The sequence below is a fragment of the Sprattus sprattus genome, assembly GCF_963457725.1.
Source record: "Sprattus sprattus genome assembly, chromosome: 6".
NCBI classification, from domain to species: domain Eukaryota; kingdom Metazoa; phylum Chordata; class Actinopteri; order Clupeiformes; family Clupeidae; genus Sprattus; species Sprattus sprattus.
In genome coordinates, this window is record NC_137925.1 from 24,356,928 (window position 1) to 24,409,810 (window position 52,883).

The following is a 52,883-nucleotide window of genomic DNA, read 5'->3' on the forward strand; positions in this document are numbered from 1 at the left end:
TTCTGAGCGGTTTATGACCTGTCTGTCACTCTCTCGGGCCAGCAGGGTACACAGAGGGGGGGCGGTAATGATGAGGCTGTCAATGGGAGGGGAGTCCCTCCAGTTCTTCATTCAGTGCACAAGAGCCAGAGACATGTGTTGGGTGCTTTTTCACAGTCAAGCACTCAGGAACACACACACACACACACACACACACACACACACACACACACACACACTCACAGAGAGAGAGAGAGAGAGTGTGTTTGGGTGCTCTTTCACAGTCAAGCACTCAGGAACACACACACACACACACACACACACACACACACACACACACACACACACTCACAGAGAGAGAGAAAGAGAGAGAGAGAGAGAGAGTGAGAGAGAGAGAGAGAGAGAGAGAGTGTGTTTGGGTGCTCTTTCACAGTCAAGCACTCAGGAACACACACACACACACTCACAGAGAGAGAGAGAGAGAGAGAGAGAGAGAGAGAGAGAGAGAGAGAGAGAGAGTGAGAGAGAGAGAGAGAGAGAGAGAGAGTGTGTTTGGGTGCTCTTTCACAGTCAAGCACTCAGGAACACCCCCCATGAGAGACAATTAGTCATCACCCAGTGGCCCTGTTACAAGGATGCTTCTGCTCACTATCAGCAACATACACACACGCACACATACAGAATTATAACAGGATATACACTACACACAGGCACATAGAAACTCGTACACATAGGCACACACACTATCAGCAACATACACACACACACACATACAGAATTATAACAGGATATACACTACACACAGGCACATAGAAACTCGTACACATAGGCACACACACTATCAGCAACATACACACACACACACATACAGAATTCTAACAGGATATACACTACACACAGGCACATAGAAACTTGTACACATAGGCACACACACTATCAGCTACATACACACACACACATATATAGAATTATAACAGGATATACACAACACACAAGCAAATACAACACACACACACCCTTACACACACACACACACACACACACACACACACACACACACACACACACACACTCACACACAGATATATATATATATATATATATATATATATATATATATATATATATATATAGAGAGAGAGAGAGAGAGAGAGAGAGAGAGAGAGAGAGAGAGAAATTCATTTTCAGCAAGATTTTAGTCGTATGTTCCCATTCCTATATCCTAGCCTCTGGCATTTTTGCAGAATGTGCAGCCATGGTAGTGAGACTCTTTCCTTTTCTGCTAGAAATATAAGAAGTTTAATAGATATACATAGAAATATAAGAAGTATAATAGATATATAGAAATATAAGAAGTTTAATAGATGTACTGTATATAGAAATATAAGAAGTATAATACATATACATAGAAATATAAGAAGTATAATAGATATATATAGAAATATAAGAAGTAAAATAGATATACATAGACATTCAAATGTACAGCAAAAGCCTCAAGATACATCGGTCTCAAATGACTCTAGTCTCTGCCTGTTTCTCTTCAGGGTAGTTACTGATTCCAGGCTATTCTTCCCCCCAACAGCAGGTGACTCAACACCACATCTGCCCCTGCCTCTTCACAGATCTGCCCCTGCTGCCCCACAGATCTGCCCCTGCCTCTCCACAGATCTGCCCCTGCCTCTCCACAGATCTGCCCCTGCCTCTCCACAAATCTGCCCCTGCTTCCTGCCTCTCCACACAACTGCCCCTGCCTCTCCACAGATCTGCCCCTGCCTCTCCACAGATCTGCCCCTGCCTCTCCACCTCTCCACAGATCTGCCCCTGCCTCTCCACAGATCTGCCCCTGCTTCCTGCCTCTCGACACATCTGCCCCTGCCTCTCCACCTCTCCACAGATCTGCCCCTGCCTCTCCACAGATCTGCCCCTGCTTCCTGCCTCTCCACACATCTGCCCCTGCTTCCTCACAGATCTGCCCCTGCCTCTCCACAGATCTGCTGCTGCTTCTCCACAGATCAGGGCCACATCTGGGCCACATCCGTTCACATTCTCTGGGTTCCCCCATTCTAGAACCTTCTGGTTCACTCTCTGACAACGGTCTCCTGGACTCCTGTTGCCATGTGTCTGCGTCTGCATAGAATCGCACTTCTTTGTGGCTGAGGAGGCTTTTCACTGATAACCTTACTAAAGTGCTACAAGAGCACAGTCCTTTGCCTGGGGTCACTGCAGAAAGGACTTCAAAGCAGCGCAGCTTCAACCCATTTCATATCGACAGGGTAAGAGGGGAAAGAGAGCAAGAAAAAACACCAACAGAACTGGAATCTAAATACATAAACGGGTAAGCATTAAGACGTTTTAGAGCAGGATAAGGCGGTTAAACATATGCATACATAATATGTTGGGGCTGTGGTCTCCTGCTGGGAAAAGGCACGACAAAGCCTCTCTAACAGGAATACCTCTGGGATTGCTAATGATTAATTAGCTTGTGTCATTAAGTGAAGCAAATGTCACCCCATGTACATTCACTAAAACTCCCTTTAGGGCCAGAGGCCGTTACATCCCGGTTTCAAAGCAAACCCTGACATCTGGTGGCCAACGTTGGAACAGCACAACAAAAATGTAATCGGCCTTGGTGTGGACCACAGTACTATATGATCATTGGCCCTGTAGATATTAGTTCATGGTATGTACAAATCAAACAACATTAATTAAACTTCAACAGTTGCATAAAGTGTTCTCACATATGTATGCATTAAGTGAGTAAACTCACAAAGTGGACAATCCAGATTTGCAAAATAAGCTCAGTGGCAGTGACCTTTGACCTCGCGTTTCCATCTTTCCTGTCACAGCTGACTCTTAAAGCACAGCGACTTTCAACACACAAGTCCATTTACAAGATAATTCTCAAGTTAATCAAAATAACCAGATCATATATGTTTCTTTAAAGCTAAACAAATCTTAAACAAAGCCCGGCAGTTATGTTTCCATTTAGAAAAAAGCAATGGCTCTTACCTATGCGTCCGACTGCATGATAGAGACAGCTTCCAAGTGGCTCCACAGTGCACATCAGCAGACCAGAGCATGGCTTGATGCTGACTTCTACTCTGAAGTCTACAGTAGTTGGCCTCCTGAGTACTCCTCCACTAGAGCAAAGCCGCAACTCCTTTCAGCGGGTAGAAGTGATTCTTCTCTTCAGTCTCTCCATCTCTCTCTCTCTCTCCCTCTCTCTCCCTCTCTCTCTCTCTCTGGCTCTGCTGACCTCTCTGAGTTTGGATGAGAGTCTCATTGTGAGAGCAGAGACTCATCTGTCTGGGCGAGCACTGCTCCCCTCAGGAAGGTGCAGGGGGGGGGGGGGGGGGGGGGGGGGGGGAGGGATGGGGATGCTGCTGACTGAGGGACAGACAGAGACGGCCGCTCCTATCTGAGCCTCCCCCCCGGCCACAGAGAAAAGACATGGTTATCACACAGCTAATCGCTGTTGGTCTCATACACAGACATACGCGCGCACACACACACACACACACACACACACACACACACACACACACACACACACACACACACACACACACACACACACACACACACACACACATACACGCACACGCACACACACACACGCTCACACACACACGCACGCACACACACACACGCACACACACACACACACACACACAATGGCACACCTGTCAGAGGGTTTTCCACTGAGTGAGCATGAGCAGTGAAGCCAGGCCCTTCTTGGGCTCCTGTGTGTGTGTGTGTGTGTGTGTGTGTGTGTGTGTGTGTGTGTGTGTGTGCGTGTGCGTGTGCGGCTCTGTGTGCGTCTCGTATGAAAGCAGATTCCATTCAGCCGCCGCGCTTTCTCCGCTGTAACCCCGAGATAATGGCGTGAGCTGTTCCCCACTCATGTGAATACACACTTCCCCTGGACCTCTTCTCTTCTCTTTCTCCCTCTCTCCTGTTTTCGTGCCGTCTATTTTACTTCCCTTTACATTAACCCGTTACCACCATTGGTCCCCTTTTACCAAAATAGACACAGGCACAAACATGCTCACAAAGACCTTACAAAACACATGTGCACATGCATACACACTCTCTCTCTCTGTCTTCCTCTCTCACTACCACACACACACCCCCCCCACACACACACATGCACATTCAGCTGTGAGTCTGCTATGGTCTGTGACCAGCTTTTGTGTCTGGGGGTTCTTTTCTTCGTGCTGTGTGTGGCTCCACTGTGATAGGGGCATCCACACACACGGACCCCATGATGCCGGGGCTGGGCTTGGCTGGTGGGCTGGTGGGGTCCTCCTTTGATGGAGTTCCTCAGCCTAGACTGCACAAAGCAGCCCACCGTCACTGGGGGGATGGAGGCTGAGGGACAGGGTGGTCCAGCCCAGGAGTCTAGCAGGCTGACCTCACCCCTGATGTGTCAACAGATGTCACTTTGTCCCCTAGACGAATGAGATGCGCTCAGATGCATGTGGTTCGCGGAAAATATACTATATATAACCTTGTACATTGTGCCTTGTGTGTGTGTGTGTGTGTGTTTGAGAGAGACAGAATGAGAGAGCAGGGAAAGAGAGGCAAAGAGAGCGTATGCGTGGGTGCGTGCGTGGTGCGTGGGTGCGTGTGTTTCTGCATACACAGATCTGTGTTAGTGAGAGACGCACCCTATAGCAGAGACACTGGGTTCTGACTAATTGAGTTGGTTAGAAGGCCCATACTCCGTCGCTGGTGTCAGCCATTCTGTGATGTCTATTTTAGAGAGGTTTGGCTGAGAGGCGGTTAATTAAAGTGAACATTCCCTGTATGGCCTTGATACTACACTACTGGTCTGAAATTAATTAGAACATAAGGGGAGTGCTTGGGTGATGGTGCGCAGGATCCTCAATGATTACAGGAGAATATGTGTGTGTGTGTGTGTGTGTGTGTGTGTGTGTGTGTGTGTGTGTGTGTGTGTGTGAGAGAGGGAGAGGGGTGTTGGAGGGAATCATTCTCCCAAGTGAATGAATGAGAGGCTTACATTTAAGGCGACACTTTATTTCTCTACACTTGAGGTTTGTTGTCTTTTGTAGGCATTATTCCATTCAATCAGATGCTTTCATGCAGCTGTGACCCTCGTTAAAGGGGGGTTGGGGTGGTGGTGGGGGGGGGGGGGGGGGGTGGGGGGGGGAAGCTAGTCATTGTGGCCACTCCATGAATGCATCAAATGTGTCCATGGCAGGTAGCCCTCATAGGAAGTTAATCTCCTGAAAGAGCCCCATACAAGTACTTTTAAATTCTCCCCCTCAGACACTCTGAGGCCCCGTCATCAATCGAGCTCCTCGGCCCTTTGTGGGTGTCTGGAGGACGAGGGTGGAGGAGGTGGGTGCTGAGGGCAGCAGGTTTGGGAGATGGCTGCACCCCACCCCCTTCACCCGGTGACGAGGTCTGCCAAGTGTGGCAAAGTAATCACTGTCTGAGGATGGTCGGGGTGGGGTGGGGTGGCGGGGTACGCCGGTAATTACCTCTAAACTGTTGGAGTGTCAGGGACAAACATGGCCATGTCGAGCCTCTGCGATGAATAGGAGGCCTTGTGTCTAAAGCGCCGGTGTTGTTTTTCTGATGAATCTGGCATCTTGTTTGTGTGTTTGTTTATCTGCAGATGAACCTCGTTCCACTATTGCCCTTCTGATTCTTTAAGAGGGAGCAGTTGTTGGTTGGGGGGAGGGAGAAATTGCGTCAATTGAGGGAGAAATTGACAGTAAGTGCGTTTGTGTTTGCATCTTCTGCCGCGTGATAACATGCAAAAACAAAGATGAGATAAAACCTAAGGTCAAGTGCAAAAATGAATCACAACATAGATGTCATGTTATCCTAGGTTGACTGGCTGTGTTAGAACTGTGGTCACCGTCCCACAGTGAAGGTTCCTCAGCTGTGAAAAATGTGGGAATTTTGATACGTTGGGTTGCCTTGCCAGTGTCATGTTCAAGCAACAGGAAGTTTTGAAAACTAGAGCATGGCAGAAAGAGTGCTGACACAAGCGCAGGTTTCGGCACTATCTTTAGGCCTCGACATCATGCTGTGCAGCACCTATTTGACAGTTGGGTTCAATTATCTTCAGGGAGCGTCTTATTTATCTCTGATATCTTATTTATCTCCGAGGTTGCCGTGTTATCCGGTGTTTTACAGCGTTCAGCTGGGTCCTCCTGTCTTAACTCTCTTGAAACATCCCACCTCAATTTTGACGCTCAGCTCATGAGAAACAAATAGACTTCGGTGCTACCAGATGAGTGCCTAGAGGTTTGGTGCCATCAAACCGCATCTTCCTCACTAGAGACGAAGAACACTCTGCTTAGGGTGAGGGTGGAACATGGAAGCATCTTGTTTCTTGTCTACATGTGACAAACAGGGTTTCCTTTGATATAAAACAAGATCCTCCCAGTTTGCACCATGGGAGAAAATGCAATACCTCAGCCTGACCACTTGATGGTGCTAAACAGGTAATGTCACCAGGGATGTTGGTATTGAATTTAAACTACATGACCTTATAATGAATATGCACACAATAGACATTTACAATGTATATGTACAATATACAATACTACTATGCAACAGCTTACTAATAACAATTTTGTAAAGCGTAGACCTGGAGTCATCTGTTCATAATGATAAATGAAGAAGATGATAAATCCATTTATTCCCTCATAATTTGTGGGTATTACCCAATTAAACATTTACTCTCTCCAGTGTTGGGTGGAACTCATGTTATCCAGTCAGCTATGTGCATTAGCACATTTAATTTAACCTCTGCAAAGTTAACCACCAAACTCAGCCCTCTGTGCTCCAAAGCTCTGCTTCACCCAACACACCCAACACACCCAACACAGACATCCTCTGCATATTCATACCACAAACACACGGTGAAATACAGAACTCAGGCAATTTTCTGAGGGATATGTTTGCATAGTGGGGGAGGTTGGGGGGGGGCTTGTATGATTATTTTGGGCTGGGGTTTTCTTTGGAACGAGGGAGCTCCATTTCACAATGATCTGCATGTTCTCTCTTCTGAAAGCAGCCTTTTCCTTTTGATCCATCTTCTCAGCCCCTATGGGCCCAGCCCCCCCACCCTCCTGAGCCCCTTACCTGTATGAAGGCAGGGCAGAGGGGGGGCTTGAACAGAGAGCAGGCCCCTACTCCTTATTTCTTATACTCAGGTCCCCTGGGCTGTCCTTCCAGAAGCCTGCAGGACAGGGCTAATCCCTCCACCCAAGCAGGAGGCTCGGGGGCTGCCTTTGAACTGGGGGTCCATCTGCTCGGATGAAGAAGAGAGTTTCGCTAAAAGCTACTAGCGTGTAATGGGTGCCGTAATGGAAGAGGCATTGCTCTCCATGCACTTCAAAGGTTCGCTGAGGCTGCGCCATCTGTATAGTATTACTGTAAGATTGTTCATTAGTCAGAATGTATATCAATATTACATACACCAAGCTCTGTCTTTTATCTGCTTTTGTTATGCACAATTAATGAGGAAACAGTCAAAGTGTTGATTACAGAAACATCCCCATAGTTCGCCACAAACAGCTAAAAAGAGTGAATTCCAAACATAGAAAAACAGATTTGGCTGAGCTTAAGAGGAATGATCTTAGGAATCAAACTTTAATACATAGATATAACTGGGTTTGTTCTACGACGAAAAACATAAAAATTGCCTTCCTCATATGGATCAATTGAACATTTGGGCAAAACCCTCTGTGATCATGTTCAGTGAGCTGTAGGTAAGGGACATAGAGTATGTTTACTCTCTATCTTTCTCTCTCTCTCTCGACAGAGTTAGTTAATGGTTTGAATGGTTAAGGAGTGTTTAACCTCTCTCTCTCTCTCTTTCTCTCTCTCTCTCTCTCTCTCTCACTCTCTCTCTCGACGGAGTTAGTTAATGGTTTAATAAAGAAGTGTTAAACCTCTCTCTCTCTCTCTTGCTCTCTCAGGCATAGAACAGGATGGAAAACAGGAACTGTTTTCAAACGGCAAGGAGTGGCTGCTTGGAGGTATGGGGCAACGGTTTCGCAAACTATTTATATTAGTTTCTGTTGGCTTCTAGTTCCTCCCTTACTGCCAGGCAGGAGTGTGGCCTTCACATATAGTAGAACATAATTGTTTAGTGCAAACAAAGATCATCGTCACTGCAATTAAGTCACGTCAAGAACCATTTTGCTAAGTGACCTTTGTCTGTTGACCAAAGGCAAGGACGGGGATTTTTCGAGTTGATTCTTGGAAATGACCTAAACCCAGTGACAGATCACAGAGCTGAAGGACTGTCAAGGAATTTACTTTTGTCTTCTTAATAGCCTTGAGCCTGTGCGTGATTGGGTCACAGCTTTGCCCGGTCTTATGGTGCCAAGCCTGAGCATGATCTAGCCACATGCCACTTGACTCTCATGCCACGCAGACCCTTAAAACCCTTACCACATCAAGTACCTGATGGGATTAGGCCTACCCAATGCAGACACACAAGAGATGATGGAGATTTATTGAGATCCTATAATACACATTGGCATGGGGACAGCCAGGGCCTAAAATAGCTCTGCCACCCTAAATAACTTCCGAATGCTGCTTCTTAAGACGTTTTTAAAACATTGGATACAAATTGTTTTGGGGGCGTTAAATCCAAGTCAGGACACGAGACAGATAATGTCATGTGATCACTGGTTATGGTGTTATTGAGTTGACAGTCTGCTTTATTTCTCAGCCCAAAATGTCCACATGAGCGGAATGAGCATCCAGCATGCCAAACAGATGCCCCACTTATTCAATAAGCTATGTTGTGATTAATAATAACATCTAAAAATAATAATACATTTTCTATGATACACATTTCAAGTACACTTCTGCACAAATCTCCAGTCTTTGAAGATATTTTCAACAGAGATTACGAAACAAGCCAAGAAAATCACACAACCACGGCGTGAGTAAACACAGCAAATGGAGAATTGCACGAGTAAAACGTTAAAGAGAAAGAAGCAAAGATAGAAAAAGTCTGAGATGAGTGTGAGAGGGTGTAGGAGAGGGTAAGAAAAAAACAGGTTTTTAGATGGGAGCTGAAAACGGAGCAAGTATGATCCATGGGTAGAAACAACGTCTCACTCGCTAAAGCAAAGCTGCAGAGGGTGATGATGGCAAGAGGATTTGATAAGCTCCTCCTAATAGGTTGGTAGAAGGGGAAGTCCACATAGATTGGGTTGGACAAGATGGTGTGGAGCGTGTAAAGAGAGCAGCACGATTTTCCAACATTTCAGATAAAAGATGTTGGGTTCTGTGTGGCTCCAGGACTTGTTGTGGAGGAATATGGAGCTGATCCCTTGAATAATAAGTATAAGCTTATACGTTCTGTTTTATCATTATAAAGTATACTTAGATCACTGAAGATCATCATGATATGTCACTATAAAAAAGAAAATTTCACATTATAATGACGCAATATGTTTTGTGTGAATTAGGTGTAGTTTGTGACACTTGTGTTGACATTGCAAACAATTTATAAATTTACAATAATCAAAGCATTACTCAATCATCATTAGAACTCACCAGCTGAACTTGCTGAACAAAACATTTTCGGTCAGATTCATTGTTAAAGTATAATTGTTATGTATAATTGTTACTATGTTTCTAAAAACTTTTCAAACTGTAAATTGTTCCTAAATGAGAGCGATCCTAACTGAAATATTGGGGGAAAAACAAAGATTACAGTTTGGCACTACCAGACCAATCCCAGCACATAGGTTTTGCTGAGATCTAGTCAGGTTACACTCAGTTGACATTACCTGCCTAGTCACTAAGTCATATGGGGTCAATCATACAATTTGTATGCATATTTCCTGGTAAGAGTCATAAACCTACAAGCAATTCCATTCCCTTTCAGTATAGCTTTAACTGACACGTAAGACATGAGTGACTCGAAAGTCCAGTGAGATTTGCAGTGTGGGACAGTGAAAGTCCAGTGAGATTTGCAGTGTGGGACAGTGAAAATCCAGTGAGATTTGCAGTGTGGGACAGTCAAAATCCAGTGAGATTTGCAGTGTGGGACAGTGAAAATAAGTAGGATGGGAGACCGTAGGGACACCTCCATTCTGTGCCCCCTATGTCACACTGAGTGGAACATTTTTCCCCTCAAATTAAAGCACAGGTTCGAGGGACTGGACTCACCTGCTGCCATGTTGTATAGGAAACTGCCAGGGCAGTGTGAGAGCCTGTGTGTGTGCATTTGGCAGAGTAGAACTGTAGTCACTATCTAGTTGAATCTATACTATACATTATTTCATTTTCTCATGAAATGGTGCTTCAATGTCTCAACATAGCACATGGCCTTGAGTTAAAATACTTGGACGGGAGACTATAGCACTGTCAAAGGACTTGTCTATTAGGGGTGGGAGACAAAACCCCACTTTACAATTGTGTAGTATTGCGATAGAGGTACAATATACAAAATGTAAAATACGGCAGATATGAGTAGATGTATGAATCAAAATCAAATTGAAATCATAATGAATAAATATTGCGATACTAGGCACCACTATCGCAATACTACACAATTGTAAAGTGGGGTTTTGTCTCCCACCTCTACTATCTATAATCCTGCCTGACTCTGTGTGGACTGGAAACGTCCAATGGATTCCTGGATAAGGTCGTGGCTAGTAAGTAGTGAACCAAATTATATTGAAGACCATCATTAGATCAGCTTCGAACTCACTTCATGAACACTTAGGTCATGCAGTAAGAGGCTAAATAGAAACAGGAAAATCTACAGCAAGGCAATGAGACAGAACATGGCATTCCTTGAGACTAGATTCAAATGTGTGTCTTTGTCTAAATGTCTCTCACTAATTCATCAGCTAACCCTGTCCACAACACTCAGAGTGCAAGAAAGAAAAACACCTTTTGGTTTAGGGTGGAGATCAGTGTGACTGGCAGGATATAGAGCCATTAGAGTAAGTGGCAGTACTGGACTGACATAAATGGCACCACCTCATTTGTACAATTATTGTGGTACCCCAAACTGTTGCTTTCCTGGGTTGCTTACAGCGAGAACTGCCAATGCACATTGAACTGAACTAATGCAAAATGAGGGAAATGTCTGCCAGATGAATAACTAATTCATTTGTGCGTGTGTTTAGACATTGGAAGTCTTATTTTTTATTTATTTTTTTACATCCAATATCTCCAGGTGCTTGTAGTATGCACCTCCTTTTTAAATATGTAGGTCTTACGTGGTTTAGATCAATGACGTAACTGGATGCCCTCTTCTGTAGGCTAGGCTATAAAATAAAATAAATCAAATAAAATCAAATGCCGCCAAGCTCTATTGATGAATTCATTCCTCAACGTTATCTATGATAACAACCTAACCTAACGTGTATTGGAGGTCATGATACATGCCTGACGAACGGTCTTCAATGTGATGCTGGGAGCCTAGCTGGTGACAGGCGAACAGTGAACTATAGGCTACCGCGTTGGGTCTATGTCGTCATTTTTATGGTTCAAGTGGTCGAACGACTCCCTATCAATTATTTCTCAATGCATCAGCGACTGAAAAAATATAAAAATGCAACGATGGCTTCAGAAGAAGGGAGCCTGTAACAGGTTTGCACGTCTGAATTAGACGCTCCACTGACTGACACTTGGTGGTATGTGCTGCGTCGGACTCAAGGGGCTGCTGCCACTGCCATTGATTGTACAGCGGTGACCAAAATGGGAGAGCGGTGTTGTGATCAGAGCGAAGCGGCATCAATGGGAAAGAGCAACGGGATACCAGCCTGCAAATATCACCGACAAAGACCCGTTGATGATGACAATAACAATCCCCGTAAAAGGATTCTTCTCTCCTCGATGAGAACGTAAAGGTAATACGTTAGGTAATGTATGACTGAGAAGCGTTGTCATTTGAAGAAAAACGAAAATGACAGGCGAGTCATCAATTGTCTGAACATCTTGTGTTCATTCGAACAATGAAATTCTGCTAAGGAAGAAGTCAGAATTCGTCGCTTGTTGCTGGTTCCCGTTGTTAAAGGGCGGGTTTCCTAATGCCATTTATTTTAACATCTGAGTTGTTGTTTCATGGCCAAAAGGTCCCTTTTTCAGTTTCATCACCAATAACGTTTTGAATAATTGAGGGGAAGCAAGAAACACATTTCTTTTCACATTTGAAAGCCATGCATTGGCAGCACCACATCTTTCTCAGATTTGTTCTCAAATTGTGTCTTATTTTAGCTTTTGTTCCATAAAGCAGCTTATACAGTAAACAAGGAAAGGGATTTTAGTAGACAAACGCTGATGCAGCAGGTTTGTCATGTCTAAATTCGGGCAAACCCATGTCTCTCCTCCTGCTGTGCCTTGCTGACACTTCTCTGATATTCTCCTCCCTCAAGGTGAAACCAGTGGCAGATTTTTTTTTTAATCCGTGAGGACAGAGGGAGAGTCAGAGACAGAGCACCACACATGCATCTGTCTCCTCGCTTGCAGCCCTCGCCGTCAGCATGCCCACCTTGGAGGCTCCCAGAGAGGGCTTTGCCAACTCCAGCACACCCTGGGGCCCCTGGGGCGACTGGGGCCCATCCATGGTCAACAGCACGGTGAAGATGGTGCTGATCTCGGCCATCGTGTGCACGTCGCTCTTCGGCAACGTGGTAGTGCTGTTGGTGTTCCAGCGCAAGCCTCAGCTGCTGCACGTGGCCAACCGCTTCGTACTCAACCTGCTGCTGGCCGACCTGCTGCAGACGGTGCTGGTCATGCCCTTCGCCATCGCTGCTGCCGCCCCCGGAGTGTGGCCACTAGACGCCCGCCTCTGCCAGGCCCTGGTGGTGCTCATGCACCTCTTTGCCTTCACGGGCGTCAACACCATCATGGTGGTGTCCGTTGACCGCTACCTGGCTATCATCCACCCGCTCTCCTACCCCACGCGCATGACGCCGCACCTGGGCACCAACCTCATCGCCCTCACCTGGCTCCTGAGCGTGCTCCAGAGCACGCCACCACTCTACGGCTGGGGCTCCATCGAGTTCGACCGCCACCACAATGCCTGTACGGTGGTGTGGTCCTCCAGCTACTCCTACTCGGCCCTGGTGTCGGCGCTGTCCTTCTGGCTCCCCGTGCTCATCATGCTGGGCTGCTACTGGATGGTATTCCGAGCCGCCCGCCGGCAGAACGCCCTGGTGCACCCCATCCAGGCCAACAACCACCTGCAGCCCCCAGAGTCCCAGGCCTCATGCACTAGTCCGCAGAGATCCCAGCAGCAGCCCTCTCACCCTGACGTGTCCTCCTCGGCCGGCTACCCGATCCGCGTGCGCCACAGACGTTTCCACTACCACTGCAAGGCGGCGCGGGTGGTGTTTGTGATCATGGCTTCCTACATCGTGAGCATGGGCCCGTACAGCGTCCTCAGCACGGTGGCCATGTGCTCCAGCCGCCCGGTGCCGCCCTGGCTCACCTCGCTGGCACTGATCCTCTTCTTCCTGCAGTGCTGCCTGCACCCCTACATCTACGGCTACATGCACCGCAGCGTGCGCAAGGAGTTCCTGGCGCTGCTCTGCGGCACAATCTGCAGGCCCGGACGGCCGGGAAGGGGCTCGGCCGTCGAGAGCTGCTTCACCGTGACGGACGGGCGGCTGGGGCAACCCCCGACAGGGCACCCCAGCCAGGTGGCACGTGTCCGCCCACTGCGCACCTGGGAGGAGGGCACGGTCTCCTCATCCTCGCCCACGGACAGGAGGTCCAGAGACAGCCGCAAGGAGACCACCTCCATCAGCTTGAGCTCAGAGAAGGAGTTGACCGTCCACAGTAAGTGATCACAGCAGCACAGGTTGCACATGGACCACTGCTGTATGTCTTGTGAGGGTATTATGAGGTCAAACCTCAGTTGGGATGACGGTCTCCTCTGAGGTAAAAGGTGCAGTGTGGACGCTTAATCAGACAGATGATTCCAAGGTTTACCTAGGCATACCTCTATTGTAATTCCTTTCCTCAACATTCTGTTGTCACCTCGACAGTGCCTGATTGCTATGTGATTGTGTTATGAGGAATAATGTTGGGTAAATGTTTGTGATGTATGCATTCATGTTTTAAGTATAGCCGTTGTGTTAAAAAAAAAGTGAAACCTTTATCTTTGCGAGAAGCAAGAATGTCATTTGAGCAAATTCTAGCCAACTTAGCAAATGAATGTAAAGTGTTTGAGTGTCGTCTTGATGTAAAGTTCCAGGGAGAGGAATAACTATCCAGATGTTTTGTATATCTTTTTGTAGACATATTAGTTTCCTGTTTGGGATGCCTACGAACATACAGACACATCAACTCTGATCTTTCAGATTGGGTCTGGAGTGGCAGAGCAGAAGGGAAATGCTGCTCTATATTGCATACTCATGAAGAGTTTTTAGTTCTGCTGTGTGAGTTGGTTATTGGTAATGCATCATATTGATACTCTGGTGAAACTCTGTGGAGGCAGCTTAAACTATTGACAATGTTAACGGTCAGACTGTTCATTAACACCCCCCACCCCCCCCCAAGTAGATCAGTTTATAATCTCATTTCGTCCCATAAAAACATGACCATGATATTATAAATTGTAAATCATTAAGAGGTTCAAGTTGTGGGCCAATAGGTTAGGATAGGTGAGGTATACAGTTGGGGAAAAGCGTGGCCTGCACTGTGCTCAGGTGCCTCCTTAAGTGAAACTCCCCGATACTGTTTGTGTGAAAACCTCATCACTGCCAAGGCAATTGTCAGAGGTACTCCGTGAAAATTGGCAAAGCTCAGTCCATGTGCCTACCCACTTATCAGGTGTTCACAGGGAGAATCGGCCCAGCCTCACCAGTCTGTGGATTTATGATTGACCCATTCTTGTTGTTCCCCATTCTTTGTCATTCCCTTCTCTGCTTTCTTTAAATGGTGGGACAGAGAATTTGTCATACTGTAAGCTTTGGGGATACACAGCTAACCTTCAGTGTTATTGTGAGGTACCAAATGTGGTCTGAAACCGGTGTGGTCTGAAAGGCATTGTGGACTCTTCTCCTAGGCTCTTTGATTAGGTCTGCTGTGTGATGTCTTCATTATCTGCCAGCCATCACAGGCATGCATGGATGCTCTGGGACTCCCGTTGGCCCCATAGTCTGGGGCTGAAGTTTCAACATCGTCTAGGCTGGTTGTATTAACCAATTAGAGACCTCTCAAGAGACAGGCATCCCTGCCTGCCAATAAATTACAAGTGGACCGCAAATTGAGATGCTGGGTTGCTGGATACATCTTGCAGAGGTTAGCACAGTGGTTTCCGAGGTGTGGGGGGAGTTACAGTTACAGTACAACCCTAAACAACCAACTTGTGACACTGCTCTCACAGCATAGTAGCCTATAACTAACTTATTTAGTGAGGAGTTTAACTGATTCATTTAATGAATTGAATAACTTATTTAATTAAAAAAAAATTCACATTGACGAAGGAGTGGCTGCCGTGAAAGGGTAAGCAAGAGATGCTAATGTTGCTTTCAGCACTTTTAAGTGGAACGATTTATATTTAGTTTTAATAATTTCCATTCCCACAAACAAATGTAGTTGCTAAGAGACAGAAATGGCAGGTACTGACAGAATTTGATCTCATACACCTGTTACATCTGTACATTACTGACAATCAGGTCACAGATACAAAAAACACAAGACTGTTGATTTATTACAGGACTTTTGTGAAATAATTATCACAAGACAGTTTACTTATTTGTGACAACTGTACTAAATTGTGCACGCTCGCAGTGTGAAAGTATTTTCAGAGTTTAGGAAAGCCTGTGGAAGAGGAAGTCAGGTTTGAGTCTAGAACCCCACCAGTAACTTGAATGTTTAAAAATGTATTTGAATATTGCAATTCAAACTCTCCAATGATTTCAGAGGTTAAAAAAAAAAAAAAAACAGTTTGACTTTATTAATAAATATATTATTTGTTTCATTGATGATGGTGTGGAACTGTTTTTATGCTGAAAAAAGAAACTATCAAGTCATGCCATTCAGTAATTTTTTCTCTTTTATTTATAGAAACGCAATCTACCATAAAGATGTGCTTCAAAACCGATTAAATCTTTTATGTTCATATAAACAACCTTCAGTAAGAGAACAATAAAGCAACAACTTAACAGACACAATATCAGTACAGCAAGATAATGGGCGATGATGTTCACTGCTGAACCACACCTAATGGCCAAAAATGGTTCGGATTTGTAGTCTCAATCACCTCCAACAACTGATTTTGAGTTTTAAAAAGAAAGAGAAAATTAACACCACATAGAAATCAAGATCTGTTTTACAGGACAGTTTCCAAAGAAAATATAACATTCTTTGTATTTTCACGTTCAAAATTCTCTCACATACAGCAGAAAAAAAGGTGCTAAAATAGTTAATAAAAAAAGACATTAGGGTTTCAAAATATATAAAAAACCAAGATCAGATGCATTTTCATACATTATTAAATGAGGAAAATGAAAAGAATCCTTGGTACCATGTTGAACACAGGAGCATTTTCTTCAGACCAGCAGCCAAAGACATGACTTTGGGAGTTTACACAGAAACTCAATCAATCAGGGGTCATTCGCATGTCAAATCAATGCAGGCAGTAAACAGAGAGGTCCGCAGAAGCATACAGAGAAGGTAGAGACGCTCTTCAGAGCATTAAAACACACAAACAGGGGGGTTGCCCAGTCCTTGTTCTGTGCTTCCGTTCCCTTAAGCCTTCGGATGGTTTCAATCAAAGTTTCAGCCCTCAAATTCGACGGGTACCTTCATAGAGAGCTGCGAGTCACATGCATTGCCTTAGTCTTGTCTTGATGGGGTGGGTCGGGTGGCTGAGGTGAAGATTCTCGCAGGGTCCCCACTATTTAGTCCACTTTCACCACACTGTAGATCTTATTTACAAACCAGAAGCAGGCGAAGAACCCAATGGTGCCTAGCGAGAGAGATGGAATGTTAAATTAGCACTTTGTAGCATAGCAACATCATGTAGTATTACACATTTTAATCAGGTCACTGAAGATCATATTTTTTCCACTTTGTAAAGCCCACTCCTTATGACAGACAAATCCTAAATTAGGAGAGGAGAGAGGCTTGACCAGACACATTGCAATACTGCTACAGTCAAATCTGAAAAGATGCATCCAAAATGTACTGACTAGGCTTACTTACCAGGCTTCCAATGGAAGATTTACAAAGTGCCTCAATACACCAAAAGCCATCATGGAAAAGAGCTTCTCAACAAGTTTGTCTTGGCGACAAAATTAATTACGGTCAACGCCAGATTTAAAACTAAGGATAAAAAAAACTTTCCCTGTGGGAAATTGATGTTCTGATTACTGAATTCATTTGGGAGATTTAAGTGCTTCTGAGAGCTGAATCATGGGGGAAGAACTATTTGACTCCAGAAATGAATTCTTTAGGGCAGACAGACGGCAAATTAGAGTCTGATCAAAGTAGGCATGAGAGTGGATGAGACAGGAACATACGAAAACATAAAAAGAAAAGCAATCAGCCAGATTAGAATTTCAAACCCATAACAATGGAAGACTACGGCTCTGGCTGCACTCAACTACCCAATACTGCGTCATTCACAATGTTGTTACTGGTCAGAGCATTAGAGACAGTGTGAGTGTGAGAGAGTGTGTGTAGAAGAGAGAGATAGGGAGGGGGGGGTCCATGTGGGGAAAAGAAAGAGGGACATCATAGAGGAGAGAGAGAAAGAACAAGATGAAGTAACCATGGAGGAAAAAGAGAAATAGATAAAGAGGCGGAGAGACCAAAGGAGGGCGAGTGAGCAGAAACCCAAGCACTAACTCTCGTGTGGGTGGTTTAATAACGAGCAGGACTGAAGCTGGCAGTTACCATGTCAACTTCAGCCCTGTCTGCCTGCATAGAGGAAGGCTGAAAAACGCAGGCCTGGCACTGCCTGTTTCCATCCCACCTGCTCCCAGAGCACCCCCTCATAACAGCCATCCAGGGATCCCAGCGCATCTATTACAATTCATGGCAACAAGCAAAACTGGAGCCCTGCCTAATATTACCTGACAAAGCCATGAGGTGGAGGGGCCTATCGCTTCTCCAGTCGACGCAGCGCATGCAGCTGCAATCACACTCTTGACCAATCAAGTCTCTGCACTGAGATGCACGTAATAGGTTCTGAGGAAGGGTTGGTCACGAAAAAAAGACACAAAAAAAGCCTCTCTAGAAACCATTTACTCAGTTGCACAATACAAACGTGCTCCCCCATGACTAGGTTACGCATGAGTGTCATAAAAAAGGTGAGAGTGGCCTGAAATGACTTTGGTTTTAACCAACTGCTTTATGGCAGCATGGGAGGCTTCCGTCAACCACGAGGACACAGAATGCCAGATGTGGAGGGCTACTAGTGTGGGTGTGAGAGCAAGGCAGCCAACAGTGTTGACATTCCACATTTTAAGCGGACAGGAAACGCTGGGTGAAGTACTCAGTAGAAGGTCTTTGAAGCCACCTCTTCCTGCCATCTGAATGCTTCTGACAAAGCTGCAGGTCCGCGCCGGTTCCTCCCCCGTCCCGCCTCATGAATATGACAAACATAGTGACAGATTTCATCATAGCTAGGGCAGGGAGTGGGACTCTGAGACTCGCAGAGCAGGTTGTGCTCGTTTTGAACGAAAAACCTGCTCTCTCGGTTGTTCCACTCTACCCGGATTTTGGCCACAGGATACTCCTATCCAAGTGCCACCACCTTTCTCTCAAATGACCTTTACACTTGATCCCTCCCCCCCCGGACACACACACACACACCCTGTAAACCCAACCCCAACGCAGCCCCATACATCCAATAACCTGGATTTCACATGGGTGGGGGGGGGTAGGCAATGGAGCTATTCATTTCCTATTGGGATTACCCAGATGTGGGATTTCCAATGGGATTATCAACTGTGTCAATGTGTCAGCCTGTGTATCCGATATCTGCTGTGTGCCAATCAGATATTCTCTTCCACAAGTCAAGCCAGACATCTGGTGACGGAACCTGACCTGTAGAATGTTGAAACCCAAAAGCCAGTAACCCCAGGGCTTGACACCCAAACTGGACGAGATATATATAATGTCACTGTGTCCTGCAGAAATCAGTCCCCATGAAAAACACTTCAGATGGAAGGAGCATGACATGTTCTGAAACACTCAGTAAACAGACAGCGGTTCACACCTCTGTCATTCCTCCTACACAGTGCTGTCACTAGGAGATATCCCACTCTCTAAGCTAGGTACAGTCAAAGAGATCTTTTTTTCTTTGTGTAATAACACTGCACTACACGTCCGTATGGACAGTACCGTACAACACAGATAAACTGCAGTGGTGGGACAAACAGACACTTTGGGCATGGGTGATGAATTTCACTTACCTGTGAAAAGGAAGAATATGAGAACCATAATCATGGTGTAACCTAAGTACAGTATAGTGCTGGCAGCCCCGACGATCTGTAGTTTTGAGAAGAAGTAGTGCACAGCGTAGACGAACAGGTAAGCCGCTGTGAAGCCACTGGTCAGGAACGAGCGCCACCACCAGTGGTAATCCTGCAAGGAAAGATAGGAAAATAGTCAGCTCACGTCTTATATATATAATATAATAGATTATAATATATTTCACCACTCAATGAGGCTAGCCATAGCGAATTGAATGAAAAGGGGCTCAATATTTCTGAATAGGGACATTAGAAGCAGTTTTCACTTTGACACACTACCAACTGCCCGCGTATGCTAATAGCACACTCCACTGCATGATGATGGACCGAGGATACTCCTTTAACGACAACTAGCTTCATTAGCTTATAAAACACAATGCTTATCTAAACCCCAGCGTATCATAAAAACATAGCTGTTGAAAGTAGAAGGCAGTCTACATTTACATTAACATTTAGTCATTTAGCAGACGCTTTTGTCCAAAGCGACGTACAAGGGAGAGAACAGTCAAGCTAAGAGCAATAAAAGCTGGTGTAAAAAATAAATACTGTTAAATATATATATTTTTTTTCAAGAAATAGAAAACAGAAGTGCGGGACTGTCACTGCTTAAGTGCAAGTCTATCCAGCAGGCCGCTTCTTCTCTGACCTCAGCACAGAGATGGAAGTAGCACAGCAGGATGGTGGCTTCTGAGCAGGTGATGAGAAGGATGATGAAGACCAGGAACAGGAAGCCAAACATGTAGTACATCTGATGAGACCTAAGGAGAGAAAGAGGCGAGTTCAAATCAAACCAGTTTACCAGGCCTGTGCCTGTGCCTGTTTAAAATTATTCTCATTCATACTGTTTTTTTTCTTCTATGAACTTGATGGGTTAATTTGCTTCTAGCTACATTGTAGCGGCACATTTTTTTTCTCACCTTAGTGAAACAAGCAGTGTCACTAATTAATGATCAGAGAGAATACCACACAAAGAAGATGGCACCTACCAGATACTGTTGAGAATGAAGAAGAGCTGAATGAAGATGCAACCGAAAGGCAGGATGCCACCCATGATGATCCCAGGGATGGGTTTGGTGAAGAACGACTGTTCAGGGATCTGTCTGGGAATCTGATTCGTTCGCACTGGCTGTTCCATTACCTGTAGATAGCATGGACACACTCAAGGTCTGAATTCACAACACAGATCACAACTGAATCAAACGCAACAGAAAGGAACGTGTGTTACATTTACATTTGGTCATTTAGCAGATGCTGTTATCCAAAGCATCTTAAAAGGATGTATATTCATTTTACATCTACACTGATGGCACACTGCACATCAGGAGCGATAAGGGGTTCAGTGTCTTGCTTAAGGTCGCTTCGACAGTGAGCAACCTTCAGATTACTAAGCGACTTCTGTACCTCCTGTACCACTGCCGCCCCCACGGTTCAACTTCATCTAGGACTAGAGATACGATTTCACCTCTACCCACCATAGGTTTAAAATAAAACGCCTTTTTACATTTTGAGACATCAAGGTCTGTTCAAGCTATCGCTCAAAGAACAAGTTCATTGAACTGCTCTGTGTTCACAGCGATGTGCCACCATTTTCATCTTTACAAAAATCTTTTGTAAGGACAACGCATTCATTTGCATGTCCTTTGCATTCTTAAAGCATAGTGTACATATCGACCCCAAAAGCCTTGTGGATCATTATCAAATGAAACTGGCCTGTGGAAAAACCTACCACACTACAGCAGGGATATCAGATACTCCTCCCGCAAGGCTAGGTCATCAAGCCATTTAACTGAAATTGCCATACCTTACACAGTAATGATATATTATGAGAATGGTATCTATATGTGATGAAGATAAGTTTGAAACACTGTTAATCAAATGCCATGCATTAATATATACCTTGTATACATCATGCGCTTTTGTAACTTAGATTATTAGGTGCTACTCTGCATTTGTACAAGAGCATGTTTAGACCAGAAGTGATAAGCTTCTTCCGACCTTGTGCAAAACTGCCATCCTTGCAATATAGGGAGCCTTGGACGTCAGAGATCCACCATGTGGTTATCCCTGCTAAAAGCTAAACTTCTGTCTATATAAACCTTGTGCAATGTGTTTATCAGGGCTCCACTTTCAGCCTTGTGCTGGGAGTGATACCGATTGCAATTGTTGTTGTTGTTGTTTGTCTAATAAATATACTTATATGCAGCTCCGGAGTCCTGCGGTAACTAGGGTGAATTTTCACCAAACAATATGTTATCTTTATATTGACAGCCTAGGGAAGATTTAGAGAGGAATGTAGCCCGGCAGTGAAAACTTTCCAAAATGTTCTCTTTGCCTCGTCTAGCCTTAAGCCCTTTAGTTTAGCCATTTAGAAAGCATTTGGAATGAATGTTAAACATGTACAGATTACATAATGTAAGTGTGTACATTATGCACATTACAATATATACACATTTAGGGGTATAGAATTGTTACCGCACAAACGTACAGGTTTTTTGAAGCCGAAGTATGCGCCCATGAATGTGAGCGGCACAGAGATGCCAAACCACAAGGCCAAGATGGCCACCAGGGTGCCGAAGGGGACGGCAGCCGAGGACCCCTCAACCCACAAGATGAGGTTCATCAGGAAGAAATCGGCAAACACAATGCTGAGGAGATAAAACAGAGTTTCACTACAGAACCACAGGACTCCACAGAACTGAACAAAAAAAATGTAAGGGAACATACCCAGGACACAAAAGTGCCGTCAGGAGGACGTTGGTTTTCCATTTCTCACCACCAAACGCTGTAGAAAATCACAAACAATGACTGAGTACTGGAGGGGAAAATTGGGCTTGATGTATTTATCCAAAAATAAAAGGTGAAGACTATAGCCAGGTCTATGCAGCAGGGATACAGTACATCCCCTTCAGAGCCGTGCGCAGTGAGCTTGCCACAGGCACAGAAACCTGAGACAGGCACACACGCACACGCACACACACACACGTCTTGGGAGGCCTGTGCCAAACCCAGAGTACTCACTCTTATAGAAGCGAGATGACACGTAGCCCGCTGGCGTTCCAAGCAGCACCCACAACACCACGGCACAGGTCATCAGAGCGCCCCGATTGGCTGGAGACAGGAACCCTAGGCAGGCCAAGACTAAGGAAAACAGAGACACACAGCTGATCACATCCATTTACGCTTACAGCACTGCAGCACAACTGGTGGCAAAACCAGTACAGTTTGAATGTGTTTAGCTACATCAAGCTAACAATGCTGTGGTAAAGAATGTAGTGGCTTGACGGAGAAATAATGTTTGTGTTTGTGAGAGAGTACTTACAAAGGGTAATGAAGGTCATGATGAAAATCTGAGTGCCTTGGCCAAGGAACACGGAGAGCAGCATGCCCTTCCTCGGGGGCCTGAAGACGTCCCCATGCACCTGCTTCCACCCAGACTCCTCCTGAGCGTCCTCCTGTCAGTCAAACACACCAGTCAACCAATCAGCATGCTACACTCACCCACATCTTTTTATACATCACAGAAGAAAGGAATCATCCAGTAATGTTTGAAAAAAACAATAGGAGTAGCTCAAGCTTCAAGCTGGCAAGTTGAAAGATGCATGCATGACATGGGGGAAAACATGGTGTAATTCGTTTGGTTTGACAATTAAAAAAATCAATCGGTTGGAGGGAATAAATGCTCACGTCAGATTCTGATGGAATAATGTCATCCAGTAATGTCTGTATAATACACCATGTTTTACCCCTCAGCTGTTTTTGACAGGCCAGCAGGGAGAAATACACCCCCGAGGCCCGACGCCAATTCAAAACCAGTATCTGTACATAAGCTTACATAAGATATAGAGGCAGCTGGTGTCGGTGAAATCTTTACCAAGTCCTGTGAATATTACAACATATTAAAGTGGAGTTAGGCCTATGTTATAAGTTGACATCTTCCAGAACAAAGGGAACTTGCTGGGAAGTGTTCTGTGCTCTGCTTAAAGGTGATTGGCAGGCCAGCTACACATAACTGCTACACATTAAAAGGCATGCGATTACTGCAACACCATCCAGAATAAAGGCAGACTGCAGGGAAATGTGCTCTGTGCATCTGCAACTCAACATAACCGCCACACATTACAAAACATGCATTTCGAGCAACCAACAATAAGCAAGGCCAAGGCCGAGGCTTAGCCCGTGTGCAGTGTGACGGGAGAGGACTGGGGTTTGTGGAGAACTTGCCTGATCCACCTGGTTGTACCTGGCAATGTCCTTGTGAAGAGTCCGTAGCATGATCATCGCCACCATGCCAGACAGGAAGAGCACGATAACAAGGGAGTTCATGATGCTATATTAAACAGGAAACAGACAATCAATCACTGAGCATGAAAGTCTGTGGAACACTGACAATACCAAACACGGATCAAGCAGCCCATTACCTGAACCACTGGATGTTGGTATGCGGCATTGACACCAGAATATAGTCCCATCTGGATGCCCACTTAATGTCATTGTTTTTCTAAAATAGAAGAGGTATACTGGATTAGAAAGTCTGTCTTTCAAGGTTTTTTTTAATGATACATAAATGATCCATGACAGATATGATGAGCCTTCATGAATATTAAAGTCCATGTTCTCTAAAAATAAAAGTATCTCGACAAAGATACTGAATACTGACCACAAACTTGATGGAATATGTGTAGGTTAATTTAATATTGCTGGTGAAATCTCCTGGAACCTCCATGGGTGAGCCATCACAAGTGACCTTGTTTTCATCATCATGTTTGTAACTGTCATAAACAAACAGAACAATAGAGTAAAAGAACTGCTACATTTTTCATTTCAAAACATTGCAAATGGAGCATCAAGACTACATTATTATTTCAATTGAGTATAACAGATGGAGAGCAAGCGATTGACTACTCCACCTCTTGGGCTCCAATGTAGCAGCCACCAATCGGGCGCCTGTCCAGCCTTCATTCTCTCCACTGTGGTAAGTCATGGTGATGTCAACATGGTTGAAGAAATAGAATGTATTCTTCTTGTTGAACTCCGCCTGAGGAAAACGGTGGGACATACACTAGCCTTAGACCTGGTAGCTCTCCAGCTCATAAGCCAAGTTGGTCTTATACACTTTATAATTAAGTGATCGAAAAAGAAAAAAATAGCAAACAGTATATCACAAGAGCAAAGAAAAAAAAACTCACATTGATGACACAAGCATCCTTAGGTCGTCCATCAGGACTTACTAAACAGCCAATGGGGAAGCCTGGATTACAGTACTTCTGATTGTCCTCCACGTCATAACACCACGTCACTGGCATGTTGTCGACAATCCTTCAGTTACAGAAAACACCATTACTACATCTCCTTTCCACAACACACTTTTCCATGCACTTTCACAAAGGTCATGGATCAACTGACATCAGTGTCAGGCAACCCAATGGAAGGTTAATCTTTATCTTTAAAACCGATCATCTTTATGGTTAAAAACAGCTAGAAAATTAGCTCAATTTCATTAAAAATACTGACATTATAAAAAGTGACAGACCTGGATATGAGGTCTGATAAAAAAAAACTTACCAATGGTGCTGGTAATTCAGTTGCATGCCGCTTTTGAGAAAATCAAGGCTTTTCTTGTCATCTTTGTTGTTGACATCATATGATTTTGTACAAACCTTGACACAGGTCTCGTCTTTCTTAAATGTAAACTGATGAAAAAAAAACACTTGTCAGTCATATTTCTCCAAATTAAATTTCAAATTTGGGGTATGTTGCTGTTTTAACATGAAACTGTAACGATGGCCTAAAATAGTTAACATTGCAATGGACTTTATTGCAAATTAATGTAATGCAAATTATTATCCAGTAGGCAATGACTGCATGGACACAAGCACAGAGCATGTTAACTATTACACTATCATGTATGTATTAGACCTGGATGGTGAAGTATCTCATTACAAAACACAATTAACATAACTGTGCTCCCTAATATAATAACGTTATATTTCATCTTTTAATAACAAGTCTTTCCTAAACCTCCAATAATGTATTTGTGACACCATTTTAATGATATTTAAACATTTTACGAAGACTGCAATTCTTAATACAACAAACATCAGTAAGTTAGAGAAAGTCCAGGCCCACTCAGAAATATGAGAGGGAACATAAGCATACTATTTGTAGATACCTAATTTATACATTAGAAAGGAGAGATGCCAATTCCCTATGACCCACTGTATCCTCTCACCTTGTAAGGGGAAGTCTCAATTCTTTCTCCAAATAAGACCTGGCCGAGGTTTTCGGATGGTCTTTTCTCCTTAATATCTTTGCAGAAATCAAACCTGTTGGGGATTTTTAAAAGTTTTTAAATGCACTGCAGGTTCGAGGTTACAGATGGAACATGATTTAGACTACCACATCATGACAACTTACACGTCATATTCGTATGGCAATACTGATTCCACCGAGTCCAACCGATTCACGAAAAGCTGAATTGCCGTCTACGGAGACAAACATGGCAAATGTTATAAATATAAGAACCAGGGTGTTTATGCAGCAGCAGGATCTAGTGGCCTACACATCAACCTTTCATCATGTCTGTAAGATTGAAGAGAGGCAATGGAAACGTTAGACTTTGTTACAACTTCAAGTCCGACAGGATCTTTCAACTATATCCACCAAAAATATTCACCATAAAACATAGTCGTTCGACAATTTTCTTAAGGTCGTACCACTTCGCTTATTAACCTAGCTATCGCTACCTATCTAGCATTAGTAACATCAGAATAATACAGGGGTGAGAAAACTGATAACGTCATCTTATGTGAACAAGCCTTACACTAATTTTGCTTTAACGCCATACATTCATTCGCATTGAAGTGACATTTTGACTGAACTGGTGGCATCACATTAGAAATATGGGGCGAACGCTGTGATATTTAGCTAAAGTTACCTGGGTGTCAATTGTGCGAAGTAATTGTATCCGCTTGTATGGCTAGCTACTAAGCCAGCTTGCTGGTATGAATAGGGCCGGTTGTAATGTTATTATCGCATTTCCATGCACGGCTTTACACCTCGCTAATTACTTTATTCAGATAGACTATTTGCCTAAGTTGCTGTTCACTGTCATTCATTAACCTAATGACTCGAGCACCATCACTGGCAGTCTAATACACGGTCACTACAAACACGTCAGGTAGCTGCTACGTTAGCTGTACCATCCGGTTGACGTTAGCTATCCTAGCTGGATTGCTAGCAATAGGTGCTTAAACATACCTCCTTTTTAACTCGCTTTACCTTTGGATTGCGTGGACATATGCTCAGACTGCTATTCAGCTTCGATCACATTTTATTATGCACACGATTTCTAAGTACAAAATGAGTTGCTGAAAATCACCGTAAATTCTTACCTGACAGTCCTCTGTAGTCTTGTCCTCTTCGCAAAAACTAACTGGAGCTAAACCCGGAAGATAGAATCCAGAACAGGAACGGATAGAAATCAAACTGAACACAAGTCCAAAAACTAGGTTGACCCGCGGCTTCATTGTACAGTTGATGTCTTAATGTAAAATGTATGTTTTTTTATGTTGTCTCTGTAAAAAATGTGTTGTTAATAGGGAGAGGGGGAAAGAGGGCTAGCTTGCTAGCCCAGCTTTATAAGTACCAACAGCTATGGACCTCCTGACGACTGCAAGTCGCTTAGCTAGCAAGTGACGTTAGAGTGAAGGCGGTGACACAATTTGCGTGATCGACCTTAACCTGCTGGAATAACCGGTTTCATTCTTTTTTTTAAAGAGATCCAGACAATGAAACTGAAGCTTATAGGTGCTGATCATTATTTTAAACGTTTTAATGACAATTTGCTTGGCAGCCGAAGCCTTCAGTGGAAAATAAAGACTTTTTAAGTCTCTTAAACGCGCATTTACTCGAGAGGCAAAAGTGGGCGTGGTTTATGGTAGGGACGGTGGGGATGTGTCCCTTCAGATTACCTTAAATTGCCCCACCATTATTTTTATATGAATGGCATACGTGTTTGAATAAAATAGAATTGCCATCGGCTCTACTTTTGGTAAACTCATTCATCATCCCACTGGATGAGAAAGAGTTTATGTTGGTGTTTTGTTTTGTTGCTGCCTCCTTTACATTCAACAATGTGATTGCTGGAGTGCATTTTGTGATAATGTTATGGTATGGTATGCTATTACTATTGACTTAACAGTTACTGTTCTTGTTCTTCTTGTTGGCATTATACCTGTTGGCCAAATGAGGAGCAAAGTTTTCCAGGCTTGCTAGTTTGCTGTGTAGTTTGCTAGTCTGTGTGGCTTCAGTAAAGGGTTACTGAAGTTAAAGGTAAAGTATGTAGGATTTAGTGACATCTAGCGGTGAGGCTGCATATTGCAACCAACTGAATACTTGTTGATTTTTCCTTTCCAGGTGTGTATGAGAAGCTACGGTGGCCGTCAGGTGCCACAAAAACACAAAAGGCCCTCTCTAGTGCCAATGTTCTGGTTGGTCTGTTCTAAGCTATTGTGAAACCATGGCGATGCAACATGGCACCCGCTCCCCATGTAGATATCGTCATAGAAAATCTCTAGACAAAGAGTGTTGCAGCCTTTATTTTCTGCACCATTTATTTACTGAGGGGAGACAGTTCATGAACTGTCTAAAACATTCATTAAGTGCACATTTTTGTAGTGTTACTGCTACCATGTGAACATTAATTTGTTACAACAACATGTTGGTCTTTTGTTCTGCCCTTCTGCTAAGCAAGACATGACATCTTCTTCATTCCTTCTAGAAGAACCTCCAGCCCGCTTTTTTCAACCCTTATGGTCTTTTACAAACCTCAGCCAGACAAAGTACAACGTTGTCCCGGAAGAAAAACTTGCTTCCTTTTGCTCTGACAATGTTCCCCAACTCTGAGAAGTGTTTTTTCCAGCAGGGCAATGCTCCATGCCACACAGCCAGGCCAGTAAAGGTGTGGATGGAGTACCACCAGATCAGGACCCTGTCATGGCCAGCCCAATTTCGAGACCTGAATCCCATAAAAAACCTCTGAAATGTGATCAAGAGGAAGATGGATGGTCACAAGCCATGAGAAGAAGCCAAGCTGCTTGAATTCTTGCGCCAGGAGTAGCATAAAGTCACCCAATGGCAATGTGAAAGACTGGAGAGCATGCCAAGACACATGAAAGTTGTGATTTTAAATCAAGGCTATTCCACCAAATATTGATTTCTGAACTCTTCCTAAGTTAAAGCATTAGTATTGTGTAGTTTAAAAATGAATATGAGCTTGTTTTCTTTGCATTATTCGAGATCTGAAGACACTGCATCTTTTTTGCAATTTGGACCCATTGTCATTTTTCTGCAAATAAATGATCTAAATGACAATATTTTTATTTGAAATTTGGTAGGAATGTTGCCAGTAGGTTATAGAATAAAACAAAAATGTACATTTTACTTTAACACATACCAATAAAAAGTAAAACCAGAGAAACTGATAATTTTGAAGTGGTCTCTTAATTTTTTCCGCGGCTGTATGTAATTGATCAATTCAACGTTTTTAGGTACTGTGTGCCATATCAATAGTGCTGATAACACTTTGTCCCCAGCCTTTACTGGTGTGGTATTCCTCTGTGTTGACCTATTGCATCCAGGTACTGTACCTTTGGACCAGGCTTGTATCTGGATTTAAGAGATCTTCTCCCTCTATTTTGTTTGACAACTTTGCTATTCAGATCTGTCCATTCCCCCTCACTCCAGCACCAAATGTCTATACTTCTATTGCTCACATCCCCTGTGGATATTCCCCCCACCGATCATTAAGGAGAGTGTCTCTCTTTTTTTATGGTTGTACTAGTTACATTCCACACATGACTACACTATCCAGAGAATGGTTCACCAATGACTCGCTTGTCTGAAAGCTGGAATATGCATATATTATAAAACATACCATTCTTTCTCCTTGTTGCACCTTCCGGTAGCTAGTCTGATTATCCCTGTTGCAACTCCCTTCTGTTCGGTTCTAAATATGCTCTTCGAATATAAACACAACTGTAGGGTCAAATGTTCCCTGTCTTGGCCTCCATGGCATGGTTTTTTGTCTTTTTTAATCTGTTTTCCCCCTACACTCGCTGTTAGGTGAAAATTCACCCTACCTCAGGACTCCGGAGCTGCATATTAAGTATATTTATTAGACAAACAACAATTGCAATCGGGCTCACTTCCAGCACAAGGCAGAAAGTGAAGCCATTTCACTCACAAACCAAGGTTTATACTTAGATTTATCCAAAGCTGACGCCGTAAGTGTTTAACATCATAGTCAAAACAGGGTTTTCAAACCAGATTTTCTCAGGGTCAAGAAAACAATAAGTGGCGCCAGTTAGGGCTGGGCGATATGGGTAAAAAATTATCACGATAGATATTTATATTTTCATTCGATAACGATATAAGACGATATAAATTAAGTCTGTTTCATTTGCTTCAGACAAGAACGCCTGTAGCCTACAAACCAAAGGTTTCAATGTCTCTTTTTTATTGTAAACTCCCAACATTTCTCAAATTCAAAACAAATCAAAAGTGGAAATATACAGTAATCTTTCCAAGTAAACAAACTGATGTCTGATAATAACGGGTTCGTCTAGGTCTAGGAGAAACAGCAAATCAACAGTGAACACGATTGAGTTACGTAGCCTACTTCTTTTAGAAAGCGGGGAAAAGTCGAGTGGGTTTCAAGACCCGCCTTAGGTTGCTTCTGATTGGTTTATATTGCGTGGTGCCTTCCGTGGTTGGTTAGATTTAGGCACAAAGGACTGACGGATTGGTTATTTCGGTCAGTCAATCAGCGTGACTCGAAGCCGCAAGGACCAAAGTAAATAGCCTAATGGAGAAAAAAAATTGAGAGTATTGACAGGGGGAATAAGCGTGAGAAATGTCAAGTGTGGCATGTGGTGTGAGAATGGGTCAAGCGTGACGCTTGGCAGCTCTGCCTCGAGTCTAGGCTACGAGATTCAGCCCAATCAAAGCAAGAAGTTCCGATCATTTTGAACGACAGCAAGAAAATAACATTTGCGAATAAAGTGCACAATGGAATCATAGGTCATTGTTCGTGTTTTACTACTCAAAGTCAAGGGCGTAGGTTTGCATAGGGTTGGTAGTCACGACCAAGATTTGGGAAAGACAAAAAAGTCCCTACCAATATTTTGTTTATTTGAGAAAAAAACATTTTGCACAATATATTTGCAAACTCATTCGTATTATTATCAATACAATGTTCGTCGCCCAGAAGAGTTATAAATACATTTCTAAGTTTTCCAATGCCCCCTCGAGCCTGTGAGACGAGATGCTGTAATTTAATTGGCTGAAGTGGCAGAGTCAGAAACACTACGTGAATCCTGAAAGAGTGCTGCTAGACTGATACGGTAAGCTACTAAATACGCCAGGAAATAATAACGCCTCATATCAGTATTTCGATTGGTCTCAGCATTGATATTTTGACCCTTTTGTGGTCTGTAGATAGGGAAAAGACGCCTTCAAAGAAAAGAGATTCCAGAAGTGTTTTCCACCCATACAGTAAGGAGCTATCAAAAAGCCCAGGTCGCTGTTAGTTAGTCGGAAAACTACTGCGAAGCTGCTAACCCTAAATCGCCACCCATTGTAGCCTACAATGGAAACATGTTTTGAAAGTTGTTAGTGTGTAGAGCATGTAACTTTTGCTTGCATTACAGCTCGTCTTGTTGAAGCCAGAAGGATAAGCTACCCTACCCTACCCTAGTACCAGCAGCCTAGCAACTCATAATAAGGGTTTTTACCTGGGCATCTCTTTTCGAGACCTAAAAAATGCGTCCGGCCGGGATTCTAAACACGTCCGGGATTTTGCCTTAATAACAATCTAGTTATTACGTCCGTACAAGTTTTGGAAAGAGTATCGCCCTTCTTCCGCGAGCTCTGACTGTAGAGAACTGTCATTGGTGGACCGCTTTCCCAGAGTTGTCAGATAGGATAATCATCCTCCAAATACGATCATTTTGAGTCTGATAAGATACGCCATTTCCAATCTGGCAAAACTAAGCACCTTGCACTAGTTGCATCGTTTACAATAGTACATGACATCCAAAAATTCCGTTGCGGGAGAGGAGTCGAAGTGTCCTCTTTTTTCACAAACTCAAATCTGGTCACCCTATAAACTGGTAGGCCTATGATCCCTAGGATAATACAACTATCTCCGTTCCCTGTAATGTCTCGACCAATGTCAACTAAGCATGGTTAGTGTCTATTAAATTGATGAATTGGTGTGCAGGAAAAACAGCAGCCTGAAGCTACAGATGTAGAGCAGGGTAATGATTAATCAGCAAAAGGGGTTCAGATGAGACGTTGAATTGTCCATTTTGGTAAAGATTGCATTCAAATGCTGTTTTTTAAAGGTATGTTTAGACAATTTTACCAATGAATATAATCAATCATACTGGCTATTTTGAGAATACTTGAAGGTAGTAAAAAGGTGCAATAAATTGGGATGCCCAAATGTATGCAGCATATAATTCATGAATACATTATTTCATTGCACTGCAATCCAGATGATGTAGGCTTAGTACAGCTCCATAAAACCTGAACCAATTACCTACATATTACAAATGAATTTCAGAACAAACAAATGCACTGCATGTACTTCTCATTAGGTAATTTTGTTCATTAAGGCAATATTTTGAAATGCATTCAGGAAACTAAGAAATCCAGTGCAGATGTAGTGCAGGTTAAGGAAGAAGCAGCTGGACCATCAGGGCTTCAGATGAGGTCTTACTCATGTTTGGGATATCCAAAAAGGACAACAAAAACATGTGATGTCAAGAAATGTGGAGAACGTTTAGTTTTTTTATTTAAACTAAGGGTTTATTATTCTTATTATGTTTAAATCAGTTCCAAGTTCCACAAGTTAGTACACAAATGTTAATATATTCTAATAAAGTTTGCCTGTTAAATATAACATCAACTACATTTTTTAATTTATGTTGGGGGTGGGGTCTGCCCGGAAGTGTCACTACCAATGCTGAGACCAAACCTACGCCCTTGCTCAAAGTATTCCAGGGATTGAGTTACATTGGCAAGTTAGCGATCAAAGCTACAGGTAGACCACCTCCCAAGATCAGAGCAACAGCAGATGACAGCACAGCTGGCTAATAAGTGGTAACGTTATTTTTTTTCCTGTCTCACACTGTGATGAATATGTTTAAGTGACCACCGTTTCATTTCCATAAACTGTTGGTTCGTTGTAAGGTAAAATTAATACATTGCTAGCGGGCGTGGTGTAGCGTGTGGAAACAGTGCTGACAGGACTAGAGAGCTAGCAGGCTAGCCAGCTAGTAGGCTACCTAGTCATGTACAGGTGCATCTCAATAAATTAGAATATCATCGAAAAGTTGATTTATTGCAGTAATTCTATTCAAAAAGTGAAACTCATATTTTATATAGATTCATTACACACGGATTGATATATTTCAAGTGATTATTTCTTTTGAATTTGATGAATATAACTGACAGCTAAGGAAAACCCAAAATTCAGTATCTCAGAAAATTAGAATATTACTGAAGACCAATAGAGAAAGGGATTTAACACAGAAATGTTGGACATTGAAAAGTATGACCATGTACAGCACTCAATACTTGGTTGGGGCTCCTTTTGCATGAATTGCTGCAGCAATGCGGCGTGGCATGAAGGTAATCAGTCTGTGGCACTGCTGAGGTATTATGGAAGACCAGGTTGCTCTGATAGTGCCCTTCAGCTTTTCTGCGTTGTTGGGTCTGTTGTCTCTCATCTTCCTTTTCACAATACCCTATAGAATCTCTATGGGTTTTAGGTCAGGCGAGTTTGCTGGCCAATCAAGCACAGGGATACCATGGTCCTTAAACCAGGTACTGGTCCCTTTGGAAGTGTGTGCAGGTGCCAAGTCCTGCTGGAAAATGAAATCTGCATCTCCATAAAGCTGGTCAGCAGAGAGAAGCATGAAGAGCTCTAAAACTTCCTGGTAGATGGCTGCGCTGACCTTGGACCACACAGTGGACTAACACAAGCAAATGACATGGCACCCCAAACCATCACTGACTGTGAAAACTTTACACTGGACCTCAAGCAACTTGGATCCTGTGCCTCTCCTCTCTTCCTCCAGACTCTGGGACCTTGATTTCCAAATTAAATGCAAAATTTACTTTCATCTTAAAAAGAGGACTTTGGACCACTGAGCAACAGTGCAGTCCTTTTTGTCCTTATCCCAGGTTAGAAACCTCTGACTTTGTCTCTGGTTCAAGAGTGGCTTGACACAGGAATGCGACAGATGAAGCCCATGTCCTGGATACGTCTGTGCGTGTAGGCTCTTGAAGCACTGACTCCAGCTGCAGTCCACTCCTTGTGAATCTCCCTTGAATGGGCTTTGTTTCACAATCCTCTAAAAGATGTGGTTATCCCTGTTGCTTGTGCACCTTTTTCTACCACATTTTTCCCTTCCATTCAACTTCCCATTGATGTGCTTGGATACAGCACTCTGTGAACAGCATGCTTCTTTAGCAATGACCTTTTGTATCTTACCCTTCTTGTGCAAGGTGTCAATGATCGTCTTCTGGACAACTGTCAAGTCAGCAGTCTTCCCCATGACGCTGTAGCCTACCGAACTAGACTGAAAGACCATTTAAAGGCTCAGGAAGCCTTTGCTGGTGTTTTTAGTTAATTAGCTGATTAGAGTGTGACACCATGAGTCTTCAATATTGAACTTTTTCACAATATTCTAATGTTCTGAGATACTGAATTTTGGGTTTTCATTAGCTGTCAGTTATAATAATGAAAATTAAAAGAAACAAACACTTGAAATAGATCAGTCTGTGTGTAAACTATTTTATATAATATGAGTTTCACTTTTTGAATAGAATTACTGAAATAAATCAACTTTTTGATGATATTCTAATTTATTGAGATGCACCTGTATGTAGACGCTTTAGCTGCGCAGTAGTCTACACTCTGACCTAACCATAGACAACGCAGCGATTTAAGACTTTTTAATGCCCCGCGGCCACCCTGAATTACCATTTCTCTGCAACTTCCTGCTGCATCACAGAAATTAAATGGACTGCTGTTCCTAATTCTCCTAATTCTCTATCGACATTATTGAAAATGAATTAATGTTACGATAGCTTTATCGAGGGAAGTCATTATCACGATAATATTTTTTATCGTTTTATCGCCCAGCCCTAGCGCCAGTTAATCAAAGTTACACATATACACAGGAAAACAGGAACACACACATATACACAGGAATACCAAAGCTATGTTCCTGCTTACATAAATACACGATTCATAAAAGGTAATTAATAATACTAGGCACTTGATTATTATATTCTTAAGTCATAATTATTGGAAATTTGGAAATGATCTCCATTACTCGCAGTACAGAAATTATACCTCTATTTTTCTGGGTATATCAGAGAGAGCTATAGGTAGACAGAAAGGCAGAGAGAGAGAGTCCAGAGAGATATAACCGGACGGTTACCCCATGTTCTTTTAGGGATGTGGTGACTGGACTTGGTGGTGAAGTAGAAATACATAGCAGGAGATTGTGGTTTTTGGTATAGAAAAATATATATATTTATTTACAGGGGGGACTGTCAAACCCAACACAGTGCATACAACTTACACATGGAAATCAAATAGAGAACAGATACAGGCCGTACTCACCGGGACTGAAGTTACCTGGCACTCTAGGCACCTGCTTGGCCGATTAGGCCCAATTATCGGCACCTTCTCAAGGCCCAATTTAGGCCCAGGCACTCAGCCCGGAGCTAAGTACATAGCTAGCCGTACCAAACAAACCAAACTAAACAAGAACACAAAAATAGGCACAATATACAAGACACAAAGACAAAGCACAAAGACACCGTGTCCACACACAAAAACACTTCCTTCACTCCGGTAAACAGGGAAGTGTTTTCTCTCGCTAACTTTTTGTCCATGCTCTCATGCCTCTCACAAACAGTCTCTCTTTTGAGATTGAGGCACCCTTTAAATAGGGCACAGCCACTTGGGCTTAATGAGGTACCACATTCAGATCAGGTGAGCCAGGATCCAACAATCATGGGGGAGGAGTCCAAGAGTCTTAAAGGGCACCATCCCTTTTTGCAACAGTGAGGAGGGGGAGAATTCACCTTCTCACATATAGGAAGACAGAAAGACAGAGCGAGAGAGTCCAAAGCAGACAGAAAGGCAGAGAGAGCCCAGGATGGGCAGAGAGAGAGAGAGAGAGCCCAGAGAGATACAGGTAGACAGAAAGGCAGAGAGAGAGAGAGTCTATAGAGATACAGGTAGACAGAAAGGCAGAGAGAGAGAGAGAGAGTACAGAGAGATACAGGTAAACAGAAAGGCAGAGAGAGAGAGAGAGCTACAGGTAGACAGAAAGGCAGAGAGAGAGAGAGTCTAGAGATATATAGGTAGACAGAAGGCAGAGAGATACAGGTAGACAGAAAGGCAGAGAGAGAGAGTCTAGAGAGATACAGGAGAAAGAGGTGGCCAGATAGGCATTTCGTCTGTGAGCTTTGGTGCATTATTGCTTCAGATATTTCAAAAACAGTATTAATTGGGGTAAAAGAGGTTCTTGTAGTTAGTGTCATAACACATGTATATGTTTAAAGAGTACTACCATATATATTATAAATGTGCATCATAAAAAGTATTGCAATTTTGTGTTGATGTTTAAAAGAGTCATTGGCTGGTAGTGTATAATACACCAAAGGAAACAGGCATTTATGTCCCCACCACTTTCCAAATCAAACCTACACCCTTGGCCAACACAACTCTTTTTTTTAGCTCATAAAGATAGGGAGTCTTGTTCAATCTTCACTTTAGTTAATTTGATTCTGTTCACCAAAAACTATTCATTCTCGATCAGTAACTCAATACCATTTATTAAAAAATTTGACAAAATAATCAGTGACCACAAGCGTGTCACCTATGCTCCAGTGATAAATCCAAGTGTGACAATGTGATCAGGGGCGGTTCTAGCAAATTGGAGGCCCTGGGCAAAGAACAATGTTGAGGGCCCCCCCCCCCCCAAAAAAAGAAATCGTTTTAATGTTATGTGGAACTGACATTTATTGTGAGTATATGACTTTAACAATTAAACAGTTGTAAATTATTTTAATTATGAGGTTTTGAGTGCAGTGTTTTAGTAGTGTAACTTTTTTATTTCTTGATCAAAACAATGTTACTTGTTACATTTGATTAATGCTTTATAGTTCTGTTTCTGAATGTTTTCAACTGAAACTTCCAAATTTGTACAGGTCCTGTTTTAACCATTTCAATTCTCTCTCTATCTGTTAATTGTCACGCCAGGGGTCTTCACTAACCAGTGTATCTCCACCATTGATGTACTCACATTGTTGACATCACCGCTGTCGTTATCAGCCAGCTGTGCTTGAGCTGTGTTCATGACCATGGCAGTATCATGCGTGTCGTCGTCAGTGCGGGTGTGACAGTGTCTCGGATATGGTCAGCTGTGGTACATGATGGCTCACCGTTTGTAGAAGCAAAGCAGGCAGAGCTAGTTGGTGTCACTACAAGCTGTTTGTCTGCTGCTGCTGCTAGCAATCGCTAAACTTGGCTTAGTCGCACTTGAAACATTATCAGATGAACTCGACACATTATCAGATATTTCTTCCACTTCCACGGACGAATTCCTTGATAGGAAATTGTGTGTTACCTTAGGTAATTCCTCCCTGAACTTCTCATCCTGCCCTTTCCTCTTTCTTTTCTCGCTGCTACTTAAAAATCGTTTCACGCTTAACTTTGCGACCACATCACCACCCGAAAAATGGTCAGTGACAGAAAAGTCACGTGACCTGAAATAATTTGTTCCATGATGGAAGATACATTTTAATCTGTTACTGAAAAGAAAATAATCGTTTTTCATGCTTATTATGAATTGTCATTATTTTGCAATGCCAATTGATTTATTTTAATTAGCAAAAAAAATCGGAAATACGACGAGGCCCCCCTGGTGGCCGAGGCCCTGGGCAACTGCCCGGTTTGCCCGTTCGTCCGGTCCGCCCCTGAATGTGATCGTCATTACAGATGAGTATGTGCTCTGACTGCCATGCCATCGAGCCTGGCTCTTTGGCGTTGTGGTCAGAGTGCATGTTTGGCACCCTGTAGACCCAGGTACAAGTCCGGGTGGGGTGACCACGCTCTCCCTTCTCTACACGAGCACACATTCTTTACCACTGCCTTGCGTTATGAAGGAAGGTCAATGGAGAGATCATGTCCTGGCCTTTGCTGAAGCCATCCGTGCAGGAGTTGAGTAGTCTAACCAATAGCAAGGGTCTGATCAGCACAGCTGGGTCACCTGGAGGAGGGTGTAGCCTATAATGTTGAAAGACCTGAAACACCAGATGATTCCAGGAACATCACTCAAGATATGTTCAGAGAGGGGTGCACTGTGGCCCCATCAGATACGGGCTTTACGCCCATGGGGGACACAGGTTTGAATCCGGCCCGTTGTCGTTTCTCCTGTCCACTCCCCCAACCCTCTCATTTCCTGTCCCACTCTTCACTGCACTCTCGATTAAAGGCAAAAAAAAGCCCAAAATAAATCTTAAAAAACAAAAAAAAAAGATATGTTCAGAGGTATCATTAGATGTTTGCACAAGGTAAATATCACCAACTAGAAGGGCACTCAGAAAGCACTAAAGGCCAAATGCTTTCTCGCAAATGTCAACCTGTTAACGAAAGTTAAACTAATTTTGTGGATCCGCACCATGATTCGGATCAGCTCCAAAATTGAGTGGGTTCTTCCTTGGCCCGTGCTTCACCCTTCCACTTAGTTTCATGAAAATCGGACAGGTTGTTTTTCCGTACTTCTGCTGACAAATAGAAAGACAAACAAACAGAAAAAATCCAAGCCTTACAGCTGTTTTTTCAGACAAACTGGTTTAAAATGTTTTGAAGTAATTTGTAGTGTTCTGTGAGCTCTGTCCATATTGTAAAACTGGGCCACTGCAAATGTGGGTGTAGGTTGTATGATTCACCACTAGATGGGGCAACATTATAAGTCTTAATGAGGTATCCTCTCAGTCACTGAGTCAGTAAAGGCCAATTTAGGGTCGTTTTAGACGCAGAGGCGTAAGCACGTAATTTACACAAGGAACTTGTTTTAGACAAGTTTTGATTTAAGGTTCGTTTTAGACGCAGAGCCGTGTTGCAAGGCTTGTGAGCTGTGTTGCGTGTTGCAAAGCAAATTGACGCCAGAACTGTAGATTTTTTTTTTAGTTAAGTAAGCCTATTTATTGCAGCAGGACAAAGGACAAAAACTTACCGGAGCATGAAAGTGTAGTGGGCGAAAGGCTTGATGTTATGAATACATGTGTTACACAAAATTCAGTACCAGTGGCGAAAAAGACAGCACATGACGCAAAAGTTTGTTTATTGACATATTTTAATGACTGCGACAGGCTTTAAAACGATGTGTTTATGAGTTACATTATTCAAAGATGAGGTGGTAAACGGCGAGAGAATCTCATCATGTTGTCAATGCTTGTAACTACAATGGTGCTGGCCACAAGGTAACGGCAGGTTACTGTTAACTTTTGTATGAGCAGACCGGGCTCATTCTATCAAACTCGCTGGTGCAATTGATGGATTCACGTCAATATGAACTCAATGAAAGATATCACCATGACTCACAAGTGGCGGAAATTGAATATGAAAGTACCTATTTGTTCGTGAATGACCACATTCTCTCCAAACAATCGCGGGTGAGAATGGGATATTCGCGGTAATTTGAGCGTCCTTATAAGTGTTTAAAGAGGATTTGTAAAGGAGTTCATGTCTTGGGACCTCTTCTGTTATGTTTGTTCCTAATCCATAAGAAAAGGCTTGTGAGACGGCCTGCAGGGTATTCATGATTTAAAAAAATGTCTGGGTCTAAAAAAGACTGTATGCTATTAACCCGGAAACGTGATACTCTGTGTGAAAGGCTGTGGTAGCCGGCCAATCACAGCCTTTGCGAGCTGTGTAGGGCCGTAGTGTTTTAGTCACAAAGTCAGGAATTTTGGGCGACGCACTTAAGCACGTAAGGGGGGGTATTTTACCGCGCAAGGGGGGGTTGTGTATCTTACGTGCTTACGCGTTACGTCTAAAACAGAGCATAATTCGGCCTTAACTCTTTCTCCTAATTCTCCTACCATTGTAAATGGTTCTGTTCTTTAGGGCTCAATTCAAGGACCGGTTGTGTTCTTTACTCTCTTCGACCTTCAATGAGTCATTATTCTCAGACACATTATTTACATTCACTATAATGCTGATGAAGGTCAGAATCTACAAGAGTGCATTGCATTGCATCTGTGAACTTTTGTGCACCGTCAATTAAAACACATACTGAACATTACACATTGTGTAACAATAAATGTACCTGCACCATTCAGGGTTTTGTTCTACTGCATTGCTCAGTTTTAGTGGTGTAACACTCAGCAGGTCTGCTCCACCGGCCACCAGTACATTATCAAGAGCGTTGATTACATACAAAGCACAACATGGCCAAACACCAGATTATATTATATGTCATTATACTCCCTTAAAACCACTAAGATTGCTTAATCAAGGTCAGTTCAAGAGTCCAGGCAAAAATCTAAGTATTACCTCTCTCTGCGGTTTGGCCCCCAAATGGTCCTATGCTATGATGAATTAATTACAGAGGAGAATTAAGAGAATTTTGAAAATTGTGTAACCTCTTCAAGATTCTAAAAGCTCTATTTTCATCTTTTGTTACACTCTGTGGACCACCATGAGACTATTTTATTTCCAAAATAAAAACAGCCTGACCAAATCGCAATCGAGTTGCGTAGCTAACTTTAGTGGAGTGACAGTGTTATTGATAACTTCACTGTAACTTCACTGTAACTTCACTGTTTTCTTATCTTATTGTGTCCACACAGTAACATTATAGGCAGTGATGGGCAGTAGCGTAACTACTTGTAGCGACGCTAGCTTAACTATTTGTCAGTAACGTCGCTATTTACAAAACCAATAACTTAACAGTAGCTAAGCTCTTTTATTGATCAAGTAGTACAGTAGCGTCCTCGAAAGCTAATTTCTCCTGGGCATTTCTGATGTTCATACATAACAGCGCTTGCCTTCAGCCATCAAACACACAAATTAAGAAGACAGGGGCTCTATCTCAAACCCAGCACTTGTGCACTTCGAACACTGACTTTCAGTGCTAAGGGCGTTCACACTGACAGAACCAGCAGAATTCAGGGCACTGAAAGTACCCGGATGGCGCACTCGAAACGGTAAAAAAATGCAGTGTAAAACGATGGACACTACTCGCCCTAAACAGCACAATCTTGGCTATGTAGCAAAAGAGGAGGAGCCATTTGGCAGCTTTTCAGTTTGGATAGTTGGCTGACTGACGCCTCGCAAATCACTTCAACCATTATTGCTGGTTACAATACAAAGATTTTTGGGCTAAAGGCTCTCACATTTGCGTCAGTCAGTGTTCTATTTGAGACAACACTAATCAGCGACAGAACGTACTACAGATGCATTATTTTGCAGTGTACTTCACAAAGTGCGAGGTTTGAGACAGAGCCAGGATGTTTATGTGTCGATAATGCTCATGGTGACGACACACACACACACACACACACACACACACACAAACACACACACACACACACACACACACAGACACACAGACACTGGAGACAGGATGGCAGTGAGCCCAAGAGCCGTAGAAGAGTCTGAACATGTGACAGTGACAATTCATTAATTTCGTGATTCAGGGATTGCACCCACTGTGGACTGTGGAGAGGCCAGAATATATAGAAGTATTCCGTGAAATTCATAATAATAATGGTTCTAATTTTGTGAAGGCTTTCAGTATGTTCGCATGATGTTCAAAAAACCGAAGGCAGTGGAGAAGAGGATGAAGACGACGAAAATGAGGAACAACCTGTCTTCATCAATATCACACATATCCTGAATGAAGCAGACTCAGAGGAAGATTATAGTCTCCCACCTCACCAATGATGCGCCTGCCACACCCTTAATCTGGTTTCTACAAAAGACTCCAGTGTCCCTAAAGCCAATCAGAGCCCTTTAAGAAAATATCTCGATCAACACTTGCCAAATGCCAGGCGTTATGGAAACAGCAACAAAGGAGAACTCAAGCTTCAGATACCATTGAAGAAAGGTTAGGTCGCAAACTGATAGTGCCCGTTTTAACTCGAGGGAACCACACTTACCATGCCATGGAGTGCTTGAATAATTGTATACTGACACAAGAACAAGAACTCCACGAAATCTGCGAGAAGCTGCAGGTGACTCGCTTCAAAGCCGCCGAACAAACCTTCATACAGGAGTATGTCCAGATAAATATATTTTGATATTCACTACGTATGTGCCACGTATACATGTCAACATAAATGCAACAACAGTAGTAGTCTTCCAGGTTAATAATAATAATAATAATATTAACTTTTACACTTTTTTTGTGTGTCTATATCAGGTGATGATGCCCCAAGCCAAGGCCCTTGATGTCCTACAGTCTGACAAAATGGCCGACACAGGAGTGTCAGTGCCAACGATCCTAATTCTCCTTGAAAAGATGGAGCAGATGAAGCATGGGATCCACCTACACATCACTGTAACCCGCTGGTAAATGCCATCATCAATGGGGTTAAAAAGAGGTTTGAATACATTTTTCAAGATCACAGGTTGCTCATAGCCTCTGCAGCTCATCCAATGTTCAGGCTGACCTACATCCCTTCTGAAAAGAAGCCGCATGTTGTGTCAAACCTAAAAGCGGAAGTGAACCGGTTACAAACTCAGTCTCCAGATCACATGGAGACAGAGCATGAAGACCCAAGTGATAATGGTGATGAAGTATGTAACAGGGTACTCCCCATCTCTGAAATCAACAACAGTTCAGAATGTGGTGGAGATCTTCTTTTCATTCATCTGTAACCAAACTCGTCAGTGCATTCCAGAAACCTGCTATTGATGAAGAAGATCTTCCTCAATTACAACACAGGAGTGCTTTTGAGTGCTGCCTCTGAAAGACTCTTTAGTGTAGGTAGCGGCATTTTCCATCCAAAGAGAAACCGCCTTTCTGATGCTAATTTTGAGAAGCTTCTCTTGTGTCATGTAATCAAACACTTGTTGTGAAAAAGTTGAGGGCCCAGGCTTCCACCCCACAAACACTCACAAGCATACACACACTCATCTCACACCAACTATTTTTTGAATAGCCTACTTTTATTTTCACTTTACTGTTTGTCCTTTTTTTTTATCAATCTATGTGACTTAATGTAGGATAATAAGGCTGTATGATGGTAATGGTAGTCATGATTGTTTTCCTAAACAGAGGTTGGAGACAGTTCTTTTAGCAAAGTTAATTTGTAAACTCATGTCATGTTAATCATTTTTAAACTCATGTCATGTTTTTTATTTACTTATGGCCGGTTCACACTACACGATTTCAGCCCGATTTTGCCCCGATTTCTTCGTCGCCGACAAATTTGCAGGATCTGGCCCGATTTTGAAAAGTCTGCGACGAGGTGTCTTGTAGTGTGACGGTACGTTCACACACAGACGAACTTCGTGCCGCTCCTATTGGGAATGAATGGAAACGAAATTCCATCTGTTGAGCAAAAAACGCCGCCGCCTGACTATCAAAGTTGACGAACCTTTAACTTTATGCAAATGTGTACCAGGCGGTAACCAATCAGCGCGGCGTGTGTCAGAATTGGAGTTTGACGTTACTGACGTGGTGCAGAAGCCCGGTGAATTCAAAATATTTCATAGAAAATGGCGGAGCCTCGCAAGTCCGGATTGGAAAATATTTGATGTGAATCAAGCTGGATACAGGTGTTTACACGACTTTAATATGTCAACATCTGCTCGGTTTGTTGTTTATAAACTATACGAACACTGTCAGGGCAAACTGAATATTGTAGGTCTTAAATTAAGCTCCTAACCGTTATGTTAGCTTGCTGCTAACGCTTTGATTGAAGATGAATGAAGAAGCTAGCTGCTAAAATGCTATTAGCGCTGCACTGCAGTCGAACTTGCTACATGACACTCGCAAGATGACAACCAAACATATTTTTCTGACCATGCCCCCTAGGCGGCATACCGCCTGAGAAAATTCGCGGCTAGTGTGAACGCCTCGTGACATGCTTGCGACCTGCGATGTTTTCGTCTGCGACGTTCGAAAACCCCACGACGAAAAGTCTGGCATGTCAGAATTTTTGGGGGAATCGCAATGACGTACCCATTGTTGATATAGCGTAAACCTAGCATAAACCTCACTCTGGCCTGTATAACGAATGTCACGCCTGATAAACTGTTATTATTGTAAATGTAGGTTACAAAATGTTGGTTTTAAAGTAGTCTATTTCCAGTCTTACCAGGAAATTTACGTTTGATAGCCTACCTCAAAAGTTTACGTAGCCTATCAAAAGTAACTAGCTGTTACCGAGGCAATTAGATATAAAGATTCATGATCTTGTAGTGTGGCCAGTCTTCCCATAGACATATGGGATGTATGTATATATGGGATATATGTATATATGTCTATGGGAAGACTGGCCACACTACAAGATCGTGAATCTTTATATCTAATAATGAATCTTTAAATCAAATGTATCGGAAAATCAAATAAACCGCCACTCCGCTCCAAGACCCGGAAGCCAATCCGAGTTGTTAGTTACGTTATCACGACTGCTGCTTGCAACTTCCTGGGCGTATTCATTTCATGATCCATGTGATCAATATAAACCTTTGTGTGCGGTTGTGGTTTTGTCATAAGGTCTTGTCCTGTTGCATGCGTCTCTGAGGAGGTAAAATTGAGCTTTGATGACTGTTACGGGTTTTTTTTTTAAATGTATTTTATTACCAGTGCTTTTGTGTATTTGTTCATGATTTTGTTTGAGGAGCCGGTGAAGTATTTTAGTGAATTCTTCAGGTTAAATTACATTCAGTCTGGTGAACGTTCTTTGGTGGCTAGTTAACGTTAGCTGAATAGCTAAGAGCTCTAGCGTTAACTTGGACCAAAGCACATTTAGCTATCTAGCTACACAACTGTGTTATAACAATGACTGTGATAACATACTAACGTTACCGTTTGCTTAACGTTAGTGCATAGCATCTGAAGTTAATGCATGCGTCTGACGAAGGCGAAGTAACTAACTTTAAACTCATCTGACTTACCGTTTCAAGACCGCGTTTTGTTCGATATTGCAATAGGTCGGTAAAAAAATAACAATGGCAAATTAAGTTACTTACCCACGACAAAAACATCGTTAATTTGCTAGTCACGTTACGGCCGATGGTGGATTGTCTAAAAGTACACGCGTGCTTAACATTATCCTTAGATAGCTAACGTTAACTCCTAACTTTGGTTAATTATGGTAGGGTGTGCGTCAAACTACACAAGACGCCATTTTGAACCTGGCATTATTTTTCAATATGTTCATGTTAACAAAGGTCACGTTAGTGTACTGGAACTACTTTTATTTTGTCGAATTAAATGTGAAGCATAGGGTTGTAGCGTGGTTAAAAATCGACTAAGCCAGGAACGGGCATGCGCGCGCCAGCTAGCTACTGCATGTTAGCTTCGGGCACATTACTGTGGAAAACTGATTCTGCAGCATATATCCGCCATTTTGTGAAACATGCTCTGAAGCATTGTAATACACGGGAGTTTTTTTTGTTGCTAAAAATGGCATGCAGATGATTTTCCGAACTTATGACATTAATATATTCACAGATTATTTACGTTTTCAACCTTATTATGTCTTTAGCCATTTGACTGCCATTCTGTCTTTAGCCATTTGACTGGAGACGGTCTATAAGTTAACGGTGGCCTAACATGTGTAGCTAACGTTAGCTCCTTTACTCAACGTGGGGGCACAACACTGCGCTTTAGCTTTGGATAGTGTACAAGTAGGAGAGCACTGGCTGCATGATTTAAACGAAGGGGTTTTTAATGAATTGGTCCATCTTTATTAAGAGAAGGACTCTTTCCCTCTTTTAGATTAAACGGGCAAATATGGCGGAGGCAGATCGACCAGGGAAACTCTTTATTGGTGGACTTAATACTGAGACCACCGAGAAGGCTCTTGAACAATACTTCAGCAAATATGGCAGGATAATGGAAGGTAATCAGATGCCACGTTACCAGTATTTAAATAACCCAACGAGGTTTCATTGTAGGTCGCTAGCCTAAATCACCCGCATCAATCCATAGGCTATCATGTATCAACTTAGCAAATCATTTCCTTGTGCATTGTCACATTTCTTGTACACTGGCTGGTTTTTGAACTGTAGGCAATGATGAAAATGGTGGTTTGAATTCAGAAATGAGAATACTACCTCTAAGAAGTCCTGAGCTTACAATGTGGATTTTTTTTCTCTTTCTAAGAAGATGAAAATTGCATCACAGTAACCTCTACTCTACTCTACTCTCTCTTAGTTCTGTTGATGAAGGATCGTGAAACCAACAAGTCTAGAGGTTTTGCATTTGTGACGTACGAAAATCCAGGTGATGCCAAGGATGCTGCCAGAGAAATGAACGGAAAGGTACGTTTTTCTTTTGGATCTCGAACATTAATGGCTTGAGTTGAGGCACTGTGTGCTAACGGGTTGTTTGTTGTTTAGAGTCTAGATGGTAAGTCAATTAAAGTAGAGCAAGCAACGAAGCCTCAGTTTGAATCTGCTGGACGCCGAGGTCCACCATCTTTGCATCCACGAAGCCGCGGTTCACCAAGAGGCCATCGCGGATCCAGAGGAGCGCCAAGCGGAATGAGGGGCCCACCCAGCAGAGGTAAGTTAATTTTGCTCTTCTGAACCGTAAATATCTAGTGATGCTGTGATGACATCATTTGACATTGATCTGTATTGATTTGATTTTGTTCTCTAAGAAGTCCTGAGCTCATGTGGTTCATAGTTTTACTTGTCCTGTAAATGATTACCATGATAACGTAGGAATGTAGAACCCTTTTTCAAAGGTCCATCATCCAGAGGCCCACCTCCATTGAAGAGGGGACCTCCAGAGCGCGGTGATGGGCCACCACCCAAGAGACCAGTCCCATCTGGGCCCCCTGGCAGACGTAAGTTGGTGGTTCTAGTTGGAGATATCCTCAGTTCTCCTTTTCAATGTGGGTTAAAATTAATTACAGTTGGCTTTTTTTTTTTAGCTCCTATGTCCCGCGACAGAGACCCTTATGGACCACCCCCTCCCCGCAGGGATTCTATGATGTCACGGCGGGAAGAGTACCCATCGCCACGTGATGACCATTATTCCTCTAAGGACAGGTTGGTTTTGAGCTTCGCATCCTTGGCCCTGTAGTGTGGTCAACAACAAAATATTTCAGAAATGGCTTCTGTAAAGTTTTGAAACGTTTCAATAATTTTATGTGGTTTGATGTTCATTTTACCAACTCTGTTGCACCTTTACAATCCTTCTAACAACCACATTGACTATAACCTACCTTGAACGTGCTGGGCAGATACTTCATTTTAAACCAGAAAATTTGAATCTTCTACTGAGGTGACTTGAATCACATACAAGCTGAAGTTAATCCCACTGCTTTCTTTGTTTGTAAACAGTTACTCCAGTCGTGACTACATCAGTTCAAGGGACAGCAGGGACTACGCTCCACCTCCCCGTGATTATGCTCCCCCGCCTCGTGATTATCGTGATTATCCCCATTCGAGCTCCAGAGAGGAATATGGATCCATGCCCAGAGGCTACAGGTACAAGAAGCGTTATTTATTTTGTGATTGAAAGGATTCCGTTAGATTGGGGTGTAACGTCGGTTCTTGCTCACCAGCGATCGTGATGGCTATGCTGGGGGACGTGAGCCCAGGAGTTATGTGGACCGCCCAAGTGCAGGGTCCTACAGAGAACCCTATGATGGTTACGGTAAGATCTTTTATGTTTTAAAAAACAGCTGCTGTATGGCTCTACTCGAGCCTTTCAAGTGTGCTCCTTGGACCTCGCGATCACAAACCCAGAAAAAAAACAGCTGGCATCGTCAAACGCTTTTCAGTCACCTGGACCAATGTCTGTCAAACACTTCCGTCAAATGTCTTCCTCACCCTCTCAGTCCATTCAGAACCACGACTTCTCTGAAACTTGAAGTGGCCGTTCTCTATCAACTGGAGTTCTATTCTAAAGGAAATTGCAAGCAACAGGGGCATGCTATTTGCAGTTTTAACTTCCTCCAGTCAAACCGAGCTTAAATTGAAATCTCGCAAAGATTCTGAGCACACTTTTTTTTTGTCTACATTTGGAGATGCTAATATGCTAAATCAACACATTTAGAAAAATATCTGGCTCTTTCTAGGGAAAATGGGCACATGTCAGTAGATTAACAGAAAACGTTTAACAAGTGAAACTTGACAATTACCTGACCCATTAACCCTGCAGGTAACTCACGCAGCGCCCCACCCTCGCGGGGGCCCCCACCATCCTACGGTGGCAGTGGCGGAAGCAGTCGCTATGACGACTATGGCAGCAGCTCCCGGGATGGATATGGCAGTCGCGACAGTTATCCCAGCAGTCGGAGCGACCCATACTCCGCTAGCCGCACTGAGCGAATGGGCAGACAGGAGCGGGGGCCAGCACCCCCCCTCGAGAGAGGCTATCCTCCTCGGGAGTACAGCAGTTCCAGTCGCGGGGCACCTCGTGGCGGCGGCCGTGGAGGCAGCCGCGCTGATAGAGGCATCGCTCGGAGCAGATACTGAGAAAGGACTTGGAAAAGAGAGTAAAAAGGTTCAAGCTCAAAGGCATTCAAAGCGTGCAAAGGATGTGTAACATTCAAGAAGACTTTTTTTCCCCCTTCCCAAGACAACATTTCAATGGACACCCAAAGTTCAGGTCTGAACAATCCACAAAATGTCAGTTTATTTTGACTATATCCCTTTGTGTTTAAATGATCTCTATCGTTCTTCTTGCCCATTTCCCATTTAATGGTACTGTTGCCAATTTAAGTGACTTGCGTGTTAGTTTTTGTATTATAGTGCTGTTAACCTGTAATGCCCTGGAATATGGCTTTCAACTATCAATAAAGTTTTTAAACTAAGATCCTGACCAGCACTGATATTCCAAAGCAACCAGAAAACGAATGACAAATGTACAGCAATTCTTCAACTGATGACCCAGATCCTAAATGAAGTGGAAAATATGTCCTGCAGTAAGGTCATGTACAGTGAATTGTTCAGATTGCTTTTTGAGAAGGCAAATGTTTACCCACCCAAAAAAAAACAATCCGTGTAGTTTTCCTCAGTGTTTAAGGATCCTTCACCATAAAGTCTCAACTTTGATGGCTTGCAACGACTTACCCAAAGACAACAGCCAAAATGCAAGAACCTTTCCGCACCACAGATAAAGTCTCAACGGGATGGTAAGCAAAGAAAACCTTCTTGTTTCTCGTTAATGGAATTAGTTCAGGGGCGCAAACATGAGGTACAACCCAAAGGTTGGTATGAGTGGCGTCAATTTGTACCCCCTTTTGAACATCGTTTGCTTCACAAGGGCAGTGGCACTCTGACATGCCTTGAATTCTCAATTCTGAATTTATTGTTAGTGATCAACCTCAAGAAATTGATAGATTCACCAAAAACTCCTTCCTTGCAACAAGTTGGCTATCACTAAGGAGAACTGGAATTCTTCTGGCCCTGCGCAATCCGCCTCAGTAAATGTTCCACATGCATTTGCACTGCTCATGAGAGTAAGAAAGCGGCCATGGATCCGTAATCTGTTGTAGAATAAGTACATTTTTTTTTTTTTTCTCCAGAAATTTTGAAAAGGTACATTTTGAAGATCTGGCCCACATTTTGAACGGACCTATTGCATAATGATACGCAAATACTCAGTAATGTCATATCTCGAAGGATCTAATCATTTTGAAACATTAAGGCTACACTTATTTCAACCAGCCCACCGCAGCAAGCATGCCCTAACACACGGAAGTTCTGTGGAAAGAAGCCACCAACCAAGAAAACTGGGAAAATAACGGGAGCCGAGTTCAAACCCAATTCTATCTTCTTTTCTTGGACTATATATTTGTGCGTGCGTTTGTGTGTGTGTATACAGGCATTGATTGTTATAAATCTCTCCTTGCAGGATGATCGTTTGCAATGATCTCTGAATTATTGACCCCTCACTGTCCTGTCGACAAATGTTTGCTCAGGAGATCGTGATACACATCAGATCTTGACAGGTAGGCTGGGCTTGTATATTTTAAATTGCCTTACACATTTGTATGTGGATATGACTATAATATATCAATAAATACAATTCTGATTCTATATATATATATATATATATATATATATATATATATATATATATATATATATATATATATATATATATATATATATATATATATACTTTATTTTCCACAGATCCTGGACCCAGGGGCCGGGCTGTCGGTAGTAGGCTGTTTTTTTTTCCTTGGTGTTGCAGTGTGGCAAGGATGCTGGTCATTTCAATGGAGTTGAAGCATGTGTTCACTTTTGAATAAAGATTTTCTATCAACTAATGACTTCGACTTCATTAATATGTCATTATATTATAAACTAAACAAACGCTACCAAGTCTCTGGAGAGTTTTTATTAGGTTGTGGAGTTTAATGTCAGCTTTAGCAATTATTTTAATTTGTTTTTGTTGTATTAGGAAGGTTACTTGTTGCATTCGCTCATAGTAGGGTGAACGGATGCTCGTATGAGTGTGTTGCCTGTTCAAGCGGGTCTGAGCGCGTTTGGGGGAAAGGAAGAGAAAAAAAAGCAGAAGTGTCACGGATGTGCGTTGCATCCTAATAGAGTTCGCCGAAGTCGTTGCCTCTCGGGCTGCTGTGTCTTAAAATCAGAGAGGCCTGTTAAAACGATGAATCCTGAGGAGCAGGTCGTAACTTGGCTGATATCATTAGGGGTACTGAATTCCCCTAAAAAGAACATTGCAGATCCCGAGGAATTTCTGAAATCGTGTTTGAGAGATGGGGTCGTCTTGTGTAAACTCGTTGAACGGCTTCTACCCGGAACGACTCCAAAGGTAAGCAGATGTTAGGGACTTTATTGAATCAAAATAATTGCGATTTAGAAATAAGGGCTGGTCCACATGTTCTTAGTGAACCTGAGTTTTAACTGACATTTTCACATTTAACGAGCAAAAAAGGTTCGATAACTAGTGTAATGTGGCACGTTCTCTGTTCATTGAGATTTCAGTAACTGACTATATAAAAACTACACAAGAAGAGTAGATGCATTTTGCTCCGCAATTTTCAACTTCTATATCTACAGCATTACTTCCTGTCCGAAGGACAAAAACATGTTCCGCATTCATTCTCCCGAGGAAGCGAATGCCCCCACTTGAAGAATGTGAACGCAGAAGTCTGCACTAGCGTATGCACGTGGGGGTGTTTGCGGGGTTCTACACTTGTTAAATATTTAAACATAAAGGTCGTGCCCAGTGTTTTGTATATTCGTGGCGAAAGTAAATTGCTGCCTTTCATAATGATAACAGTGATTAGAAGTGGGTCCCTTGGCACAGCGCAATTGGGAAAGGTGTTTTGGGTTTTCGGTTTTATCTGCACGTGGGTGTAGCAGCCGAAGCCCCGTTTTTGAGTGTGGTGTACACAACTTCTTAGAGATATATATTAAAAAAGCCGTCCCTACAGTTGGTGTTGCCTTGATTACTTAATTGTAGGCCGTATCGGTTAATGGTGGTACATTCAATAGCACTCAAGTTGCCTTGCATGGAAATAATACTTCCCTGTGTTCTAGAAGCAAGATTGACACATCTGTATTTTACAATAGACCCAAACTCAATGAATTCCCAATAACTGTAAAGTAGACCACATGGCTATATATTCAACTATAATTAAGCATGTATTTGTCTTAATGGGGTTTAACATGAACATTTTTGTTTGGCTAAAATACTAAAGAAGTTAGGAGATGTAGCTTTCTGTGCATTGGCGGTGAAGTTATCGTCACTTCCTCTCTTGAACCTTTTCTTCCTGGTGCGGCAGTTCATCGATACGAGTGGTGGAAATGCGAAGAGACTAACCAAACAAACGTGTGGTCGGGACATGTAGAGGGGCAATCCAAAATTATTTGTCGTTTGGCTTGCTCGAGGTGGTGTCTTATTTGCAGATAATGTCGGTGGTGGAGGAACATCACAATTGTATATCGCCCGCTCTGTCCCAGAGTTGACTTTGACGCCTAAAATTCTGGTTTATGTGAGCTGCTGTGTTTTATTTATTTATTTATGTAACGCTGCTTTTAGTACTGTGCAGATCCCAGAAACGAGGGGGACTGTATCGCCAACATCCGAGAGTTTATAAAAGGATGTTCCACTCTGAAAATTGAGGTAAGTGATGCTGTTTTGCTCGATAACTCTAACTCCAGTAGTTAGCTGGCTTGCTAATTAAGGCTATGGTGAAGACCTTGAGTATTTTTTCTCGTTCACATGTTGCAGTGTCAAATATTTGCATCAGTCTATGCAGGTTTGCTGATATTATAGCTCATCAGTTTGATTAGCGTCCGTACAGTCCTCCTGACTTGATCAATAACTTCTGGTTCTTTCAAAACTAGATCAAGCCGAAACTAAGTTATAAACTTGTAGCCCTTTATGTGCCCTGAGGCAACGTTTATTGACATTTCTGTTGTCATTGTTAATCCTCGAGTTTAAGAAGCCACCGCTGCTGTCACTTCTCACTAATTGTGCTTCTACATCAGTTGTTTTGAAAATCAATTTCTTTAAATTATATTCTTTTGAGTCATCTTTACAAGAACAGTCCCTGTCCTGAAACGTAACAAACACTGAGGTATAGACTCTTTGCAAAGATGACAGCCATAAACTTAGAATTAACTATTGCTATAGAAACATGTGTTGCAAGAGTTAGTTTGTTTGTTGACAGAGACCTATCTGATGTAGTCATCTATTTCACGCAGTCCTATAATAAGTTATTTCCAGCGTCTCTCAAGATGCCCGTATGTGCCCACAATTGACCCATGCCCAACACAAGCATGTTGCTGTTTCCTGCTGAGTCTCTGGAGTGGACCATGTGCTGCCACACCCTATGTTCACACAGAACAGTATTAGACCCTCAGTCTTATTGGACCAAACAGAGCACATAGTTCTGTAGTCTAATGGGTTGGGCTGGCGAATCCCATGGGCATTTGGTGTTGCGCGTTTGTGTCCCTGGATGAGGGACTTTATCTGCATGGTCCCATTCCACTACTGCCTTTGGCTTTAATGGACTGGTGTCCCAGCCAGGAGGAGTCTATGAATCTCGGACACCGGCCTTATAAGCCTTCATGGCTAGGGAAGTATTAACCGCCTCCTTGGACCACAGACTCAGTGAACTGGTATTCAGTGTGACCGTTGTTCACTGGGCTGAAGAGCAGTTATTTTGAGAGCT

At 42.9% G+C, this 52,883-nt stretch overlaps 3 protein-coding genes across 5 annotated transcripts; 2 read left to right on the forward strand and 1 right to left on the reverse strand.

The window, feature by feature from the left end:
* Positions 1 to 12,485: 12,485 nt before the first annotated feature.
* Positions 12,486 to 13,793, forward strand: gpr101 (G protein-coupled receptor 101; the record flags this gene model as incomplete). The annotated part of the gene is made up of 1 exon (XM_080840191.1): positions 12,486 to 13,793. The coding sequence occupies one exon, from the start codon at positions 12,486 to 12,488 to the stop codon at positions 13,791 to 13,793; it is 1,308 nt and encodes a 435-aa protein (XP_080696317.1).
* Positions 13,794 to 16,058: 2,265 nt separating this feature from the next.
* Positions 16,059 to 27,092, reverse strand: tm9sf5 (transmembrane 9 superfamily protein member 5). Its single transcript, XM_080841013.1, has 17 exons — positions 26,828 to 27,092; positions 25,851 to 25,918; positions 25,666 to 25,759; positions 24,999 to 25,126; positions 24,623 to 24,752; positions 24,344 to 24,471; positions 24,094 to 24,205; positions 23,855 to 23,934; positions 23,658 to 23,763; positions 22,756 to 22,888; positions 22,455 to 22,574; positions 22,161 to 22,218; positions 21,922 to 22,081; positions 20,423 to 20,574; positions 20,083 to 20,194; positions 19,377 to 19,548; positions 16,059 to 16,924 (listed from the first exon to the last, which is right to left on the reverse strand). Exons 1-17 carry the CDS (start codon positions 26,960 to 26,962, stop codon positions 16,857 to 16,859), a joined length of 1,956 nt encoding a protein of 651 aa, XP_080697139.1. The 5' UTR covers positions 26,963 to 27,092; the 3' UTR covers positions 16,059 to 16,856.
* A 17,160-nt stretch (positions 27,093 to 44,252) lies between these two features.
* On the forward strand, positions 44,253 to 50,003 carry rbmx (RNA binding motif protein X-linked). 3 transcript variants are annotated; one of them, XM_080841406.1, is made up of 10 exons: positions 44,267 to 44,291; positions 45,488 to 45,611; positions 45,926 to 46,032; positions 46,111 to 46,276; positions 46,446 to 46,562; positions 46,650 to 46,767; positions 47,062 to 47,208; positions 47,286 to 47,377; positions 47,885 to 49,679; positions 49,867 to 50,003. In XM_080841406.1, exons 2-9 carry the CDS (start codon positions 45,503 to 45,505, stop codon positions 48,199 to 48,201), a joined length of 1,173 nt encoding a protein of 390 aa, XP_080697532.1. In that variant the 5' UTR covers positions 44,267 to 44,291; positions 45,488 to 45,502; the 3' UTR covers positions 48,202 to 49,679; positions 49,867 to 50,003. The 3 variants fall into 3 exon arrangements, with proteins under 3 accessions (XP_080697534.1, XP_080697532.1, XP_080697533.1); XM_080841407.1 differs by lacking the exon at positions 44,267 to 44,291 and adding an exon at positions 45,136 to 45,140; XM_080841408.1 differs by lacking the exon at positions 45,488 to 45,611 and having other exon boundaries at positions 44,253 to 44,291.
* The last annotated feature ends 2,880 nt before the right edge of the window (positions 50,004 to 52,883 follow it).

Bases quoted from the DNA above. Each gene is read 5' to 3' on its own strand.
- tm9sf5 (XM_080841013.1), bottom strand. From the start codon at position 26,962: ATGAAGCCGCGGGTCAACCTAGTTTTTGGACTTGTGTTCAGTTTGATT. The intron at 25,919-26,827 runs GTAAGAATTTAC...TTGTCTCCGTAG, and splicing joins AGACTACAGAGGACTGTCAG to ACGGCAATTCAGCTTTTCGT. The intron at 24,472-24,622 runs GTGAGTTTTTTT...CGTTTTCCTCAG, and splicing joins AGGATGCTTGTGTCATCAAT to GCGGAGTTCAACAAGAAGAA.
- rbmx (XM_080841406.1), top strand. From the start codon at position 45,503: ATGGCGGAGGCAGATCGACCAGGGAAACTCTTTATTGGTGGACTTAAT. The intron at 46,277-46,445 runs GTAAGTTAATTT...GTAGGAATGTAG, and splicing joins GAGGGGCCCACCCAGCAGAG to AACCCTTTTTCAAAGGTCCA. The intron at 46,768-47,061 runs GTTGGTTTTGAG...GTTTGTAAACAG, and splicing joins CATTATTCCTCTAAGGACAG to TTACTCCAGTCGTGACTACA.